Source organism: Jaculus jaculus, chromosome 6, assembly GCF_020740685.1.
Source record: "Jaculus jaculus isolate mJacJac1 chromosome 6, mJacJac1.mat.Y.cur, whole genome shotgun sequence".
Taxonomy (NCBI): Eukaryota; Metazoa; Chordata; class Mammalia; order Rodentia; family Dipodidae; genus Jaculus; species Jaculus jaculus.
The window spans coordinates 134,116,753-134,188,841 of record NC_059107.1 but is presented as its reverse complement, the minus strand read 5'-3'; the positions used below and the strand labels follow the sequence as shown (position 1 = coordinate 134,188,841).

Here is a 72,089-nt window from a genome sequence, read left to right as displayed (position 1 = left end):
CAGCACCAATTGTTGAACAGGCTATCTATTTTCCTATGGATATTTTTGGCATTTTTGTCAAAAATCAGATGGCTGAACAACAAACAACAACAAAAAATCATATGCCTGTAGATGCCTGGATTAACATCTGGGTCCTCGATTATGTTTCATTCATCTACATGTCTGTCTTAGTGCCAATACCATGCTGTTTTTTAATTATTATTATTGTAGACTTGTAATATAGCTTAAAATTAGGTCTGGTGATACCACCAGCCTTATTTTTGTTGCTCAAATTTGTTTTTGTTGTTTGTGGATTTTTGTGTTTCCATATGAATTTTAAGAATGTTTTTCTATTTCTTTGAGGAATCCCTTTGGAATTTTAATGGAAATTGCATTAAATGTGTTGATTGCTTTTGGTAAGATTGACATTTTCACAATATTGATCCTTCCTATCCAAGAACATGGGATGTCTTTCCATTTACTTGTGTCTTCTGCAATTTCTTGCTTGAGTGTTTTAAATTTCCCAATGTAGGGATCCTTCACTTCCTTGGTTACATTTATTCCAGGTGTTTTATTTTATTTTATTTTATTTTATTTTATTTTATTTTATTTTATTTTATTTTATTTTATTTTTGAGGCAATTGTGAATGGAAGCAATTCCATGATTTCATCCTCTGCATGTTTTTGGTTAGTATATAGGAAAGTTGCTGATTTCTGTGTGCTTATTTTGAATCCTGCTATGTTGCTAAAAGTGTTTATCATTGCTAACAGTTTTCTGGTTGCCATGTTCCTTTAACCAGTATCAAATGACCTTCTTTATCTTGCTCCATTAATGTTGGTTTGAATTCTATCCTGTCAGATATTAGGACAGCAACCCCTACTTGTTTCCTAAGCCCATGTGTTTGAAATAGCAGTTTTCTATCCTTTCACTCTAAGACAGGGTCTATGCTTTATTGAGAGATGAGTTTTCTGGAGGCATCAAACAGTACTAATATATGGGAACAAATGTAGAAAGCAGTCTGACACATTTTCCATTAGCATAAGTACAGTAGGAGGTTCCTCCACTGGAGTCCATGTTCCTAGTCATAGGGCCTGAGGAGGTGGGTCAGGTCAATGAGTGAAGTGTTTACTTGAGTATCTGAGTTTGGAAGCCTAGTACCCATGTAAAAGCCAGGTATTATGCTAGTGACTACAAAGCCCCAATATATAGACAGGAAATAGGAGGATCCCTAGGGCTAGACCCTGTCTCAAAAATTAAGGTGGAGAGTAACTGACTAAGTCACCTAAAGTCGACCTCTTGACTGAAGACATATATGGAAATGTACCCATACTTATGTGTGAACATAAACCTATGAACACACAAATGCAAATCACATACATATATGTGCAAATATAAGATAAAATATAATAAGATGAGATCCTATTCAAGGTATAAAGGAGAAACGTAAAATTCCTTAGTGGTTTTCAGGGTAAATCTTAATTGTTATAAACAGAATTTCAATACTCCTATATAAAGCAGAAAGTATTTTTGGTTCCAAAAATGTACATATAGTATTTCACAGTATGAGGTGAAAATAAAATAGACAACATTTATGTCTCTGTTATGTATATTAACCAAAGTAACATACAGATACCTTTTCAAATACTTTGTTCGATAGTATGAAAGCCTACTAAAGCCTATTAGTCTTTATCTCTAATGTATAGTTATTCCCATTAGAAAAATAGTTATTAGTAATTATGGAAATAATATATATATATTTGAAGCCAAAATCTGCAAAAGTATCATCAATGCAGAACACTGTAAGATTAGAGAAAAAAAGAGTGGCAACTTTTAAAAGCTGCACTGAATGCCATCCCATGCTGCAGAGATCATAGAACACTAACAGTTGAGGCACAGAAAGAGTGAAAATCAGATGATATTTTGGGAATGAATCAAAAGCCTATTCACATATACTAGCTGTGAAATCCACGGTGAGAAAACATAATTTTGTAAATAAGTTCATGAATTAACTTATTATAATCCAGACCAAGTAATTTAGCCAAAGTAGACAACATAGAGAAGCATCAGCCAAAGGAAGCCTTGATATTAATCATAACACAGCCAACAAACTTCAGCGTCAGGGCAGTGGGGAGCAAAGCATTAATCACCTGGCACTTACAGGCATGTCCGGATCTTAAAAGAGGTCAGAGAAAAGTCTGTAGTGAGAACACCATAAACTCACTGTGTGATAAAGTATTCCTGTTCTAGTGAAAGCCTCTTTTGAGTTCCAATGTTTTCCTTAACAAAATAATTATTTAGTAAAGGTGAAAAAATTTATTGAGTTTATGTAGCATGTGCGTAGCATGTGGTTTCCCTTGCAGATGAATGCAGGGACCCATGAATAACGACACGCAGTACCAGTGGGGAGGGCAGCACAATTAAGAATGACAAATTTATTCCTTAAGACATGGTAAATCCTGAATCCAATACAGCACCAATGTTTTGTTTTGTTTTTTTTTCTATATTCTCACTATGCAATGAGAATTTCCTAAGGGCTTATACCCCAAGGGCACTGTCTACAGCATAATACAAACTTAATAAGACAAACTAGTGAGTAAATGAATCTATTAATGTTTGTTATTTGTGTAAAATATCAATACTGTAATTGTGGAAACAGCTTTAGATTTATAAAAATTATGAGTGGGTAGTGCAAAGATTCCTAATAAACACTCTCATCCCTGGCTACTCATACTCCTCTTATTATTAATTGAATTAGTATGAGAACTCTTCAAGACTTATGAACCAGTATTAAGACATGATTTTTAGGGCTGGGAAGATGTATCAGAGAGTAAAGTAAAGGCCATTCACTTTATCCATTGAAGACCACTGTGAAAGGTGGGGGGGGGGCATGTGAGTAAGATACAGGGAGAAAAGAGAAGGGGAAGAGAGAGAGTTTAAAATAGAGAGGAGTAAGGGGGGGGGAAGAGGAGAGAAAGGAGAAAGAGAAGAAGACAGAGGAGAAAAGAGGGGAGGGGAAAAGAGGGAAGGGGAGTGGAGGGGAGGGAAGAGAAAGGAAGGGAAGTGAAGGGAAGAGAAGGGAAGGATGGCAAATGGTGCCCAAGTGTAATAGGCAAGGTTCTACTTTCATGTTAGATGATCTTGAAAACTCTATAACATTTAGGCAGAAATTTACACAGTTTATAAAATTGAGCAGGCCTTGCAAAATGAGAGCGATATGTTCAAATGTATCTGTTTGAGGAAACATGACTTGGTATTATTCCTGAACAAATAGTTCATGCCACAGCTTATCATCGTGTGATTGAAGCAGAGGGGCTTGTCTCTGCTTGAAGAAGGCAACAGAATCCAGCACATAGGGAGGGCTTCTAACCATAGTGAGTAGTCTTACAAAACAATATGCAGGCTAGGGAGGTAGCTCAGCAGTTAAAGGTCCTTGCTACCAAAGTCTGCCAACCAGGCTTCACTTCCCCAGTGCCCATGTAAAACCAGGCACACAAAGTGGCATCTGCATCTGGAGCTCCTTTGCAGTATCAAGAGACCCTGGAATACATATTCTCTCTTTCTCCCTCTCTCAAATAGATAAATAAAAAATATTTAAAATAATAAATACTAAAGCACTGGTTCTTTTTAATGTAGAATTTTGTGTGTCTACATTTTTATCACTTTGTTAGCTAGTGTTTGGGGAGGTCAAAGTACAAGTACATAGTGGGGTCACAGTGCCTCTGGAGTATGTTAATGCTGTCATTATGTATTCTATGTCCTATTCCATATTTCAGATAAGAGATGGTCCGATAAGATGAACCTGAAGGAGAGCCAATTCCCTCTGCTGTTTTAAATAGTAATGGAGGGCTGGAGAGATGGCTTAGCGGTTAAGCGCTTGCCTGTGAAGCCTAAGGACCCCGGTTCGAGGCTCGGTTCCCCAGGTCCCACGTTAGCCAGATGCACAAGGGGGCGCACACGTCTGGAGTTCGTTTGCAGAGGCTGGAAGCCCTGGCGCACCCATTCTCTCTCTCTCCCTCTATCTGTCTCTGTGTCTGTCACTCTCAAATAAATAAATAAAAAATTAAAATAAATAAAATAAATAAATAGTAATGGAGGTTGAAACAGTAAAAGAGAAATAAACTAACCACATTGAAGCTTTGAGTTATATGCAATCAACAAGGGAATGTAGTATGCATTAGTATATAAAAATATGGAGAAAAAGTTTAGAGTTGACCCCAAAGTCATTTCATTTCATGTATATTGTGATTTCCTAATCAGACATTGCTATGGTTTGAATGTCCCCCAAAACTCACATAAAAACATATCCCTCCTCTAAGAGGTGGCAAGAGGACAGAAACTGAATTCGAGTAGGATATTTGGAGGTCAGAACTATAGCAGGTAAATCATAATGTGGCCATAGAAATGGAGTTCTACTGAAATTGAATACTCACTCTATAAGGAATGAAGAAACCTGAGCTAGAACCCTCAGTTTGGGCCTGAGACTTCTCAGAATCCATGCTAACAAGAATTCTTCACTTGGAACTCACACCATGCTCTTCAAAGTGGAATAAACTCTTTTTTTTTTTTTAGCTATTTCTTTTTTTTTTTAATTTTTATTAGCATTTTCCATGATTATAAAAAAAATCCCATGGTAATTGCCCCCCTCCCCACCCCCCACACTTTCTCCTTTGAAATTCCATTCTCCATCATATTACCTCCCCATCACAATCATTGTACTTACATATATACAATATCAACCTATTAAGTACCCTCCTCCCTTCCTTTCTCTTCCCTTTATATCTCCTTTTTAACTTACTGGCCTCTGCTACTAAGTATTTTCATTCTCACGCAGAAGCCCAGTCATCTGTAGCTAGTACCACATATGAGAGAGAACATGTGGCGCTTGGCTTTCTGGGCCTGGGTTACCTCACTTAGTATAATCCTTTCCAGGTCCATCCATTTTTCTGCAAATTTCATAACTTCATTTTTCTTTACCGCTGAGTAGAACTCCATTGTATAAATGTGCCACATCTTCATTATCCACTCATCAGTTGAGGGACATCTAGGCTGGTTCCATTTCCCAGCTATTATAAATTGAGCAGCAATGAACATGGTTGAGCACGTATTTCTAAGGAAATGAGATGAGTCCTTTGGATATATGCCTAGGAGTGCTATAGCTGGGTCATATGGTAGATCAATCTTTAGCTGTTTTAGGAACCTCCACACTGATTTCCACAATGGCTGGATCAGATTGCATTCCCACCAGCAGTGTAGAAGGGTTCCTGTTTGTCCACATCCCCGCCAACATTCATGATCATTTGTTTTCATGATGGTGGCCAATCTGACAGGAGTGAGATGGCATCTCAATGTAGTTTTAATCTGCATTTCCCTGATGGCTAGTTAAAAGCATAGAGAGACAGAAAAAGAACAGAGAATAGGGGGGCTAGGGCCTCTAGCCACTGCAAAAAGAACTCGAGGTGCATGCACTACTTGATACATCTGGCTTAACATAAGTACTGAGGGAAATTGAACCCTTATCGCTAGGTTTTTTAGGCAAGCATCTTAACCTGTGAGCCATCTTTCTAGCCTCTAAACTTTTATTCTTTATCAATGTTCTTTTCTGAGGCATTCATTTATAGTAATCTTTAAAAGAATAAGAAAATATCCAAATGAAGTTCTGAGAAGTCAATGGCATGTAGAAGTGTTTACTTGCAAGAAAATATGGAGAGTGTAGGTGTCAACCTGGAATTTAAACAGAAGCCAATGGTTTTTATGCTGTGGTGAAGAACTTGACTCTGCAGCAAGAATGCCTCCATTATGATTTTGGCTCTGCTGATTACATGTTAAAGTCACTTAATGTCCCTAGACCTTAGTTTCCTCTTTTAGAAATGAAGATAATAAACAATGACAGGCTTATAGGAAGTATTCAGAATGCTACCTCTCATTAATATTAATGTTGTTTTGGTTGTAATTATAGCAGTGAAGCAGATGAGGTCACTTGAGGAGAACGGATAAATATGACAAAGCAAAATCAAAAATCTAAAACCTGAGACACTCTGAAATGCAGAGGCTGGGTAGAGAAAAGGAAATCAAACAAAGAAACTGAGAAGCATAGCCAATGAGTTAGGAGGAAAAAAAACAAAATGTTAAAGCCAAAGGAGACAGCTCAAACATTAAGGTAACAAAGCCAGAAACTGCAGGAATGGATAGAAAGTGGAAACAGAGCCAGAGCTAGGGAAAATAGAAAATGGTGTGTACAAACTTTCATTTGGGTATTAGTTTTTCTTTAAAACAAGACATAGAAATGGGATAGTATTTAAAAAAAAATGTAGTTCAAGGATCAGAATTCATGTTTTTATTATTTATATATTTATTAATTGGTCTTTTTTGTTTTGTTTTGTTTTTTTTGAGGTAGAGTCTTACTCTAGTCCAGACTGACCTGGAACTCACTCTTGTAGTCCCAGGCTGGATTCAAACTCATGTGCCTGCTGAGTGCTGGGATTAAAGGCATGTGCCACCACACTGTGTCCTATTTTTATTAAGTATTTTTATTTGTTTACTTAGTTGCATGAGAAAGAGAAAGAGAGAGAGAGAGATCATGGATAAACCAAGGTTTTATTCTTTTTTTTTTTGTTTGTTTGTTTTTCAAGTTAGGTTCTCACTCTAGCTCAGGCTGGCTGACCTGGAATTTATTATGTGGTCTCAGGGTGGCCTCGAACTCCTACCTCTTTCTCCCTCCCAAGTGCTGGGATTAAGGGCATCGGCCCCAGATAAGACCAGGGCTTCTTGCTACTGCAGATACATATTCTACACTGTGTACCTAGTTTTGTGTGGTACTGAGGAACTGAAGGGGATTTAGCCCCAGGCAGGTAGGTTTTGCAAGCCAGCACTTTTATTTTTTATGAGAGAATTACAGAGAGAAAGTGAGACAGAGCAGGAGAGAGAGAATTGGTGCCTCAGGACCTCCAGCCACTACAATCAAACTCCAGACACATATGCCACCTTTTGTGCATGTGTAATCTTGTGCTTGTATCACATTGTCACCTGGTTTATGTGGGACCTCAGGAGTCAAACATGGGTAGTGAGGTTTCACAGGCAAGTGTCTTAGCTGCTGTTAATTGTTTTTAATGGAGCATTGTAGAAGGAACAGTTAAAGAACTTGTATGATGAATCAAATCTAAAGGTATAGTTGTATTTCTGTAAGATTTAAAAATAATTGGATTTCTTTAAATTAACCATGTTATCTTTAAGTTACATTTACCACTTCCTATACTGGCTTTCATTTAATTCATTTGTTTAGAGTAAGTCATCACACTAAGGACAGAAAATATGCTTAGAGAGTTGATCTGATACAAGAAGAGATTTGAGAATAAAGAGCAAAGTGAATAAACACAGATCTTAAAAAAAAGAATAAGATATCAGGTAAAATTTGGACAACATATTTATGGATTTTTGCATAATCTTGGAAGGAACATCAAAGAAGATACACATTAAGTACAGGTGGATTTGAGGAGCAGAAAGTTTGTTTGTTTATGACCTCTTTTTTCAGAGATGAGAATAGGAATATAGAAAATTCCTTGTCAAAATACATGTGACAAAATTGTCATCTTTGTGTAAAGTCTGGTAGTACCATTAAAAAAGTACTATCTTTCCATCCACATCAAAGAATGGGCTTTGAGAATTGAAAATTGATCCCACCTCTGTTTGTGTGTAATTTTCACTAGGAATGTTCACAACTTCTAAGATGTATGAAGGAAGAGAGCTGTAAGATGCATGGTTTGGACTACTTCCTCCCAGGTGATATGTCAAGATGTGTTGTCCTGCTGGCTTCCTTTTGCCATGCTTTCCCTGACATGATGAAACTGCCTCTTGAAACTGAACAGCAATACCTCTCAGGAGAGACAACTGTCCCAATGAGGCAATTATCTCTAGTGGAGAGGCTGAGCCCAGGAGCAGAAGTATTATTCAATAGGAAACTGAATGCTGCCTTCAAGGTCTGGCAGAGAGGACAACTGTTATAGAACATCTTGCAGAACCAGAGCTGATATAATGGCCAATCTGTCCCACACTTTCACCAGAAACTAAAGGCAGTGGAAGAATAATATTTTATCAGTGCATATTGCAAAAGGAAAAGAAAAGACAGGCAATAATTATTCAAATGTGAATAATAATGATAGTTGGCCATGCCTATTTAATCTCAGTGTAGGGAGAAAGTGAAGATAGGAGACTCAGTGTGTAGTGAAAAAGTGTGGGAGTCTGTGTCATGCAGATCTCAAGAACAGAGGAACAAGACAATATTGCAGCAGTACCCTAGGAAGGTGATGCAATGCCCGAGAGTGATGGGGTAGAAGGTCCTAGGATGGTCAGGAGCACGGTTGAAACATGGTGACCTTATTACACATGAGAAGAAGATAACACAATGAAAAGCCACCAGAATAGATGGAGCATATACTTGGAGGGTCATGCTGGGAATGATAACACAGGTGTGTGTATATAGTAAATGGAGCTGAAAACAAATGTGACAAGGAGACTTTGTCAAGGAGGCCAGGAAAAAATTTTATGGCTAGCTGAGTGCCATGAGTTCCAGGATGGATAGAGGTTTTGACAGTGCACATAGAAAAAGTCACTACAAATATAAAATGCTGAGAAGAAAATCCTTAAATCCATGGATTATGAGAGCCAAAAGGAAGAAATAGTTCCTGTGTTGAAGGACTGTAGTAAAATACCTTTGTCCAGGGATAGTCAGATTATCTCAAGATACAGGAAGAAATGAAAATATTTCCCAATGACACTGAAGACAGCCATGCACCTCAGGCTTGATAGCTCTTAGGAGGGGCCTGGAGAGTATTAAGAGTTACAAGCAACACAGTGCATATGGATTTATGATCACACTGAAAACCTTGGTGTTTTGAACTTTTATCAGGGTGTAAAGGGCTTTGTGGCAGTATCAGATTATGCCTAATATAGGAAGATCTGTGAACAGCACAAGCAATAGGCACATAGAATCACCGTGGGTGAGATTGTGTCCATTTTGTAGCTATTAGTGGTGTAGCCTTTGGGGGACAATGCTGAGGATGGGTAACAATGGGCTGTCCTCAGAGTGGCTGCTGCTCTTGGCTCACTATTGCTACAGAATAAAAATAAAACAATCATTAAGAAGATTATTTTGTTAAAAATAAATTCAGCAAAAGCAATTAGCATGCTTTTTAATTCTATAAAAAGAGTTATAGACAAAGGTTTTGTAAAATATTTTGGAGTTTGAAAACGAAAAAGCCGTGAAACCGTAGTTAGAAGATAATGCAACGAGTCATAATAACTGATCCCCTGGGGTTTCTGATAACGAAGCTGAGTGTCTATTAAGAAAATTATCCTGAGACTAGAACATATTTACCAAGGATAAGACAGGCTGGACTGGGTAATTAATCCTGTCTCAGTGTTCGGTGGTGATTATGTACTCATGAGATTGTCACAAACTTGAGCCCTAGCAGTTGAAAATAGACTTTAAAAAGTTACAAAAAGCTCAAGTGAGACTAAGAAAAGTGATTCAAGAAATTATCAATTTTGATAAGGAAATATGGAAGTTGTGCTAATTTTCAAGAAGAAAAATTTAAGGAGCTACAATTTTTGCTTTTAGGTTTGTACTGTCCCAAGTAGCTTGGCTTTGGTATTGTAATGAAAGAGGGGCTACAACTGCCTTAGGTGATAGTTTTCTGAAGCTTGAGAGGACATCATTTACACACTAGTATACTAGGATATAGAATCAAAAAGGTACTTCTGGAAATAGTCTTAAAAGGTCAGTAGGCATAAAGCAAGGGATTTGGTTTACCCAACCCTTCCATCACTTGGTAGTATATGCTTGGGTCTAGGAAAAAGGATGAATGAAGAGAAATGAGAGTTAGGTATCTAACTGGATATTCTATCAATCTAATTCTTTTTCTAAAGTACTCAAGAGTCCTAAAATCTACTGATGGATAAATAGGACTTGAAATCAAATCCAAAAAGCTGAGAGCTACCAGTGTCTTTTCTTGTCTCTCCATATCTCTCAGTAAACGCAGTTGGGTGTTCTGTCTCTTGTGTCACATGTGGTATTGGGTCACTTAACATCTGTGCCTTACTTTCTACATCTGCGAATAGTGATGATCACATTGCTTGAGAGGGTGCTGAAAGAATTAACAATAATATATGAAGTCATCTAACTCAGTAAAGGACTTTGTTGCTAAATAGAGTTGGCATAGAAACTCAGATTCCCACCCTCCACACACACATCATGCCTTTAAAAGTTGTCTTCATGTGGTTTGGTGAAACTAAGAGTCTGAAGGAATTCTTTGCCTCCAATGTGGCCTCTCTACTTTTTGAGAAGTCATGACAGACTTCATACTGTAGCCACTATCACTGCTTCCATTCCATGTAAATTTGATTCCAAGACGAAAGAATAGAAAATAAAGAAATTATTTGGAAGTAGGCCTAGATGATGGGAGGGCTCTGAGGCCAATGTAAATAAAGATCTTTTGAAGTCAGGAAAATTTAGTAAAAAGTTTTAATGGTGAGTAAATGAATCACAAGGAAAATACATTTGTATTCTCAATAAGATTGCCCAGAAATAAACCCACTTTCAAAATTTAATATAATTATTGGCTTTGGTTGTGTAGAAAATATGCTTAATGCACAAGAAAGTACCTGATTCCTAGAGGTTTGCAAAACACACTAGACCATAGGATGCAAGTTTCATCTTTCTTCAGAACTTACCTATAATGAAATTCAGTTTCATAACCCATGTCAGGTAACCAAAATTTTGTGTTTTGGAAAGGATTTTTTTTTCTAAAGTAATTTGATGTTTGGCTTTGAAGGATAAAAGAGGAAAGTAGCTTTTCCAGGAACACTCAGACTGCATTAATACACCATTTTTAGGAATGCTTTATTTCAATTTTTCATGTAAACGGTTCATTGTTCATTGTTATCAAAGCATTCCAGGCAATCAAAAATAATTTGGATATCTTTTTTACTCACCCAAAGAAAAACATGTAGGGCTTATGTAACATTTACTGGGTTTCAGTTAACATTAGTGAAAAGTGAAGAAAGTAATTCAAGACATGCAGTTTGGGAAGATTATTTCTTCCTAGAATGTTTAGAAAAAAAAAAAAAACACTTTTACAATATCCTTTTATAATTGGCTCATTTGTTAAAGGTAAGATATATTAAAACAAATTTTACTTGAAATGCTAAAGTGAAACGTTGGTAGTTATAACTAAGACATAATTTCAAGAGCTTTATATCCTATATAATTTGTATTATATGGCTTAGTTTCATGTCTTTTAAAATTATTTTGGATTTTTATAAACTGAGAAGCATTTCTTAAGGTAAGATTTCCCAAACAGAAAGCTAAGTGTTACAAATTCCACCTCCCACAGATCAGAATTCATATCCATTGGTCAGGGGCAAATAGCACTGCTCTACGTCCTCAGTCACTTGGTGCCACTTCTCCACATCGGAGCCAAAGGTGAGTTTTTAACATTTGCTTTTTTCTTAAGTTAGAGATTTTTTCCTGCTACTAGAACAACCTTTAAAAAATAATTCAACTTGCTTTAATATCGTCTTCTGAACTTTCATCCAATGGGGTTGGTTTAATTTTGCTATTAACTGAATATTTATATTATTCTTGGAAAAAACAAAATTGTGAATTTGCTTAGGAATTAATAACATAGGGCAAAATAGTTGGTTTTAGTAGTCATAACAGATGCCAATAAAATTATAGTAGTTTCCAATATATGCCTTAAATCAAGAGTCCTGACAGACCACAACTTTTGGCAGTAGAGATAGACACTATTGGTTGATATTGATTACAATATTATGCAAAGAAAGGAAGGAATATATTTCAGGCATTTTAAACATGCTGATAATACTATGGAATTATGCATTCAGAATCTCTTTAAGGTACATATTTTAAATTTTTAACTTGGCATATATTTTCAAAACACTGTAACATAAAGTGATTAACAGATTGAAAGATTCAACTAAGAAACTACATTAAGTAAAAGATTAGTTACTTGAAGGAAGACACTTGTTAACTAACCAAACACAGGCACTCTTCACATTGTTGCCTCGTGCTTATTGCAAGTAGCTGTTTGAGATATGTCAAATGTAAGTAAATTTTGATACACAGCCATTTATAATCCAATATAGAGAGTGAAGAAAGATAAAGAAATAAAGAATCAACCATAATGTAACCTTTTTGAACAATGGAACCTTCCAGAAATATATAAGGAAAATATTGTTGGAGGTTACTGGCCACAAAAGGCATCTCACTTGAATATGAGAGCACGGTTCTTGAAAGATCTGTGAATCACACTGTTTTATGAAGACTTTCTTGGTAATTTCCTAGAACCATTCCAAATCTACAGTCCTCCAAAGTTCTCTATAACGGCAACTGAAATAGAAGTTGGATTTATCCAGTATGAATAAGAATCTTATTTGAAGAAAGTATAGGAGGGAATAAAAAGGAGCTCTTTGTCCTGCTTCATACTCTCAGAGGATTTTCATATGCTTCTGCTTAAACCTGCTTCATAAAGACAGTCTTTCAAGTAGCTGAAAGTTAGCTTGTCTGCCGAGCATTGAAGTTGAAGTCATGTTTATCAAGATTTCTCTTTTATATGTGTTCAGGGATAGTAACATTGTAGGTAATATCATTAAGGTAGCAAATGACTAAACTAAACTAACTAAACTAAAAAAAATAAATAAATAAGTGTTTTATAAACAATTCTTTGGATGAATGAATGCTCAAAATGTCCCATTTTTATACTATCAATGAGAATGTTTAAATTTAAGCATGAGGTGTTTTGTTCATAAACTAATATGTACACAAGAGTCAACACAAAACTAGAATAATTGGGCTGGTGAGCTGACTGATTGGTTAAAGCACTTGCATTTGCCTGAAAAACCACAGGACCCAGGATCAATTCCCCAGGACCCACATAAGCCAGATGGACAAGGTAGTGTATGTGTCTGGAGTTCATTTGCCATTGCTAGAGGCCCCAACATGCCCATTTTCTCTCTTTCTAACTGCCTCTTTCCCTTTCTCTTTCTCTCTCAAGTAACTAAGTAAAATAAAATATAAAATAGCTGAAGTTAGATCTTGATTCAAGTCCCATTAAAGATTTGCCTTATAAAGGTAACAGGACTGTGCTTGCTAAAGCACTGAAAAAGCAAGAGATTGCTTTATTCCCGTTTGTGTGTGCAAATCCTCCTCTACATGAATCATGCCAAGTACTTCCCATTCAACAGTTATTCCTAGCATTTCTAAGTCAAAATCACAGTTGTTAAGAAATAAACAAATTCTAAGGAATAATGGAAAATAAATTTATTTTTTACTCCATTAAGACATTTCACATAAAATATTAATCCATATATGTTCAGGAGTTATGCATGCATTCAGAATAATAAAAGGATACTAGAAGGAAAAGCATTCCTTTGTTTATTTTGGGAAAAGTCTCAAGCAAAGTTATACAGAATTTTGAGTATTTGTTGTGTAACAACAAAACTCTGCCTCAGTTTCCTCATCTACAAAATTTCCTGACAGTTGCAGTCTCCATTATCATTCTCATCATGAACTCCATGTCCCAGTAGGAATGAAAGCATCATGATGCTTATTCAGTGCTAAGGCTCACAGGTGATGAAAAAGCCTTTGAAAGTACATCACAGTCACTTTGTAGCCTACTTTCTCTCATTTGCCCACAACACAAATTTTATTTCACTGTAGTTGTTATGTCCACCGTAAAAATATGAGGATTTGTATAAGTTAATTTGAATGCCTGGCACCATTGATCCTCAAAAGCCACCTAATTATACATATTATATTTTACTATTAGGAAATTTTGCAAGATGAAAATTCTGGCAAGACTTGTTTTTGGACTCCTCATCTTGGATGCTGCCCTGACTGCCCCAACTATAGAACCCATTAACTACAATTCAGAATCTTACGATGCCACCTTTGAAGACCTGGACAATTTATACAACTATGAGAATGTCCCTATTGACCAAGGCGAGGTAAAGGATTATTTCTACTTGTAAGACTCTGGACAGCACAGAAATGTGAATGACTTGAGTTTTTTTGTATCAAAACAGAGTTTTCATTTATTTAGAAACAGGGTGTTTTGATCCTAACCAATTTGTTTTGTCTAGAACATGTGTAATCATTTCCAGGTAAATGGTGAGACAGTCTTTTGCTTTCTTTTGGTTCACTCTATTTTCTTCAAATCTTACCAAAATAAAGAAATCTCATGGAGGCGGTCATGCCAAGAGGGCACATGTTATTTTGAACAACTGCTTTCCTCCCCAGCAGTAATGGAGCCATGGGCAAGGTTATAGCCCCTAGCATAAATCTGATATGACATGGTCCCGATTAACTGCTGGGCTTCTTACACCTTTACCTAAGTAAAGGATATGGGCTAATCTTCATGAGTCAACAAGCAGAACTTGAACAACAATTAATATACCACAGTGCCAAAATTAACTATAAATAAATTAATAATAAGGAAAAGCATATCACATTTGAATAACTGTAACAAATTTTGAATCTATTATCAAGGGCATAAAACAAATTTAGATAAAATACTTAATGTACTTAATTCATGCAGGAATAGACACATCTTTTCTAATAATATAGTAAAAAATGGTTAATATTGTTAGTGGTGTATGGTCCCTTGGGAAATGGGTATCATATTTTCACAACACAAATATTTCATAGATTTTTCTTATTTTCTCTCACCATCAACCTGACCCTTTCTTTCTTCATCCATCCCTCTATCACTACTACTCTTCTCCCATTTTTATTTTTATTTTTATTAAAAAACATCCTGGCATGTATTTGCATGTATGTACTACCAAAAAAATATTTTGTCCAAACTTGTCACTTCACAATAAATCAATCCATAAGCTAGAAGAAATTTAATGATTCTCACAATAAATTCTCTGTTTTGAGTGGGGTTGAGGAATAGATCCAAGGTTTATTTTTATTCCTTTTAGAAGACCTAAAAAGAAGAAGAAATATATTTTGGTTTTAGGACTTTCCTTGCCAAGGAAGATTATGAAGGAAAAATCTTTATCTATAGAATATTTTAAACCTAATACTAACCACCAGGATCCTTCTTGATGCTCCTGATAACTAAACCTTCTCAGGAATGAGTAAAATTCTTCCTGCCATCAGGAAATTTCAGTTGAGAAGCATATCTCTATAAAGGAGATTTAATATATAGCTTTTTCTCAATGTTTGCATGTTTTAGAATTATAATCTTCATGATATCAAACATGTAGTACATGTCTCAGCTCTTTCCCATTTCCCCATATAAATATATCTCATCTACAGAATTCATTCTGGACAGTTCTTAGCCAATTTCAAAATGCTCAAATTACTAAGACTCTAGAAAGCCATTATCAATTCCTTGTAGTTTACTAAAATATACTGAGTATTCCTGACTTAAATCACTTTAATGAAATCAACATCAAACACTTATAAAAAGTTGTTATTGTAAAAGTAGTTATTGATATGCTGTAATGAAAATAATGGATTTAAATATATATTACATATCATTTTTAAAAAAGATTGACAAGATCAATTGAGTAACAAGAAAACACTGAACAAACCCACTCACTATCTATGCTCTGTGGGGAAAAAAAATCAATGCAAAAAATATGGGAGAGTGGACTGGAGAGATACCTTAGTGGTTAAGTCACTTGCTGGCAAAGCCAAAGGACCCAGGTTCTATTCCCCAGTACAAGTGTAAATCCGGATGCAGGTTGGCACATGCATCTGAAGTTCATTTGCAATGCCTAGAGGTCCTAGCACATCCATTCTCTCTCTATTTATCTGCCTCTTTCCCCATCAAATAAATAACTATAATAAAAATAAAAGCATATGAGAGACTAAATAAGATGGCATGAAGAACAAAAATGAGAATTTCAGCTCAGCTAGTAATATTAGTATAACTTATTTTACAAAGGACCCAAATATCAATTCTGTAAGCCATATATGAAGTATGGCACTGATGCATTTATTCATGTTAACCTTTGAATATGGTATTTATGACAGTGATTACTTGAATAAAGTTGTAGAAGTTAAAATAAGCAAATTTATCCCATCTTTATAGCTTTAAAGTTAACTATTCAGATACTGTCCTTAGTCCTATATGAAACTTTACCACATCTCATGTAATATATAGTGTGTGAAAATGATTCATAGTTTAAAAAGTGCATGAATAGATTGGGGACATGGCTCAGTGGGTAAGAGTCTCAGTATAGGCAAGAAGGCCTGGGATGACCTCGGTTGGATTCTAGCACCCATGTAACAATGCAAGGTGTGGCTATGCACACCTGTAACCTCAGTCCTGTGTGGAGGAGAGATAGGAGAACTTCTGGGCTCACTGGCCAGCCAGTTTCATGGAGGCTGCTGCTCCAGATTCATGGAAAGACTATGTCTCAGGGAAATAGTATGGAAATGGTCACCTGTCATTATTCTGTGTCCATATCTGCACACACACCCTGGGTTCTGCATGATTTCACACTCCCAGTCAACACCACATTTTTTGTATTTTGAAAACCTTGAGTAGAGTTCCTGTAGCTTTCTGACCCACAGAAACGGTGTATTAAAATGGTGATAAGCTACTACTAAGTTATTTCAACAATTCCTCTGTAAAACATGTATTTGTGATCCCAGTGAGTTAGTTAGTAAGCCAAATGACATCCTACATCTAGGTTTAGTGTTCCAGTTGACTTTTGTGGGCTTTTACTGATTACAGTGTATTTACTGCCTTCTTATGGGTTAAGAAAAATGGAAAATTAAATGAGTTCTCTTCCACACCGATAATCCAAAGTATCCAGAATCCACTTGATTGTACATTAAAAGCAGATCAGATTTTAGTATAATATTCCCACCATAGTGCTATATAATTCTCAGTGGATAAACTTTCTATGATATTAATGATGTGTTTTTTATAGAATTTTAGTTTGCTTTATGTGACTAGGTATTGATTATAAGCCAAATGGTCAAAACACAAACTTCTTACTTTTTGATGATAGTAGCTCCTTTTGAATTTAGTACTGTTGTGTCCAGTAGAATTTGAGTTTATTACATGCCACCTTGCTTACTTCTTCAGCAAAGTTATGAAGTGCTTTTGATATTCCCATTCAGTATATGTGGATAGTAAGACAAACAATAGATAAATAACTTTGTTAAGATTTAAGAGTAATGATATATATAAATTAGACCAGAATTTTTCTCATGGTTATTCATGTAATCAATTCCAATATAAAATTTAAACTAGAATCATTTAATTCCAAAGCTTAGACACTTTGGCACTAACAGATTCCATATTTTTCTACTTTATCTCTGAGCTTGACTTCTTTAACTTTGTCCAAATACTAATAGAACTTTCTCATCTATGAAATTAAGAAATTTGAAAAACAATAGGATTTCCAGTGATTGCAATTGGCACAATATCCCAACATTGCTTTTTGGTGTCAAAGATTTAAAAGAAGCAAAGTGAAGCATTTCTTCTGATCTGAAAGCCACTCTCAGAAATATGAGGAAGAAGAACTCTGCCAAACACATTTATTTCTTATCCATTGTCAAGATAAAATAAGAAATAAAACACCACTTTGTCAGTTGTCACATATTTTAGACAATTAATATAGATCACTTTAATAAATTTGAGCACTGCACTCTGGTTTGAAGTAAAATTCTAATGTTCTTAGCATATCTATATGTCAGTATATTCAATCTATAAAAGTATTCAAACCCAGGCTAAAAATTTCAAGAGACTTTCAACACCCTGGAAACAAAATTTTGATGTAACATTGATTGAGGAATAGCAAGAAAATTTATTTGCTCAACTGTAGAAATAATTTGGGAGACAAATACATTCAAAGTTCCATTTTCATTAATATATACTTAGTCGATGTTTGAATGAACTTCCAGATAACAATTGGGATTCTAACTGCTGTTTTCTAGAAAGGAAAAGGAGACATCCATAATGTTCCTGTTACCTGTTGAAGATCTAGGCTAACTGGTTAAGAATTGGTGGGTACAGTGGACTGGAAAGATTATTGAGCATTTGAAGATATTCTCACCTGGGGTTCAATTCCAAAATGATTTTATGTCAATCTCCTTGTAAGCATTTAATGTGGGCTTAAATATAAATGGAAGGCATGCAAAGTCCATGGGACTCACTCCATTCTTTAACACATTAGAAAACAGAGAAAATGCATTGAGCAGAAATTGTGGCTAGCAAAAATAATTTCACAAGTATTTTCTGTTTGGGGCTATGATACAAAATTCTGAATAAAAATATAAAATTGAGCAGATAAGCTCAAGAAAGTACAGAAAAAGATCAATTCTGTAATCACATTGAACATGTAACTAATATAAGGAGACAACAGAAATTGAAGAGGAGTAGTCAAATTTTTTAGCAGACAGGAAAATGGAAGATCCCACAAGTTAATATTCTCCATGCCAAGAATATATGATTCTGCAGCCTTCTATTGGCAGGGCGTGTTATTTTGCCTTTTTTTTTTTTTTTTTTTTTTTTTTTTGCCTTATGCTGTTATATAGCTGATTTATCCAGCACTCTTTGTCTTGTTAAACTTTAGGCATCAATAGGGCTCTGTTAGAAGTTTGTTTCATGTTAGAATAGGAAAAATTGAAACGTACAAATTAAGAAAAACAACTAAATTATCCCATTAAATTAGACATGTAGAGTGGAAAACATAAAATATCATGGTTTTCATTGTACTTTTGTTCCCAATTACCGAGACTGAATCCTTATCTCTAAGCCTGTCTTCACAAGGTTACCGGTTTTAGCCTATACTCAATTTTCCAAATTGTCCTTCTGGCACCCTTACTCGGGGATGAGTAGTAAGAAGAATGGGAATATGAACTGATTCCATAAGACAATATTTCTACAGCCTTTGCCAAAGTGTCCTGCAACTAGTACGTGGGGACATCCATTCAATTAGATGATGCAGTGGGGGAGATCTAAGTTGCTAGAAGCCTATTAAGTTTCTGGAGCTCAGGAGATGCTGGGGAGTACAGTGTTGAGTAAACTGGGATATACCTAAAGCTGTAAAACTCTCTGTCAATTAAAGATGGAATACTCCCATTTCTGACAATAATAACATACACTAAGCATGTGAACAGAGAAACAGAAACCTAAGTTATCAAAAGATTAGAGGGTTAGATTACATACAACTTTCAAATCATTTGTTTCTTTTTTTAATTGAATGTTTTGTACATAGTTAATCAACCACAAAGAATTATTAATTGTACTGTAGAGCTGTAAAATTTACTTTACTCAAAATGTACTTTAAGTTTCAATCATTGAGATAAACTGGAAAAATGATAATAAATTATTTACCTCATCCTAAATACATGATATTCTAGCAAGTAAACCTTTAATTTTTAAATAGATTTATAAATTAGAGTACATGGGGAAAGGACCAGCAAGAGGGGTTTCAAGGAGGCAGGAAAGGACAGTGGGGAATTGAGACAAATAAGAAAAAAGAATTTATGAAAATGCCATCATGAATCCTAATACTTTGTACCATGTATGTATGTATGTATGTATGTGTATATATATATAATATATATATATATACACATACATACATACATACATACATGCACACACACACACACACACACACACACACACACACATATATGGTACAAAGAAAAAAAACTACTGAAGTACTTCTGAAAAGAGAAACTACTCTAACAAAAGATAGTATTACCATTAATATGTGGGCACAAACATAAATATTTAGAGGGCATACTATATACATATATATATATATGCACACACACACACACACACACACACACACACACACACACATATCTCCAGAAGTGACGTTACTAGGTCATAGTATAATTTTTAAATTATATTTTAAATTTTTTGAAAATGTGATTTATTGATTTATTTATTTGAGAGGGGAGAGAAAAAGATGGAGAGAGAAAAAAGAAAGAGAGAGGATGGGGCATGCCAGGGACTCCAGCCACTGTGCCACTGCAAATGAACTCCAGACGCATGTGCCACCTTGGGCATCTGGCTTATGTAGTTACTGGGGAATAGAACCTAGGTCCTTAGGCTTTGCAGGCTAGTGCCTTAACCACTAAGCCATCTCTCCAGTTCATTATATTTTAATATTTAATGCAACTTCTATACTGATTTCCATAGAGGCTGTACCAGTTTAGATACCTACCAGTGGTAAATAAGGGCTCAGCTTCCTCATACCCTTGCCAGCATTTATAGTGATTTATTTTCTTCTTACAAACTTTATATTGGCAACCACCATTCATATATACAATGTATTCTGATCATAATCCTCTCCCGCTACCCTCCTTTTTCACTCACTTCCCTATCCTCCTCCCAATGAATGCTTTCTTTTCCAACAAGTCCTTCTTCCATTTCAATATCATCATTTATTTGCCACCATACAATGCAGGTCTTGATAGGCAAGGTGTGGATAGAGTCAGACACTATGAGGTTGTGATTAAATGGTCACTTAATATCTGGAAGGCATATCCTGAAGCATATAAGAGTTTCCTTTGACTCTTACAATCTTTCTGACATCTCTTCCACAATGGCCCCTGAGCCTTGGAAGGTGTGATGGACATGTCTCATTTAGTGTGAATATATGTCACTTCTCAGAATGTTGCTTATTCTCCCCATTAGTCACTATTATCTGAAAAGAGAAACTACTCTAACAAAAGATAGTATTACCACTAATATATGGGAACAAACACAAATATTTAGAGGGCAGTTTGATGGACATACTATATATATGAATGCACATAATAGCTACTTCACTAGGGCTGATTACCTCCCATATCTATAATCCATAGAAGGGTACAAAACATTTTCAGTACAAGAGATGTGATATCTTCTGATGAGTCATTGGCCAAGGAGACTTGTGATGTCCCCCAAACAGTACAGGCGTTTACATAGGCCCTTCGTTGCCCACCGAAAGTAGATGGGAAGAGCCTATTGCTGAAAGATATCAGACTTAGGTTGAAGGACACTGTAAAATCAAGATACAGCTCAGCAGAAAGTCTTCTCTTTGCTGGATAGCTGTCTGGTGATTTGTTTTCTTGATGACAACCATGTCCATGGGATAAGAAGGAATCTCAAAGCAGTTTTAAATTCCCTGGTGCTTAAGGATATTAATCCTTTTTTGAAAAAGTATTTGTTGGCCATTTGTGTTTATTCTTGTGAGAACTTCCTATTTGGTTCATTAGCCTATTTATTGATAGAAGATTTGTTTTTCTGGTATTTAATTTTTACAGTGTTTTATAATATACCTTGTCTAATGTATAGTTGACAAATAATTTCTCCCATACATTTTAGGGTGTTACTTCACTATGGTGACTGTTTCCTGTGCTATACAGCTCTTCAATTTCATGTAATACCACATTTTACTTCTTGGGTAAATTTCTTGTGTTATTATAGACCTTTGCAGAAAGTTCTTGCCTATATCTTGAAATGTTTTCCTATAGTAGTTTTAAATCTTATATTAAGGGTTTTTGTTCATTTTGATTTCTTTGTCTGGTGAGAAATTTTTTCTAATTTCATTCTTCAACATATGAATGTCCTGTTTCCCTGTTGAAAGGATTGTCTTTCAAATGTTTGTGCTTGACAAAGTTGTCAAAAGTAAGGCTGGGCATGGTGGCAAATGTCCTTAATCCCAGCACTAATGAGGCAGAGGGATGAGGATCATTTTGAGTTCAAGGCCACCCTGAGTCTACATAGTGAATTCCAGGTCAGCCTGAGCTAGAGTGAGACCTTACCTCAAAAACTAAACAACAACAACAACAACAACAATAACAACAAAAAGGTCAATGAAACCATTTGAATTTATTTCTGAGTCCTCTAGTTTGACCCAAGTAGTTATAAATCTGTTTGTAGTAGAATTTGAAGTCAAGTAATATCGATGCTCCCATCATTCCTTTTATTTAGGATTGCTTTGCCCAGTAGGGTTCTTTTGTGAGATCTTGGATGAACTTTTTTGATATTTTAATTAAAATCACATGTTTGAAAATAGGGATATTTTGATGTCCTTTCCTTCTTGTGTCCTTCTATGTTCTTTTATCATTATGATCTAGCTAATACTAAGCATAATATTAAAAACAGTGAGGAGGCATGTGCTGCATATTTTATAGGAAGCACCATCACTTTTCTCCCATTTGTTACATTGGCTATGTTTGTCACCTAAAACCTTTCTTATTTTGAGATATGATCTTTCTTCTAGTTTCTTAAGAACTTTTTCGTTATAAAGGGATGTTGAATTATGCCAAATGCCCTTTCAATATCTATTGTGATGATCACGTCATTTCTATCTTTATTTAAGATTTTAAGTCTATTTGTATGTTGTGTTGCATTTACTCATTTGAACATGCAGAACAAACTTTGGGTTCTTGATATAAAAAACAGGATGGATTAAAATTGTTTTTGTTGTGACTTTATTCAATTTTGTGTTGGGATAATAGTAAATTCATTGAATGAGTTTGTTATCATTCCTGTCCTTACTACCCTGTGGAACAGTTTAAAAAGTATTGGCATCACCTCTTCCTTAAACATTTGATATAATTCAATTTTGACTCTGCAATTCTGGAATTTTCTCTGTAGGAAGATGTTACATTGATGCTTTAATCTCGTTGCTCATTATAGGCATGTTTAAGTCATTTATACCTTTTTAAGTTTTGAAGGTTATATGTATTTAACAATCTATTATTTACCCTTTTATTTCATATTTTCTAGTTTTGGTTGAAATAATTTACTAATTATATTTGACATTTCACTTGAGAATCTTCTTTATCATCTCTATTTTTTAAACTATTCACCAGATGTTCACATCTACCACATACAATTATGAATTATCTAGTTGGTGTTGTATAACAAACAATTACAAACTTGGATAGAATAAAAAAATCCACTCAATTCATATTTCTGTCATTCACCTGTTTGGACCTTTCAAGCTCTTATTGGTAAGAAATTGCATGTAAATGGGCTGGAGAAATGGTTTAGCAGTTAAGCGCTTGCCTGTGAAGCCTAAGGACCCTGGGTCAAGGCTCAATTCCCCAGGACCCACGTAAGCCAGATGCACAAGTTGGCGTGTGCATCTGGAATTTGTTTTAAGTGGTTGTAGGCCCTAGTGAGCCCATTCTCTCTATCTCTGCCTTTTTCTCTGCCTATCAGTCTCAAAAATTAAATTAAATGCATATAAAAAATTGGCGACACAATTGGTTCATAGCTGGCTGGACTAAGTTGGCCTTGTCTGAGACAGCTTTCTTTTCCACTATGTAGTCTCTCAACTTCCAGTACAGCTCTTCCTTTCTTAACTGATTGCTGGACAGTGTTTATAGAGAGCAAGAAAACGTATGCAAGATTTCCTACAAAATTTACATAATGTCATACATTCTGTTGAGAGACCAAAGTAGGTTGAGTAACTTGCTCAAGACCCTAGACTCACCTATTCTGAATCTTTGTTACTAAGTAGGATGTCATGATGTTTCTCCACAGCCATTGTTCTGTTGCTATTTAGAGCAAGGAGGAATTTTAAGCAAAGTTGACATGGTGAACTTTTGTCTCTTTAAGAGCTCATTGACATTGCATCTATACTAGAGGAAACTTAACTTGGTGTAAGTGACTACTGTATTTTAGGTTGCCCAGAGTGAAAATTTAGAATATGGTGATAGTGGTACACAGTGGGTAAATGACAATGCTATTAGATATTAATATCAATAAATAAAATGGACAGTTACTCATACTTTAAGCATAATGTTTGTCATAAACACTTATTCTAGTTAATTATATAATTAGAAACCATAATGAAATGTGTATCATCTATAAATTTATCATTCTACTTGTTGAGCCTTTGCTTTATTTATGTAGGTAAGAACTAAATTCTGGGGCTCTATTCCTTCACAGCGTTTTTCCATCATATATGTTCTACATTTTCACTGAGGTTCTCATTTGACACTTAGCTACAGATTAATAACTGAGACAAAAATACCAAAATATTGACAAAATGCCACACAATGGGTTTTATTAATTCAAAAACAACACTGAATGGTGACAAAGGTTCTGCAGTTCTTACAAAAACATGCTTAATCCCCATGTTGAACAAGACATCTATACCAAAGGGATGCTGCTATAGAAAAATCTATAAGAATGGCTGCTGTTGTCAAACACATTAGCTTTTCCTAACATCACCCTAAAATTAGGATAAATATATTATGAACCTTTATTTTCTAATGACACAATTTTTTTTCCATTAAATGTGCTTTATGCTCTGTGGTTTGTGTGTTTGAACAAAATTATTTTTAACCAAAAATTTTCACTTAAAGTGATGCAAATTACTTTAAGAACAGAGCTATCTAGGTATAGATAATTAAATCAATAATCAAGAAATGGAAATATTAGACCCTTTGTAGGATCATGAATATCAACATAAACATTTCTTATAAAATTCTAAGTATTGCCTATTAAAAATACAATTGCATTTTCATACTGAGAACCTTTTGCCAGGGGACAGACATTTAGTCTAAGACACATTGGCTGACATTGAGGTACTGGGCTACTCACAAGAGAGTTTCACCTGATACCTCCAAGGACTTCTTCACTTGACAATCATCTCTCCAGGCTGACACATGCTGGGTCCTCCTTCTGCCTAGGCTGCTGTCTGTGTGCAATGTCTTTTCTAGTGCCTGCTCCGTAACAATGGAATGTACTCCTAAATATTGTATGACATGAAAGAAAGCACAGTTCTGAGGCCAGGTAAACATGAGACTAGGGTCATTTAAGTTATTGCAAAGCAATGAACTAGAAAACATTTGTCTTTCTTTTCCTAGGTTAAGAAAATCTACAAATGTAATGGCTAAAAACAAAGTCATGAGCCCTTTTGAGCATGTTTCTAAAACTCAGAGAAATATAATGAACACATTCAAAATTCACTTCTGTAGAAAGCCAGTTGCTATATTATGAGGACACAGAGGGAAAATAATAGAGAAGATCCTTGGCAGAAATGATGAATATTTATTTAAAGAGTTTCGATTGCTATTACATTTGAGTGTCACCAGTTGTAACTTGAGACAAAGGAGCAGGTGCATTTTCTGGGTGTTTGTATTTATGACCAAACTCAGGTTTCTACAGCTTAAGTATAAAATCTGCCATTTGGACAGACAGGTAGTCATGATTTCTTCACTCTTTTTGTTTTTACTCTAAATTTCACATTAGAGTACAAAGCTCATTAAAACTGGGAAAATAAAGAATCTCAAATAACTTCTATCTAATAATAAAAATAAATGTGTCTCCAATGCAAAATCTTTCCAGGGCATGGTAGAATGGAGTAATATTTACACAATTTTGCTGAAATGAAAAGGCATTCCTTTTTCTTGGTTTTAACACTACTCATTTTATTTGTGAGCAAGCATGAACAAAACAGTCTGATAAACACAAAAGGCTGTTTTATTTCATTATGTCGGATGAGATATGAGCTCCTACAGTTTCTCATAAATTCAGTGGAAAAATAATTACTGGCAAAAACTATGTGCAAACATTTTCCTACGCAGTTAAAGATTCAAGGCAGTGTCTGGAATGCATTTCTCCCTTTAGGCTGCTTCCATTCCATGAAACATCTGTCTCAATTTCCTCTCTTCCCAAGCCTTCTTTCCATCTCTCTGCAAATCCATTCTTCTGAATCTACCTCATTCTGCCTTCAGTGATGGAAACCTTATGTCTGTCTATAAGACACCCAGCTTCTCAGCTGGAGAGTTCTTTCCAGGCTTTATAATATACTCCTTGATGGCAGCTGCAGTATTCCATATTATGTTTTAAGTGAGATTTCATTCTTTACAATGCTTAAAAATAAACATCTACGTATACATTGACTCTTCTCAGTAAAATCCATAAGGTTAAGCTGAGAACTATGAATTAAATATACTTTGGGCATGCATATTTATGAATATTTTTCATAAGTACTTGTTGGCTATAGTCTAAAGTTATAAAGGTAAAATGCATGAATCAGTGTACCATCCACTTGGTTTGAATAAGCATAAACGAATGGAACCCTTACAATACTGGATGAGAAGTGCTTAAATAGACTATGAATGCATAAAGTTAAGCTTGGTATCTCTTAAATATTCTTTTCATGGACTGGAGAGATGGCTTAGCAGTTAAGTGCTTGCCTGTGAAGCCTATGGACCTTGGTTGGAGGCTTGATTCCCCAGGACCCACGTTAGCCAGATGCACAAGGGGGCGCATGCGTCTGGAGTTCGTATGCAGTGGCTAGAGGATCTGGCACGCCCATTCTCCCTCTATCTGCCTCTTTCTCTCTTTGTCTGTTACTCTCAAATAAATAAATAAATAAATAAAAACACACACAGGAATATTCTTTTCATTTGTAGTAGAGTGTATTTAGATCAATCTAAAGTGGCATTAAAAGTAAATATACTTTTCTCAACAATTCATTAGAAAGACAGTAACCTTGATAAGGAAGAGAAGATTTAAATTTAGGAAGTTGAAGACTAAAAATAAGAAAATGCACATTATCATATCAATTATATCTTCAAAAGAATAGAATTAAGGACTGGAGAGTAAACTGAACTTTTTGATTTTACTTTCATATTTTTGGATTGATGTGTTGTTCACAAAATAGCACATTTACATAAAGCTATGTATCATTAGAAAACAACAGATAAGACACTTATTTTACTTTTATTTGTTACACAGAGAAAGAGGTAAAAAGAGAATGGGTGCTGCAGAGCCTCTACTTACTTTAAACAAACTCCAGAGGCATGCACCACCATGTGCATCTGGCTTATGTGGGTTCTGGGGAATTGAACCTGGGTAATTAGGCTTTGCAGGCAAGTGCCTTAATGGCTAAACCATCTCTTTAGCCCCATAGATGAGATATTTTAATATTTGAGAAAAAGTAAGAAGATAAAATAAAATACAAAGAAAAAACGAAGTATTGAAAGCAGTTTCTAGGATTTGAAACACAAAATTAAATTAAAACAATAAGAGTAGTTATTGGAACCATAAATGCTCTCACAAGCTAGCTGCTGGGCAACTGTGTTGAATTTAAGAACATGAGTGCCATCTTGTGGCAGAAAAGGATATATCTGACTAGTGTGCACGCTGATCAAGGATGTCTGATGAAATTCTGCTTGTTTTTCAGATTGAAAGAGTGACAGTGATGCTTTCAGGGAACAGAGAGCTCCTTACTCCCGCCCCACAGCCAGATGATGTCCAGGAGGAGGACGAAGATGAGGAATCCACCCCCAGGCTGATTGATGGCTCTTCACCACAGGAGCCAGAATTCCCAGGGGTTCTGGGCCCACACACCAATGAAGGTCAGCTACATCAATCTTGAATTGTCTTCCACTTCACTTTGTCTTTTCTCAAAACAGACAAACTCAAATTCCACAATGAGCCTGAATGATCCAAAGAAAAGTTCTATAACATTGGCATGAACTAGGTTTGAAGCAGGAGTTATACTGGAATTTTTAAAATATTTTATTTATGTGAGAGAGGAGAAGGAAAGACAGACAGACACACACACACACACACACACACACACACAGAGAGAGAGAGAGAGAGAGAGAGAGAGAGAGAGAGAGAGAGAGAGAGGAAGAGAGAGAGAGAGAGAATGGGCACACTAGTGCCTCCAGCCACTGCACACCAACCTTGTTCATTTGGCTTATGTGGCCACTGGGGATTCAAACCTGGGTCCCCAGTGTTCACAAGTAAGTGCCTTAACCACTAAGTCTTCTCTCCAGTCCCATACACTTGTATTTGTATTAAAATATAAAGCAGTCTTAGAGTCTTAGTAAATCATCTTTGGTCTGTTGAAATCGATCAAATATTCAAACATTTGGAATGGAAATATTTGTCCGACACCAATACTCAAAATATTTTTGGTGGCATCATTACCAAAATGTTGAATTAGCTGATGAAAACCTATGTCTATACTTTAGTTATGAGATGATAAAGCATGACAATTATAATAGGAGGATTATTTTGCACTGACTGAAATGAGTGCTGGTGAGATATCCCGCGTAGTGATTCATGTAACTATTAGAACATCCTTGTGAGTGCTTTAGTATAGTTTTCTCTTGTCACCAAGGAAACATAACCCAGAGTGGGTAATGAGCTCTTAGGAGGTTGGATTCAAAGCCAACCAGGATTCTTGGCTGTGTATTTATTGGAAAGGAGGTTTTGTTCTCACGTCTCAGTCCCAGGAATTATATCTTTGTGAGACATTAATCCTGCACAACTGCATCACCATCCCTGCTGAACAACTCCTCAGCTTCCCTCTCTTTCTCAGCCGTTGGAGAACAATATTGAAGTCTCTGTTTCTCTGAGTTTTTAATTTTTTATAGTAACTTTAGAGTTAAGGTTGCTTTTCATCAAATGCTTTCTATATCAGACATGACAAATTCTTTCTATTCCAGCTATGTATAATTATTCACGTGAATTACCACTTTAAGAAAGCATAATATGGACTAAGAACAACCCTTTAAGAACAAGAAGTCTACATATTGTTTTTATCTGCATACTACTACAAACTATAAGATGTTTGTAACATCATAGACATATGCTAATGGTCCTACAATGCAAACAAAGTCCACAAATCCTGTAAATTTGTTTAAAGGACTCATGATACTCTTTCATATCTAGCAGAATCCTAGGAACAGAGCTAGGGAGATACATACTTACTTACTTACCCCTTTAGACATTGTAATCTTTCAGAAGTTGAAAACATGGGAACAACAGGTGCACTATGGGGTTTCGGCTGAGCCATGGAGAAGGCACAATACAGTCTTTTTAAAAGCTTTAGTTGGGCTGGAGAGATGGCTTAGTGGTTAAAGTGCTTGCCTGCAAAGCTTAACAGCCCCAGTTTGATCCCGCAGTGTTCACATAAAGCCAGATGTACAAAGAGGTATATGCTTCTGGAGTTTTCTTACAGTAGCTAGAGGCCCTAGGGCACCCATTCTCTCTGAATCTCTCTCTCCTTGGAAAAAAATAAGCAAATATTTTTTAAATGTTTTGTCAACTTAGGGTTCAATTATGTCCATTGTGAAATAATATCCTTAAGTTGAAGAGTGTTTTCCTTACTAGGAGTAGACTGAGGAGGTATAATGAAAATTGTAAGTTACATTACAATTTGTAGAAAAGAAGCTTACATCCATGCATGTTTAGTGACTTTGAAATATTTAGAACAATAAAAAATATTTTTGCTAAATTAACACATATTTCCAGAAATAATATTTAGTGCCATATGGTGTCAATTTATGATCACAAAAGGAAGTAAATTATTATCCATACGAAATTCATAAATAAAGCCTTTGTTGCTGAAACAGCAAGTCAGTATATAGGAAACAAAATTGTAAGATTATTAAAAGAAGGACTCTAAGGTTATAGATCAGTAGAGAGGTGTTGAAATGGATTTCTTTCAGGGGAGAGGTCTATTGTGTATGTGGGGAGTGTTAGTTTTTACATCATAGAACAGAATGGTAGGATTCAAGATAGTAAAAGGCTTTGGTTCTGAGGAACCAAGTGAGGTATCATATAAGTGCCTTTTTGGAGGGGTGATATTTCCACACAACATTACCTTGTCTATGCTAGGAGGCACAGAGGAGATGGACAGAAGTTCAGGGGAGTCAGAAAGTCAAAAGATAGAACACAAGGTCTTAATTTAATGACTAGGTCTTGCTTTTCAGTCCTTAAATTATCTGGAAATCTAGGCTATTAGATTTATTTTCCTTTCAAACTCTCCCTGCACTTGGTGTTCATAATATTGGCCTATCCCATGATTCATGCTTTCTGGTCACTAATACTCTTATCTCTTTTAGAAGCTCAGAATTTTTTTAAGTAAATACTATTTAAATGCTGAAGAAGGGGATGAGTGTGTGTACACATGCACATACACACACACACACACAAACACACACACACCACACACACACACACACAGACACGCGCACACCATGAGGAAGCACAACATAACATAGAGCAAAAGTGTTGGAAAATAATGAAGGTTCATGGACAGCTTCAGATCTATTGCCCTGCCTATCACCATCACACTAGCCAAGCTACTGCCATTGTTCATCTGTGATTCATCTCCTCTCTTTTATCCAGAACTTATGTCCTTCCACTTGGCCTTCTTTTATCCCACCACATCATCAGATAGAATGCATTCAAATGAGCTTATGTAATAACTCTACCCATCCTTAGGAAAAGGAATAGCTCCTGTCACACAACAGTCAGCGTTTCTGTATATTATAGCCTCCACGTTTCCATGCTGAGTTTTACCCTCACAGATCACTTTTACTCTTGGTGACAGGACTTGGAGCATGCTCCTCCCTCTGCTTGGTACACTCTTTGCTTTTCACTTGTGTGTTCAACTCCTTCCCTTCCTGTATGTCTCAAAGATCTCCTCCTCAGAGTCTCCTTACAGTCATCCTGCAATGATGTTTCAAGATACTGATCACAGAATCATATTTATGTCTATGATTAATATACATCTTCCAAGGCAGAAACTAGAACTGTATTTTTTTTGTGCTCACCACCATTTCACTGGTTACCATGGCACCATTTACATAAACTCTTTAATAATACATACTAAATAAACAAATATTAATTATTACAATCTTTTTATCTTGAATCATGTTATGTTTCAGTGGAATGCTTATATATTGAATCAAGGATGTAATGAAAACATTATCTGTGGCATGTTAATTTGAATACAAGTATAATCTCAGTATTCATATTTTGAAAACAGAATGTCTAATAAGTATAAAAGCAACATCTATAATATGGTCATTATGTAAATAAAAATATATTTTACAAGTGGTATTGAGACAACTTCTGTCTCATCAGCTGATGTGTCTAATATGACATTCAAAAGGTTTATGAGACAATATGAGTTATGCATGGATAGTCTAATTTTGGTGACAAAATATTAAGAACCACATCCCCTGTTACTAACATATAATTATTTACCTCTCCCTTTAAGACTTTCCAACATGCCTTCTGTGTACCTGTATAAGTACCACTGTATACTGTGATGACCATGAACTTGATGCCATTCCTCCACTGCCCAAGCACACGGCTTATTTCTATTCCCGCTTTAACAGAATTAAGAAGATCAACAGAAATGACTTCGCAAGCCTAAGTATGGGAGAAACTGTTAATGCTCTTTCCTTAAAACCTCTTCGAAATATTTACAGCATTGATATTGAGAATGAAGCTTGTGTAAAAAATATGGCTCAATAATTGTGTGTGTTTAAATAATAAGAAGAAAGAACAAATAGGGAATAGTCATTATGAAACTATATAGTTTTTTTTATAATTTCACATAAACTATTTTCAACTGAATGTAGCCATAATTGCATTATGTATGCTAAAACTTATTTTAATTTTTATATTAAGTGTGAAATGGTCATGCACTTACAAAGCTTGGGTTATTTCAAATATGCTTCTATTAAGTCACAGTTACTATATGACTGATAAGTGCAAGTCTACACCCAAATTTTATACTGCTTGGCAATTTAGAAGAATTTCATCACTTCTCTTGGTAAGATATTTTAATCATTTGAAGATTTCGTTTTCATGCCTGTATTTTGGGTTGTTAAAAATATAATACTCTTCATTGAGGAAAAAGTTTAAATAGGAAAATCTATACAAAGATTTTTAAGGATGTAGAGAAAAAACAGATATAACCATTTCAAATGAAGTGCACATTTCTTATAATCATACAAATAGTATTCATAGAAAATAATTTGCATAAAATTGCTAGAAAAATAATGATCAGTAACACCCACTGCAATATGTGGAAAATTATATATTCACATTTGATCCAAGTAAGCTACATCCAAGGGTATTCATACATTTCCTTCATTCCTTCCTTGTAGATGACTTAAAAAGGATAGATCTGACATCAAATTTAATATCTGAGATTGATGAAGATGCATTCCGAAAGCTGCCTCAACTCCAAGAGCTCGTCCTGCGTGACAACAAAATAAGACAGCTCCCGGAACTGCCAACAACTCTGACGTTTATTGACATCAGCAACAATAGACTGGGAAGGAAAGGGATCAAGCAAGAAGCATTTAAAGTATGCTTGGGGTCTCATATAATAATTTTCATCTTCCCCTTCCACTTATAGTCAATGATTAGTCTATTTACTTCTGTAAGATCCTTTTAGCTTCAAAAATAAACTCTTTACTATCAAAATCTAAATCTAAATCTAAATCCATATATATATATATATGTATATATGTATGTATGTATGTATGTATTATTCTGGTATATTCTGAAATGGCTCCAATACCATGAATGGATTAAAAAGACTGAATAGGAAATTAATAGCTGGACTGGAGAAATGGCTTAGTACTTGCCCACAAATCCAAAGCACCCAGCTTCAATTCTCAGGCCCCGCATAAGCCTGATGCACAAAGTGGAGCATGTCTCTGAAGTTCATTTGCAGTGGCTGAAAGTGTTGGCATGTCCATTCTCTATCATCTATCTGTCTGCCTGTCTGTCTCTCTCTATCTATCTATCTATCTATCTATCTATCTATCTATCTATCTATCTATCATCTACCTATCTATCTCTCTATCTACCATCTATCATCTTTCTCTCTCAAATAAATGTATAAGTTTAAAAAAAAGAAATGAATAACTACTTGATCATCCATTTGCAGAGGCCTTCTGGAAGTGATGTAACTGCCCTCCCTCCTCAAAAAATGGATTTACCTAGAACTACTGAGAGAGAAAAAAATAATGGTTAGCTAATTGGATAGGATGCAAGTGGCATCTTGCAGACAGAAGGCTATAAAACATCTGGATTAAGTTAACCACAGAGAACTTGTTTTCTAAGTGAAGAAAGCAAGTTTGTGGGTGGAGGACCTACTTATAACAACAGCAAGTGTTCTGAGAAGAGTCACCAGCAAGGGGGTGTTCCACCTATTCTTACCCTATTCAAAATTCTCCTTTGGTTACACTTAGGACAAATAATTTAAAATATACTTGAGCTGGGCATGATGGCGCATGCCTTTAATCCCAGTACTTGGGAGGCAGAGGTAGGTGGAACACCATGAGTTTGAGGCCACTCTGAGACTACATAGTGAGTTTCAGGTCAGCCTGGACTAGAGTAAGACCCTACCTCAAAAAACCAATATATTTGAATATATATATATATATTTGAAAGGACACATCACTATCACCAGAGTTGATTGGGGACAGTGCGGCTTTGTTTCCACTGTCTCTGCTAGGCGATAGGTGCAGAAGATACAGTATCTCATGATAGCCTTCAAGGGTTGAAAGTAGCTGGCATGTGTGAAGGTGTGTCACTGTTTTCTTGTGACCTTTGGCTAAAGTAGAGACCAATTATTGCCTCTGTGTTTTCTGTCTTGCTGTGCTGCTCATCTATCTCTTGGTTAGGTTACTAGTCTCCAGCTAAGGGGATATACTTATTTCTCCATGACTATAAAATGAAGGAAATCCTTGCTTGCCTAACCAAAATATTATTCAAAATCTGATGGCAGGAAAATTTCCATGGAAGGCAACTGCTGTGCATAAGCTGAGAAAGTTATGTTAAACCAAGCAAGTTTTTCCTACAGTTGAAAAAAAAAAATCCTTTGCATTTTCATAAATAAACCCTTGCTGGCAGGGAATTTTTTCAAAACTCAGTTGCACTGTCTAGTAAAGTAAGAATCATGACCTGGACAGGAAATTTACCAACCACTGTGTTGACAGGAAAGCTCAAATAAGCCATTCCATTTGCATATTTACAGGACATGTATGACCTCCACCACCTCTACCTCACGGATAACAACTTGGACCATATTCCCCTGCCACTCCCAGAAAACCTGCGCGCCCTTCATCTCCAGGTAGGCTTCTATTGCAGCTACCTTCTTGTTGGGACCAAACAGCCAACTAACAACAGCTTATGGGCGGAAAGGGTTTCTTTCAAGCTTACAGTTTACAGGGAAAGCTGCATCATGGTGGAGATATCATTGCAATCAGGCCACATATTCATATGTCATCCACAGAGAGAGCAGTAATAGTGAGCTAGCTAGCAATAGCAAGTGGACTGGGCAAATAAAGCTCCAAGGCTAACCTCAGCAACACATGTCCAGCAAATCTCCACCAGCTGGGGACAAACAAGGAAGCTTAGTCAAAAACACTTGAGGCTACTTGGGTACATGTTACATTCAGAACACCATAGCTTCTAACAGTATGGTGAGCCTAAAATATTCTAGGAAAACCAAAACAAGCAGAAGAACACAAAAATCTATCTATAATAGCACATTAACATGTGTGACAACGTTTCTGCTTCTCTTTTCTCAACACATTCTCTTCTTTCTCTTTCTTTTCTCTTCTTTCTAAAAGCACACATTTTCATAATTCATGGTCCTATCTTTTCTGCTTAGTATCTGCTAACGTTAGTAATTATTTACATTCTTCTGGAAATAAAAATGTAACATTTTTGAAACCAAAGATTCTTTTAAAAATTAATAAATAAAGCTTCACTAAGTGAAAAAATTACCATGGCAGAGGACTAGCTCAGGAGATAAAAAGCTTTCCATGCAAGCACTGAGAACCTGAGTTCACATCCCCAGCACTCACATAAAATGAAACACTGCAATGCTAATATCTGTAACCCCAGAAAGCACACCACAGAAAGAGCAGCAGAGACAGGACAGTCTTCCAGAGGCTCACTGGCCACCTCAACTGGAAAGCAGAGTAATGAACACTGAGAGATTCATCCTTGAATGAGGTGAAAGGTGAGTGTTCGTACCAGAGGGTTTGTCCTCCATCCTTCACACTTGCTGTGACACATGCACACTCTCACTTGCTCAACATAAACATACATGCACACATACAGACCACACACACACGAAATGCTTAGTGATCAGAGATCAAAAAGAAAAAGAGAAATAAAAATCTAAATTTCTTTAAGCCAAAAATTTCACTTTATCTTTTGACTTTGGATGTACATATTGAATTGAATTCGGTCCTAAGACATTTTCATGTTCCATTTCACCAGGTAAAGAAAGTATATTTGTTACTTTTATTTCCCTTCTTTTCTTAAATTGATTTATTTTATTTATTTGAGAGAGAGAGAGAGAGAGGGAGATAGAAAAAGATAGAATGGCCATGTCAGGGCTGTCAGCCACAGCAGACAAACTCCAGACACATGTGTAATCTTGTGCATTTGGCTTATGTGGGTTCTGGGTAGTTGAATCTGGGTCCTTTAGCTTTGCAGGAAAGCACTTTAACCATTAAGACATCTTTCTAACCCGCACTTTGCTTTTCTTTTTTAAAAAAAAAAAATATTTATTTATTTATTTATTTGAGAGCGACAGACAGAGAGAAAGACAGATAGAGGGAGAGAGAGGGAATGGGCACGCCAGGGCTTCCAGCCTCTGCAAACGAACTCCAGATGCGTGAGCCCCCTTGTGCATCTGGCTAACGTGGGACCTGGGGAACCGAGCCTGGAACCGGGGTCCTTAGGCTTCACAGGCAAGCGCTTAACCGCTAAGCCATCTCTCCAGCCCTGCTTTTCTTAATAAATGTATTTGAAAGGTTGATCTGTTTAAATCCAACTAAACTGAATTTTATCTTTAAAGGAATGCATGAAAATACATTTTTAAAAATGTAAAGATCTAATAGTTTCTAAACATATTTCATTGTTATTACCCGAATGATTAAAATTTGCTTGGTTGAAACATGTTTGTTTATCTTGTTTATTCTATTTATTTTGTTTGTTAAAGGAAGGGCTCTAAATATGCCTTAGTGGTTAAGGTGCTTGTCTGTAAAGACAAAAGACCCAGGTTCAATTCTCTAGAACCCAAGTAAGCCAGATGCACAAGGTTGCACAGGCACCTGGAATTTGTTTGCAGTGGTTGGAGACCCTGGCATGCACATTTTCTCTTTCTCTTTCTCTCACTCTCTTTTGCAAAAATAAAGAAATAAATAAATATTTTAAAAATTAAGGAAAACCAATTACTTTTTATTCAGGTGGGGGTAACTTTTGATCTAGTGCTATAGTCAACTTTCTCTAATAATTTCATTGAATCATTGGAATACGCATGCATAAATGAAGTACTTTACAAGCTAAAATCCAAAGCAAAGGGAAAGATGGAAGAGGTAAAAATTAAAGCAGTAATAATGAAACAGAATAGAAAAATCATGGAGAAAATAACATGAGAATTCAGTTCTTTGAAAAATCAACAAAATATATTTTTATGTATAACTATCTAGAAATTTTAAATTTACTAAAATTAAGAAAGAAAAGGAGATCTCATACTAATTTCAGAGAGTGGGACGATAATGAGGTACTGTGAACAACTGTATGGCAACTGCTTAGGCAGATGTATGTATAAACCATAGCCAGCTACAAGCTATTGATATGGACTAAAGAATAACTTGAAATGTGTTGAAGAGATTGTTCAACAGTTAACGACACTTATTTGCAAAGCCTGCCAGCCAGTATTCAAGTACCCAGTGCCCTGGTAAAGCCAGATGCACAAAGTGGCAAATGCATCTGAAGTTAATTTGCAGAGTCAAGAAGCCCTGGCTTTCTCTCTCTCTCTCCCTCCTTCCCTCTCTCTCCTCTTTTCTCCTTTCCTATTCTGTCCTTGCAAATAAAGAAAAATAAATAAAGAAAAATTAAAATAACCAGAAAATATGGATTAATCTGTAGCAAGCAAAAATAGACTTAGCAAGTTGAAATCTTCCAAGACAAGCCCACATCCCCATGGGTACTTCCTGAGCAATTTTATCAAATGTCTAAAAAAAGTAATAATGGCAATCCTTCACAAACCATTCAAAGTAATGAAAAAGAAGGGACATTTCCTCACTCAACCTACAAGGTCAAGATAATCTCAGTAGTAAATCTAGACAAAGATAGCAATAGAAAACCATATCCCAGTGTTTTCCTTATGAATATAATGCAAGTATGTTCAGTAAAACACAGCAGAATGAATTCAGCCACATAGGAAAGTGACTACTCCTCATTCCTAAATAGTAGTTATTGCAGGAATAGAATGATAGTTAAACAGCTAAAAATCAAACAATATAAACATGACAATTTAATAGAATAAAGGATAAAATGCATGATTATTTCAATAGATGCTGGAAAAGCATTTAACAAAATTCAACAGCATTTTAAAAAATAAAATCACTAAAAAAAATAAAATAACTAGGCAGGGCATGGTGGCACATGCCTTTAATCCCAGCAATCAGGAGACAGAGGTAGTAGGATCACCTTGAGTTCAAGGCCACCCTTAGACTACATAGTGAAATCCAGATCAATCTGAGTTTGAGGCCACACTGAGACAACATAGTTAATTCCAGGTCAGCCTGGACCAGAGTGAGACCCTACCTCAAAAATAAATAAAAAAAAATTATAGATATATAGATATATAGATCCATGACAAATTCTTATCACAAAAAATATATATATATAAATGATTGTAAAAGCACTGTGTATGAAAGTCTTACACACCACTGTACATGGCACAAGAATTTGGATTTGAAAACAATCCAAATTTCCACTGCTTGATGAATAGGTACATGAAAATATACCACACAGTGTATACCTGTGCAATACTCTCAGACAATTGAAAATAATGAAACATTAGCCATGCTATGATGTATATAAATCTTGAAAATATGCTGCTACATCAGAAATGTAGTTCTGCCTCCTGAGTGAACTTTTCACACCCATCATCCTTTTATCAAGTATCTGTCATTTTAAAAACATCTCTTTCTTTCAAAAGGTAACATATTTAAGAATTGCACATATGTATTATGTCCAGAATAAAAAAAAAATCTACAGAAACAAAAAAATATCATGGTAGTTTCCATGAGCTATAGAAGAAAGAGAAAATGTTCTGGGTTCTCCTTATCTCCCTAACATTTGCACCCACCCCTCCTATCACTTCAATTCAGGAAAGTTGATGTGAATGTCCAATGTTCAGAGAGCAAAATGCCAGGCTGATCTGCAGTCTTTGAACTTGAAATTCTCCTTGTCTAGAATGTTCTTGTCTTGGTTCATTCCATGCCTATATCTTTCTGTCATTCCATCCTTAGTCCAACTGTTCCCCCTAATCTTTCTCCAAATTACTCACCAATTTTAGAAACATTTTTTTTTACTCTCAATTCATTTTCTTATGTATTTACTTAATATTTCTCATACAGAATTACTAGCTTTATAAAAGCAAGAATATGTCTGTTTTGTTAATTTGCTTATCCCCATTGTGCAGATAGTGTCTGGCATATATATAGTAAGCACATCATGCTAAATAGTCTTGACTGCAGGAAGAAACAAAAGAATACAGAGATGAGCAAATCAGACCACTGAGGCAGGCAGGATGGAAGATGCAGTTTACCTTGTCCTATTATTTATGTTTTGTCTCTTTTAGAATAACAATATTCTGGAGATGCACGAAGATACCTTCTGCAATGTTAAAAACTTAACTTATATTCGTAAGGCCTTAGAGGACATCCGACTGGACGGAAACCCCATTAATCTCAGCAAAACTCCCCAAGCATACATGTGTTTACCTCGCCTGCCCATTGGCAGTCTTGTCTAATGTCACATAATGGTCAGCTTTGTTTTGTCTACCATGCAGAGCAACTCATGACTTTCTTCAAATGATAAGATGGTTCATTTTTTAGAAATGTGAAGGTATGGTAAGAATTAAACAATGTAACTAAACATCAGCTGAATTAGGAATAAATCTACAAAATGTTAGGTAAATAAATTATATAAAACATTTCACATAGTCCTGTAAATCAGAAATAATTTTCAAGGTTAGGGGCTCATATCAAATTAAGTATCAATAAGGACAACAATGGAATGAGCACATTAGATATTTTGCTAGGATTGAAATATTTTCAATTAAACTTTTCTAACTTTTATTTCCTCTAATGCATGTTTCCCCCTAATCCATTAAAGAATATTAAGAAAATAATAAATGTCTTTAAAAATTAAAATGGCTTTATGGGAAATGTTCCTTTTCATCAATCTGCACAAAACTATATGCAGCATAGTACATATTTCTGAATGATCATATTTCATCATTATAAAGCCCTATGAACTAATTTTAGACTATAGTTAAGCTGAGTAGTTGTTTTTTCTCTATATCTATTAAAAAAATTGAAAAAGGTACATGGACTATGTTGAAGATGGTATGACAGCCACATTAGAGGAGCAGAGTGAATCTTCATAACTGCGTAAGAAACCCGCTTCCAGGAAGTGGAACTAGATTTTGTCTTTTTATTTTTTTTTTGTTTATTTTTATCTACTTATTTGAGAAAAACAGACAGAGAGAAAAAGAGGCACATAGAGAGAGAGAGAGAGGAAGAGAGAGAGAGAGAGAATGGGCACGCCAGAGCCTCCAACCACTGCAAACGAACTCCAGACGTGTGCACCCCCTTGTGCATCTGGCTAATGTGGGTCCTGGGGAATCAAGCCTCGAACTGGGATCCTTAGGCTATACAGGCAAGGCTGCTAAGCCATTTCTCCAGCCCAGATTTTGTCTTTTTATCATAACCTTTTTCTCCCATTTTCTACAAATGCAGCCCAAAGTGAGACTAAAAAACATTAGAAGGCAGTTTTGGCTAAAATATGTCTGTGACTATTTCCAAATATTTTCACTACAGTATCTGGATGAATATTTGGTCCAACAAAGGTCAGGCATCTTAGAAAGCCATCCTTAAAATGTTCCTTGTCACATTCTCCAAATACCTATTGCATTTTGCCACGGGCAACTTGCCAGAGGTGATGACCTTCCTTCTCCACTCTTAAGTCTTGGGAGATTACAAAATGTTGGTCATAGCTGTGATGATAGTAAGAAAAACAAAAGCAATTTTCAATGAATTCTATCACTTTACTGTAATATCTCTAAGAATAAACTGTTATACTTGGCCAACACTGCAATATGGACAAGAAATGGGTAAGCACTATTGTGACTTCTTTGTTCTATGATGTCAACGGTGGGCAGTCAAGCTGACTGTTTAGTCTTGATTCATTTGTTATAGTTGAAGAAATAGAATTGTAAGAATTCTTAAGGTAATTTAGTTTTTCTTTGTATCATAGACATGCTTTAGCCAAATCTGTTTTCTGGTCCCGTTTTGGTTTGCATTTATGAAAAATGGAAGAAAAAGTTATGAAAGAAAGTTACTATGTTGAATTTCTCCAGATGTATATTTTAATGATGGTAATTTGTAGTGCCGTGTCAGAGTGTCTGTGAAGATATTATGATAAGGATCTACAATGATGCTAAGCTATGGAGAGCTACAGCATATTGCTCTAAAATAGAAGAGGGTGGAAGAGTGCTGGGGACAGCTTCTGGACAGGGATGCCATGGCTGCTGCCCCCACAGCAGACTATCCTTTCATGCACAAGACAGAGCGGCTCAACATTCCATCATGGATGATAAAGGGGCTCACAAGACCCCTACCACTCACAGCACAGCTACTAGAAGTTAATGGTTGTTGTGGGAGAGGGGGTTAAGCTCCTCAGTGGTGTAGCAGTAAATAATTCCCCACTCATGTTATTAAAAGCATTCCTAATTTAACTCAAAAGAACACACACACACACACACACATGAAATCAGGGAGATTAACTGAAAAGAAAAAGTGTTTTAAGGGGGTGGAGAGATGGCTTAATGATTAAGGTGCCTTCCTTCGAAACCTACGGACCCAGGCTCGATTCCCCAGTACCCACGTTAGCCAGATACACAAGGTGGCACATGTGTCTAGAGTTCATTAACAGTGTCTAGAGGCCCCGGAGTGCCCAATTTCTCTCTCACTCTTTCTCTGTGTCCCTTCTTTCTCTCAAAAAAGTATTTTTTAAACAACAAGAAAAAGGTGTTTTAACAGGGGGTGGGGGTACAGAGGCTAGTAAGGAGATAATTTCATAAAAATATGTTATGTACATGTCTGAAACTGTCAAAAACAAAATTAAATAAATGTAAGTAGATGAATTAATTAATTGAAACATAAAAAATAGAAGGTAGTAAAATTCAAGACACCTTAAGCATGGTCTATATTTCAGGGAATAGTGTCAGAAAAATTTTGTCAGAAAAAAAAAAAGTCCTATACTTTATTCTGAGGTATTCCAATTGTTATTTTAAAGTTAGCTGCTCTTAATCTATATTGACATGATAATAATCAATTATCAGATCAACCTATGTGGTATCACTTATTGGACATTCCACATCTATAAATTCTCAACAAAGACTGGGAGGAAACAACTATCTCAAGTCACAGAGTAAAGAAAATAGTTTAATTAACTCACCTAGGCCACAGCCCGACTCCTCAAACCTATCTTACTCCACACCACCACCTTGTCTCAACAGCACAGACTTCCCTTCATCCTGTTTTTTAATGCATGAACATGGTGTACTGACTGGGAAAAGAGACAATGATCAACATTGTATTTTTTTTTTCCCCGTTTTTTTGAAATAAGGTCTCACTCTGGCCCAGGCTGACCTGGAATTCTCTATATAGTCTCAGGATGGTCTCAAACCCAATGGCAATCCTCCTACCTCTACCTCCCAAGTGCTAGGGATTAAAGGCGTGTACCACCACGCCCGGTGATCAACATTATATTTTTTTTGTTTGTTTTAAGACAAGATCTTCCTATGTAGTCCAAGCTAACCTGGATCTTATGATCCTCCTGCCTCAGCCTCTTGTCTGCATGGATCACAGGTAAGCACCATGCTACTATACTCAGCATTGTCATTATTTGTGATGGTGACTTCTAGATGACCAGTGGATCTTTCCGGTCATGATGTGCAAACCATTTTGGGGAACCTGTGAAATCTTCTTCTGAATACTTGGCCTCCATGAAATCATCAGGAATACGGATTAAGATCCTGAGGGTCATGAGGTTATACCTCATTTGAGAAGTCAGGCTGTGAAATTCACTGGGTACAGTAGGCAAACTAGCACACAATAATTTGCAGAAATTAAGTAAATGTTTAATTTCTATTAAAAATTTAAAGAACTGTGGTGATTATAATGCAACAGTTTGGGGCTGGAGAGATTGCGCAATGGTTAGAACACTTGCTTGCAAAGCTTAAGCAACCTGGATTGATTCCCCAGTACACATATAAAGCCAGATGCACAAAGGGTCACAGGTATCTAGAGTTCATTTGCAGAAGCTGGAGGCCCTGGCATGCCCATTTTTTGTCTCTCTTCTTGCAAATAAATAAAAATATTTTTAAATGCCATAGTAAAAATAGTGGATATTTTAATAACAGCAAACCATAAAATAGAATTTTATTTGAAGTAGGAAGGTGCCATGAAAATGATAATGAGGTTCTGGATGCAAGGATAGTATTGATGGTATAGGTTCCCTCCACAAATGTTAGGAACTCATTTTTTTGCCCTAACTACCTTCCTCATTATTACAAAATTAGGAGGATTTGTAGCAAAAATCCTTATATAAATATTCCTTATATAAAATACATCATTATGCAAATGTAAAGCCAGGCATGGTGGTGCATGCCTTTAATCCCAGTACTCGGGAGGCAGAGGTAGTAGGATTGCCGTGAGATCGAGGCCACCCTGAGACTGTGATTGTCTATGTCACAGGGCTATATTGCAAACACTCTTCACATGAAGTCTAGAAAGAAAAAAAAAAATGTTTGCCTTAACCATGGAAACCATGAAATATTAATAATCCTAACTGTGTCATATTTAAATGATCATTAAAACACACACACTCTCTCTTGATGCTTTACATTCTAACCAAACCTTGACTAAACATAATTTAAGCTTTTAAATAATCTGTTGTTTTTCTATGCAATTATTACATGTTCATTGTTTTCTAAATATTACAGGTTATTTACAAAGCTAAATCAAAATTCCATTACCCCAGAATATATCATTCTTTAAACTTATTTGTAAGAAAACAACTCCATTGTAAATGAACATTGTAAATTTCTATCTAATCATTACCAAATACACACATTTTTTCAGGTGTCATAAATACTACACATTCTGTTAACTTTCTGTAACTCTTGAGTTGCTATGGAATTCATAGTAATTTAAAAAGGTGACAGTGAATAAATGAACAATATCTTACACAGAATATTATGTAAATACAAAACTAAAATATTTATCATCAAGGAAGCAGAAACATTGTCTTTGTAGTTATCATACTTTCTCACATAGTTTGTTTAAACTTAGTTAATAAATCTTTTCATTTTAGCTTTGCTAAGCTAGATAAGTTTAATGCTTTGTACTTCATCTGGGACACCACAATGTGGTGCAGACATTTTTGATTTTACTTCTTGTATATGACTGGAAAAAGACAAGTATTTTGGCAGTGTGAAAGTCTGTTTTAAATATTTATATTTGTATCTCAGAACCCAGCATGAGTTATAGATATAGATCTCAAAATATGTTGAATTTCATTTTATCTGATAAAATGTCTCAGGCATACCCAAGTTTTCTCTGAAGCCCTTTATATACAAGTTTAATCAGCTAAAGTTTACTTTTTGAAAGCCAAATTTAACTAAAATCTAATATACTCAGTTCCATCACACCAGCATGAATGCTAAATTATATTGCCAATCTGGAAGTTTAAAATAAATCTGTGATCAATATAAAATGAGCTCTTTATTTTTCATACTGTGATTTGAATAGACTTGTGCTGAAATTTCAAATGAACTACTACTGCCACCAAGTGTTAGAATTCCAACACCGAGATTACAAAGCATTTTTTTTAACCTCCAGTGTCTATGATAACCTATGCCATCATACAGCATTTAGCAGAATTTTAAAATGGCAACGACGTCATTAAAATTGTCTAAACGAAGTCAGTGTCTGGAAAGAGCATACTTTGGACCTGTTTTACTGGATTCATTCCATACAGGTGGCAAACAAACTATAAGGTGACTACCTATGTTGCTTGTTTTTTGGTGTCTATGGTTTTGTTCCCCGCTACCATCTTCACTCCTCCATTGTGTCCTGGAGAAATGTAGATCTTGGTTCTAACGACCAGAGTAAGGCAGATACAGACAGAATGAATGTCATGCCCATCATTACGGTAGGAAGAACTTGTCAGAAAGAACTACACTCTTTGCTGGCTTGGTGAAGTGAGAAGCCAGCTTCAAGAAACTCAGTAGGAAACTGAGTAGGAAATAACACTGCCCTTTAAGTCTTACAGTTGATCCTAAAGTTCTGAAAAATGGTTTCTTAAATGCAGACAGAAAACAGGCCGGATCCTCACTAAGAGACTCACAAGAAAATGAATCCCTCCCATAACATGAATCATGTTGAAAGTGGATTTTTCCAAAATGAGCAGCCAGAAAACAACCCTTACCAGTCAACTCCTTCATTACAGCTAGAGGAGATCCTGAGCAGAGAGGTGGACTACACTATGCCTGGACCATTAACACTTGGAATAGTATACATGATTAACACATGTGGCTTTAAGCATATAAGTTTGGGATAATTCGTCATATACTAGCAGAAAATGAAAAAAAAAATATGTAACAACATGGAAATGTGTTTTATTTTAAAATTTTATTCAGAATTATTCATGTCCAGTAACTAAAGAATATAAGTCAAGTAAAAATGTTTCTTTGAAAAATCTTCTGTTGTAATTCTGTCTGTTATAATTAACCTATTGTGAAAGTCAATCACTTTGGGTGCTTTACAGGTGCATAAAAATATATTATAATCTCAGTTTCATAAAGAAAAGCCTAAAACTCCTGCCATAATTTGATCTACTACATGTGGCCAAGGAGCTGGGAAGATGGTTCAGGGGACAGATACTTGTTCTGCAAGCATAACATCCAGATTTTAGACTTTTAGCACTGCATTCAAAGCTGGAAGCAAAGTGGAACATTTATCTACAATTCCAGTGTGCCTATAGCAATGAGAGGTAGAACCAAAAATCCTTAAGCTTTTAGGTTAGCCACACTGGTCATCCCAGGGTCAAATCAAGAAAGGTCAAAAAAAGTTAGAAAGCAATGATCAACACTTTGAGGTTGCTCTCTGACCTCTACACATGAGCTTTGGCACAATGCTCTCCAATGTACACACACATATGTATATACATTAAAAAAAAAAAAGGAAATGTAGGGCAAGACTCATGCACACAATGAAGATAAGAGAAAAGACTACTCAGACACAAATAAGCTGATAAGAACAGAAAATCTACTACTATTTGTATAAAAGTCATATCAAGTGGTCAAAACTGACATCCTTACATTTTTGTAAATAAGTCACTCATCTTTTTGAAGCAAAAAAGAAAACGATGCAAATGCACTACAGTAATATGGCCCACTTATAAAACTCTTAATGAAGACCCACATTGCATGGCATGTGTGGTTGTTTGATTCAGGTGTCCCACATAAACTTAAGTGTTATGAATGCTAGGTTCCCAGCTGATGGAGATCTGGGGATTAATGTGTCCTGGAGGCAGCATGTTATTGGGAGCTGGATTATGGGTATTATAGCCAATTTCCACTTACCGGTATTTGGCACACTCTCCAATTACTGTTGCCCACATTATGTTGGCCAGAGGGTGATATCTACCCTCTACTCACGCCATTGTTGTCCCTGCCATAGTGGAGCTTCCCCTTGAGTCTATATGCCAAAATTCCACCCCCCAGCACCCCCCAAAAGCTGCTCTAGGTTGGGTGATTTCTGCCAGCAATGCAAACCTGACTGCAACAGTAAAGTACCGAGGAGTGGTGTCATTTGCTGCTAGACACCTGAATGTGTGGCTTTGGCCTTTTGAAGCTGATTTTCAAGTGGAATGTGGAAACACTGAAAACAATGGCCCAAGAGATGCCTTGCAGTTCTGTAAGTACAGCTTGATGGACTATTCTGATCAGAGTTGAAAGGTGAAAGTTGAAAGTTCTTACTGAATGCAGTAAGAACTATGGACTATGAGATTTGGCTTGTGAGGGTTAAAGAAACAAGCTTTGCTTGGACTGGGCTAGAAGCGCTTGTGTGAGTCTTGCTGTCATGCCTATGACCTGAGAACTTGATTGCTGCTTTGCATAGAAATGGACTGGTGTGAGTAGAGGAATATGGCACAGAAATGAAATTTGAGTTGAAACTTCTGCTTGTTCATCTGCAATTATGTGAGAGATTACAACCTTTGAGACTGGGCCAGCTGAACTGCACTGGGGCAACAGCAAGTAAACTCTTTTTTAAGGGGCCTGAATGCTCAAGGGGTGTCCTGCCCTTTACAGTCTGCTTTATTCTACCCCGAATTAACAAATTGGTAGCCGACATGTTTATTATGGAGCATAAGAAATGCAGGGAAGAGATGATCATTGAATTTTCAACATGGTCTTGTGTTTTGGAAATGGCCATAGGCAGGCAGTGTGAAGCAGATTTGATGAATGCCTGCATGGAGACTCCATGGAACCATAAGGATGAACCATGGAACAGTGGAGAACTATGAGATGTTTGCTAAGAAGAGCTACTGACCACACATGAAGTTTTCTAGGACTGTAAGTACCCTAGATGGAGGTGTGGAAGTGGAATGCCAGAGACTTGTTGCTGGCTGGAATTTTCATATTTGAAGATTTGTCACTGACTAGAGTTGTTTGACTTGGAACTACAGAGTTTGATGTTTGCCGTTTAAATGTTGCATAGGTTGACTATTTCTTTGCTATGCCCAGTGCCATCTTTTGGAGTGTGTTTATTCTGTGTCATTATGGATTTTGAAGGGACTTTTTGGTATTATGGCTCAGTTAAAAGACCTTGAACTGTCAGGCACTGCTGGGCACAGGCTGGAGTCTTCAGGAGATAGGTCTGAGCTGCCAGGCACGGCTAAGGATTCCCAGACTACAGGAGGCCACTCTCTCTCCAAGCCCTGCACACCTGAACTTAGGCTTTGCCCATAGTCTTCTGACCTTTAGCCAGTTGCCTAGGAAACTTCTTATCAGCCAGCAGCCTTCACACAGCCCATCCCCCTGTGACCCTCTTCCTGCCACTATGTAGAGCACCTGACTCCCTATGTGCTGGAATGAATGTCCCTTGCTAGTGTTTGGCACACTCTTCTGTTGCTATTTTCCACTTTATGTTGGCCAGGGGGTGATGTCCACCCTCTGCTCATGCCATCGTTTTCCCCTACCATCAGGGAGCTTCCCCTTGAGTCTGTAAACCAAAATAAATTCTTTTGTACCCCAAAATCTGATCTTAGTTGGGTGATTTCTGCCAGCAATGTAAATCTGACTGCAACAGCATGTGTGTCCTTAGAGACATAGATGTTCATGATCATGATGCTATGTTGAGTTCATGTGTGCTGTAGGTTTGCTTCAGGGAGGACATTCTCAGAAAGCCACAGTGCAAGTGAAAATGAATGAAGACTGTGGAGTTTGTGGCCCTCCAGGCAATGATATATCCTGACTCAAGGATACCCATACTGTTCTGTTTTCAGACACTATGGACACAGGCCCTTGCAAAGCTTTAGGGAATGAACACCTTTTGTTCTTCTGGTGTTTACTGATATTCATTCCCACCATTTTATTAACTACAGAAAAGCAATAGAGGGGAAATATATATTCTGGAGTAGTTTTCTCCATGATCAAGGCAGGGGATGCTAGGTTAATGTTTCTACAAAGTAGTCCAGGCAGGAGCATAGCATGGTGAGTGAAGGGTTAATTAAACACTAAGCAAGTGGGGCAAGCTGGCCATGGTGAAGGCATCCTACCAAAACCCATTCAGCTGCATCTGAACCATTGTAGCCTCAAACTTGGGAGTGGTTTTTGCAGTCATTCTCTGGTGTTTATTCAACGAAGATCAGTCTATTGCCATACACAATTGGTTTTGTTTGCATTTCATGCCACTCCAGTTGGTTCTGGTCCCAATTAAGATCTAATAATTTATGATAAAACCCTAGGACAGTGTTTTAAGGGGTCCCTGAGCCGCCTAGCCTTTCTGCTGGGGTGACCTTCCTCGTCCCTCAGCCCACCAGATTGCGTGGGACTAGCTGCTCTGTTGTGGAGACTGATGGGCCTCTGGCCAGGACGACCCCTTGGTGAGCATCAGAAATCCCTTGTAGAGTTATGAAGCCCCTGACAGCCCTCTTTAGGGTAGTCCACGTGGCTGCGCTTTCCCCCAACTCTCATCCTAACCCTTTTCATACTAGATCCTAACAAAAGCTCTAGTGTCCTCTTACAATAGAGGCTAAATAGCTACCAGTACGGATGTGAAGCCTCCGGCTTTTGCAGACTTTGCCTTTATAAGCAGTGCAAGACCCATTCTAGGATTTTGTTGACGTTTTGGGAAAGTTCAGTTTTTAGTCATTCACCTATACTTACCTCTACCTTCCTATCCTCCAACCTCCAACACAGAGATGCCTTTCACATTTCACTCTACCTTGCATCCAACACCCTCCTCCCAGATGCCAAGGTATAAAGCTCCAGGCAGTCTACAGGCACCCTACAGGTGCCATCTTCCTAGACCCCAGGGGTATTCCAGCATTCAAGCCTCCAGCTCTTACCCTCCCACAGGGTAGGGATTGGGGACACCTTTTCCCCACACTTGGGATCTCTGTTGTGGCTCCAGTTTGTTCTGGGTAACAGCCCACTACTGGAATTGAGCCTCCATTCTGGCTCTACTTTTCTGCCAAGTGATGATATGCTATCAGAATTGAGCTCATACCTTACATGTCTACAAAATCCACAAAATGAGCTCCAAGCTGTCCATCCCTAACTCACTTGGGATGCCTACAAGCCTACTTACAGGCCCTGGAATTAACGGACCTCTCAGCCAAAGTTTTAATCCAGTTCTCAACTCTGGTCTGGGCTTCAACATCTTTAATAACAAGGAGAATGAGGCAAAGTGAAAGAAGAATAAGGAAATGAGGACTAAATACTAACATTTGGCCTCTATCCTCCACAGCTGTGAGGCCTCAGGCCTATCACCCTGTAACAGGCATCATGCTCAGGAGAAACCACCTGGTATCTGCTTCCAATAAAATCAGCCTGGACACTGGGTGAAGACCTCCCCTAATCCCAGGCCCCCTACAGAAGCTTTTTCCACCTGAGGACAATGGGGACACTAGAAATGGGAATGTTCTCAGGGACATCATGGCATCTCTTCAGGATGTCCCTCCCTGAATCCCACTTCCTTCTTACAGTTGGCACAATATTTGGGAATCCCAACTTGTCCATCAAACCTAGGGTGATTGGGACAGTGGCTGGGTACTAAGTTTCCTTTGTCCTGGGTGCTGGAGCATCCTTCTCTCTTCTTACTTCCTGGAAGGGACCAACAGTAAGGTTTAAGTAACATCATGGTCATGGGAATCTCAGGTATTCCTTCCAACCCTAGAACTATACCTCCCTTCTTAAGCCAGTGTGGAACCAGGCTTCACCCACTCTTTTCTTGGTCATGCCCACATGTCCTATCACTTCTTTCCATAGAGACATCATGTCAAAACTGAAGGCTTCTGTTCACATTCCTGCATTCACACAACAACCATGCTCTACCTTCAAGAGAACACAGATGAGGCCTCCTCTGGTACACAACCTGTCCTTCTTCCTCCTACTGCTGCCATTAACTCCTCAGTCTAGGATACTGAATGGCCCCAAATTGCTCAATGCCATGAGCCAGTATGTGTTGCCCTAAAAATCCCTTATTTCTATATAAACCAAGTCCAATACTCCTAAGCCTCAATCACCCAGCTGGAACTTAAACTCATCATTAGCTGCCTCCTAAAGGCTCAACTCTTAACACCAGTTAATTCCCCTCACAACTTCCCCATCCTCAGAGTTAAAAACCCTTATGGAAACGTCTGATTAGTCCAGGACCTTAGAAAAATAAATGAGGCAACTAAACCCACCTACCCAGGTGTCTCCAACCCTTGCATCCTTCTTTCCTCCATCCCACCTACTGCAACCAACTTTACCATCCCAGATCTCAATGATGCTTTCTTTACAATCCCTCTCCACTCAGACTCACAACCCCTTTGTTTTCACCTGGGAGGACCCAGACACCTTCTAGACCATCCTCCACAAGGTTTTATAGATAGCCTCCACTACTTGGTCAAGACCGTCAATGGGACCACTTGTCCTTAAATCTCTATCCCAGTCACCTCTTACGGTAAGTAGATGACCTCCTCTTATGCAGCCCCTCCCAAGAAGTCTTTCTCACTCACATCTTGGAACTCAATGTCTTGCCTTCCTGAGGATACCAGGTGTATAAGGATAAAGCCCAAATCTGACAATTGTAACTCACCTGGGTCTCTCACACAAGACCTGAGCTATTTCCCCAGAATGGATAGAAACCCTCTTAAACTGGCCTATGCCTACCACCAAGAGGAAACTCCCATCATTATTAGGCCTCTTTGACTTCCATATATGGATACCAACTTTTCTCTCTTTGCCCAGCCTCTCTACAAAGGCCCCTTGAGGAGCTCCTCCTCTCCTCTTCCACATTATGCACTCCTATTAGAACCTTGAAATGAGTTTTTGCTGTGGCCTCCTCTCTAAGGTTACCAGACTTCTCTAAACCCCTTTTCCTCTTCCTTCACACAAACCAATGCCAAGCTTAAACACTCCTTGGCCAGTGAGCAGGAGATACCTATGCCCCTGTAGCATTTTTATCCAAACAGCTGGACCTAGTCACCAAAGGATGGCCCCCTTGTGTACAGGTACTAGAAGCTGCCACTTTATTTAAATTACAGTTGCCAGAAGCCGAGGAAACCTCTTTACATAGCCCTTTAACGTTTACTCTCACAGCCCTTTTGAAATCTCCTCAGCCACCAAGACTCTATGACCCTGTCCCATTCTCAACTCAAACTTATCTTTGCAGCCTTGCCCAACTCTCAGTCCAGCCCCCTACCTCCTGCCTCCATTCACACAACATCCCAAGCTCTCTTACACTCATGTTCTGAGATATTAGATCTCTCTGTCAGTCCTTTTACACATATTACCAACCATCCTCTCCCTGAACCTAACACCCCAGATTGGTTTATAGATGGCAGCTCCATAAAATTACCTCCTTATGCCTCAAGCTATGTTATTACTCAGGGCCACTTAGCTCTCCTAAGACTTAAAATCTCACTGAGGCCAAACCCTTGACCCCATGAGCCACTTTTCAACAGGCTGAATTAACAGCCCTCACTTTAGCTTTAACCCTAGCTAAGAACCTTTCTATTAACATATATACAGACTCAAAGTGTGCTTATAACATCATCCACTCCAATATTCTAATTTAGAGAGAAAGAGGCTTTCTTCCCCAAAAGGTGCTCAAATCATTAATTCCCTTGTCATCTCAAACCCACTTGACTCCACTTACCTCCCTTCCAGAGCAGCAATGACCACTGTTGAGGCCATCAAAGGGAGATGTCCACTGTTGAGGCCATCGAAGAGAGAAAAATGGTATGATTCTTTCTAAAAACTATTCTGATAAATTGGCCTGTGAAATAGCTTTAGCCCGTCCAGAACTTCACCTTCTCTTTTTCTTTTAGCCTACCAAGCTCCAGCCACCCTCCCTCAAGAAATTTTGTCATGCCTACATTCCTTATTTCATCCTTCTAATCAGACTTCACTTTCTTTAATTTAATTTAATATATTTATATGAGAGAGAAAGAGGGACAGAAAGAGAGAGAGAGATGGAGGGAATGGGCATGCTAGAGGCTCCAGCCACTGCAAACAAAGTCCAGATGCATGTGCCACCTTGTACATCTGGCTTACATGGGTCCTGGGAAATAGAACCTGGGTCCTCAGGCTTTTTTGGCAAGTGCTTTAACTGCTAAAGCATCTCTTCAGCCCTCTACTTTATTTTAAAAAAATGCCACCACCCTCTAGCACTCAAATAGACAGATTCTTTAAGATCTGCAAACTCATGATATCTGCAAAAGACACATGCCAATTCCAGCATATCACCACCCTACTTCCCCAGCCATCAAATGCAGGGCCTCTTACTAGCCACAGATTGGCAAGTAGATTTCAGCCACATGCCTCCAGTCAGGAGATATGAATACCTTTTAGTACTCATAGACGCTGATTGAGGATGGGGAGAGTCCTTTCCCACCACTAACCAAAGAGCTAACACCATAGCTCAAGTGCTAACCACAGAGATTATCCCCAGATTTGACCTGATATCCCCAATACCATCAGACAATGGTCCTGAATTTGTATCCTCCATTTTCCAAAACATGACGGAATATATAAAAAAATTCCCTGGAAATTTCGTATTCCCTATCACCCCCAACCCCCCAGCAAGGCTAAAAGAGCCAACTGAATGGTGAAGGACACCCTCACAGAGCTAACCTCAGAGTAAACGTGGGACTATGCTTATTATTGCATCAGTACAGGGTCCAGTGTGTTTGCATATGCTACATCACCTCCTTTAAAAGTCCCAGCGAAGTCACCTATGATAATGATGCCTGTGCAGATGATGGACACTTGAGGGTGCCTGTGCAATGTGATTCCACAAAACGCCTTATGGAATCCCCTTCATGACTCAGGTGTTTCCCACACCCCTTCCCCACCATAAGCTTGTGTCCTGAGTTGTTGATCCCCAGCGGATGGTAATTTGGGAACTGGAATGTTGTTGGAGGGGTGTGTTTGTGTGTGTATTTGGGTGGGGGGGGCAGGCTTATGGGTGTTATAGCAAGATTCCCTTTGCCAGTGTTTGGCACACTTTCCTGCTGATGTTGTGTATTTGTTGTCCAGGAAGGGATGTTGAGCCTCTGCTCTGCTCAGGCCATGGTTTTCTGGCATCATAGAGCTTCTCTTCTGGTCTATAAGCCAAAATAAACCCTTTCCTTCCACAAGCTGCTTTTGGGTGGGGTCTTCGTGCTGGTAACACAAAGCTAACTGCAACAGACACTGCATGATAAGGTGAAAAGCCAGAGGCTTAGAGCTGACTAAGGCGAGGTGAAGGAGAACGACACTGATTTAAGGGAAACCCAGTGTGCTTAGCTATAATATTTAAAGTCAGAGAAGGGACAAGAGCAAAGACATAATCAAAATATTCCTACCCTAAAGCCCATGCTATTCTCCCTGAAATAATGTTTAATTAAGAGGTATGTGTGTAGAATATTGCCGTTAGTATAGTACTTTCCCATAGATGTTTTATTACTTATCACAAAGAGTACATTTCAGCAATGTCTTTAAGAAGCGAACACTGGTCAAACAGGCTGAGGCTTAAAGTCTGTACCTGGAAGCCGTCAACTCCACAAGCTTGGACAGAAACACCTGTCGTTTTCATCATCGGTGGGACTCGGTGGCAGCTCTCTGGGTACTAGGCATTAGCATTATGTGGTCAGGAAGCACACATGGCACATGTTGTGCTTATGTTTTCTGTATGATGAACTTGACACATGAAGTTAGAAGACTAGGCTAAGGTACGGCTTGAGCCCTAGACTTTGTGGTCTAGGGACTTCTCTTTACCTCTGCCCACTCCCCCCCCCACCAACTACACAGTATAAGTTTTATACCCAAATTACGTGCCTTATGATACAAATGTTCCAAGTAAACCATGTTGCCATGGCTGGCAGCACAAACCCAACCTCGCCCCCTCCCCCCTAAGACTACGTCACAATCCCCCTCAAGAACGTTCACAGGGCATCTAAGAACCCCACCTCAACCCTCATTGGCTGTCGTCCTTGGCAGCCAAGGACGCAGTGTGCACGCGGGGGGCCCCCAGCAGGTATTTAAGGGCTGCCACCGCCTGCTGCCCTTCAGTCCAGTCTGGACGGCCACGGCACAGCACCCTGGTCGAGAGGGATCAGCGAGGTACCCGCCAACCCCTGCCTCCCCCGGGCCCTCCCCAAGCCCCTCTCCTCCACCAACGCGGGTGTGTGAGTGGGCCCAGGGACCGGCTCTCAACTGCGCATCACCCACCACCACCACCTTTCTCCCCGCCATCCCTATCCAGCCTCAGTGCTACCCGAGCCAGCTGGACAAGTCAACCAGGGTGCCAAGGACCAGGAGGCAAAGGAGAAGGCCAGGGGCCCGCTGGAGAGGAAGGCGCCCCCTATCACGCCCCACAGTCGCCAGCCCTGAAGACGTCCCCGCTGTCACCTCGGAGGCGCAGCTCTCTGAACCATGACCCAGACCCTCAACCGGAGGGAGGACCCGCTCAATCTGGGCGGTGGCGGCTGGGCGGCCTCCATCCCCTCGCGCACCTGGTCGTCCTTCCATCGACGGCGCGGGGGCGCTCCCATGTACAAGGGCCGCTACCGCCACGGCGCCAAGGCCGAGCATGAGGCCTGCAGGAAACAGGCCAAGCAAAAGCACTGCCCGGGCCCTTGGTGGCCACCACCGTGCCAGCCCTACTGGCCAGGGTACCCCAGCTGGGGACCCTGCGCAGGGCCCTGGCGCCCTCCTGCCATGGCATTCCAGAGTCCCCTGTGTCTGGCCGAAGTGATCCGGGCCTACGGGCTGCAGCCACTCTGCCTGTGCTGCTGCCCCTGCTGGAGCGGCCACTGGAGCCCCGGCTGGGCCGCGCCCCCGGCCAGAAAGAAGCGCTGGGGCTTCCGGGGCCGCGGGCTGCGCCGCCAGCCTCGCCACTCGGTGCCCAGGAACCCGCCCATCGACCTGAGCAAGCTGCTGCGGCCCGTCAATCTGTACGGCTGGCGGGCTCCGGGCATGAGGGCCCCGCGCAACACCACGCAGTTCATCATGAACCAGATCTACGAGGACATGCGCAAGCAGGAGAAGATGGAGCGCCAGCAGGAGGCGCTGCGCGCGCAGCAGGTGCAGGCGGCCTACACCGCCGCCCCGGGCCACGGCGCGCCCCCTGGCGGCCTGGTGGAGGACTGGGAGTTGCAGGAATCCCTGTACGGCTACATCCAGGACCCGGCTCTGGCTCTGAGCCCCATGCCCGTGGAGCCGGACCCGTCTCCCACCCCGCCGCGGGCGGAGCAAGAGGAGAAGCCGGGCGTTCAGCGGCTGCGAGACGAGGAGCTCTATGATGAGAAGCTGGAAGAGAGTGAGGAGGAGGAAGAGGAGGACAAAGATGGAGAGACAGAGGACGAGGATGTGGATGAGGAGGAAGCGGGAGAGGCCCAGCATGGGGAGGAGGGAGAAGAAGGCCAAGAAGCTGAGGCGGTGTTGGAAGAGGGGATGGAGGAGGAAGATCAGATGGAGGAAGACAGTTTTTTGCCCCTGGGGATGCCCTTATCAATCCTAGTAGGAGAGGAAGACGATGGAGAAAATTTTTTGAACTTTAATTATTTAAGCTCCGAACAGATGATTCCCAAAGTACCCGAGGAAGATCAGTTTACGGTTCCGGACATTGACCAGTAGACATCAGGAAGGGAAGTGAGAAATAAAACGGAACCGATTCGAGGCTAACATGGATTAGCAACTTATTAAAAAAATAAAAACATTCAAAGTGAGTTCAATGAATAAACATGTCAATGTAAACACCTCCTTTGGCCATTATAAAATATTTAAACACTGGTGTGTTTGCGCATGACTAAGGGTGGGGGCTGGGGAGCTTTCGAATATATTTTGTTGGAAATGATTAAAGGCCAGATATTTTATTACTACAGTTTGAATATTTTCATTTGCTGTTTCCCTTCCCTTACATAGAGAGCTTTTTCTTTAAAAAAAAAAAATTGTAACAATGCTTTAAAAACCTCCAAATTTACACCACCTATTGTACTTAATGAACTTGGTATCAACACATATTTGATAGTTACATGTTTAAGATGCACATACATACAGTGGTTATTGATTGCTGACCAGTGCTCTTACAGCTGAAGGCATTGACCACTTGTAGAATTTTCCCGCCTTCCGAGTTCATTTTTGAGGGCTGTATTTTGGTGAGCTATATGCAGTCTGTCATGGCGTTGCTCATTTATATTCCTTGTTCCACAGTTACCCCTATGGATTTCCTCAGAAGAGCATGAGGTTGCTCCTGTGGAATTGGTTGTCTGCCATGGCCTCAGCAATCCATAATGCATGCATGGAGAGCCTTCCCCATGGTCAGAAGACAACTTGTACACCTAGTTAAAACCCAAGGTAACTGCAAACGAGGCCACATGGCTGCGCTATGGAAGCCTTGTTCCTAGTTAGATTCATTGCCTGGTTTCAGAGGAACTATAAAGTTCGTTTTGCAGATTGGATTTATGATTAAAGTCCTTTGGGGGGAGGGGTGGAACACCTTAGTTTGCTTCACAATTTTGCTTTTCTTATAAAGGAGTGCAACAGGTATACATATGAGCTTGTGTGAACTACTTTCTGAAATTATCTAAATAATGGTTTATGAAGAATAAATCACAACTTTTCCTCAAGCAATTTTAGAAAGTTAAAAATAAACAGCTTTTTTCTCCCTCTGGACACTGAAAGGTTCCATCCATAATATATTTCTATATTAGCTCTAGATGAAGAATTTGAAGCTGATTTGTCCAAAATTCCACATTTTAACAAACTGTGTTTCTTAGCTTGGACCACAAGTTAGTAGTTACTGGCTGAAGAGAGTTTTGTGATATATTACCTATAAATTGATGCTAACTTACAATATGAAGCTAGTAAATGATAAAATGAATTAAAGAATTTTTCTCAATTGCATTCAAATAACAGAAATATATGCAGCCATATATTTCAATGTGTGTGTCCAACAGTGTCCAACACTAAAAATAGCCTCAAAAAGTTAAGGTTCTTAAGATTATACCAAACATTACAAATTACAGCAGTGAACAATTATGTTCTAAGCATTGCATTCTATATGATACAACTTCTCAATTACCTAACAAAATTATTTAAATGATTTAAAGGCTATTACATATATATATATATATAGATAGATAGATAGATAGATAGATGTCTTTCTATTAGTGTCAATATATACATTATATATATTCTCTCTCTCTCTCTCTCTCTATATATATATATAGAGAGAGAGAGAGAGAGAGAGAGGGGGGGGGAGGGAGGGAGGGAAAAGCCTGCCTAGGGTCTTGTTCCTGATACTCATCAGCTAACTCTTTAAAATCATAACATATATATTTTACTCAAAATGCTTGCAATAATCAGTAACTCAAACATAAGTATGATTATACTCTAAAAAATTAGCTCAGTTTTTAATTACTTCACAGCCACATTAAACAATTGTCTCCTTGCAGAAGATGCTACTTTCTATTTTTTTTAAAAAACTCATCACATTACTCGCCTCCATATTTACAGGGCATTATTCAATACTCATTATTAGGGTAGAAAGCAACACTTCAGTAGTTTACATTCTAGTGAAGAGACTGTTATTCAGCATTTACTGAACTAATAGGAACCAGACACTGTGAACCCTTGTGAGATTACAATGGTAAGTCAGCAAAACTGATGAACTCTGGGAACACTGTGAGAGCATAAATCACAAGGAAACCATGAAGAAGGCTGGGGAGGTCTATGGGATGGGAGGAAGGTGTAACATCAAGTCAAGGCGAAGAACTGAGAGGAGCGTTGTGGTACTGAGGAGCTAAGGATCCACCAAAAGAGTAGTGTGTCAGGGAGGAGAGGCAGGTGAAAAAGTGTGCCAAACAGGTAGGCAGAAGCCACATTGTCTGCTAAGGCCCTGCTCTGCTCTCGTCTTCTAAAAGTGGAACCAGTAAAGGTGACAGGAGAAAATATCAACGATTCTTCTCTATATAAGCTATTGTTTACCAGATACTTCGATGGTCCTTTTATTGATTCTGTTGGTTAATATGGAATGATTAAGCCATGCTGAGTAGCGGAGAGGTTGGCTCCCTAGTACACCCTCATTACACTTTTCAGATTACGTTCCTCACATTAGCACACAGTAAAGAGCACTGGGGATTTGCTCAGTATGATTGGCATGCCCTACTTCTCAGCTTCCCTTGAGAATCTTTACTCATCTTATTCAGGACAACTAATGAGTATCCAGTAGCCTCAAGTGCTAGTATGGCCCAGAATAGACCCACTGTTTAGTTTTAGAGGTAACTAATCACTTTAAAAAAAAAATTCCAAAGGAAGCTCATTTCTTACAGTTATTTTAACAGTAGAGAAATTCAGTCTGCTACAGAGGCCCTACTCGGGTATTTCTTTTAGAAAAAGAGCAAATATTTTATCAGTTATCCCAAAACAAAAACCCATAAAGAAAGCCTAGGTTTAAAATCCATCCCTGCTGTGTGTGTGGGTGTGCACGCGTGCGTGTGGAGAGAGAGATTTATGTTCTAGTAAACTTTCCATATATTGTTTTCACAGTAACATATTTTGTGTTAAAGTACTAGCTTTCTAAGGACATTAAGTTCACTAGATATTTAGAGATTAGCTTTGAACTCTGAGAAATTTAGAAGTTTTTTATTTTAAAAAAATATGACCTCTGTCTATGAAAAAAGGACTGGAGAGATGACTCAGCAGTTAAGGTGACCGCCTGCAAAGCCTAATGAGCTGTTTTAAATTCTCCTGTATCCATGTTAAGCCAGATGCACAGTGGCACATGCATCTGGAGTTTGTTTGCAGTGGCCAGAGGCCTTGGCAAGCTTATTGTCAATCTCTCTCTCTCTCTCTCTCTCTCTCTCTCTATCTATCTATCTCCTTGCAAATAAATAAAAGTTTGTAAAAAAAAAAAAAAAGATATTGTTTCCAACATACTTAGTTCCATTAAAGAAGAGGGAAAATAATGCTTTGCCATCTTATACCACTTATCAACTCTGTGTAATGATGCAATCATCAGCTTTGAGGAAATATCAAAGCAAGTAGGTAAGACTAAGGAGACAGCTTCCTTAAATGTCATTTGGAATCTCAGCTAAGAAACAATACTTTAAGCCCCGCTGTTTGTTTCAGACAGGTTCATCTTAATGACAAACAATTGGAAATTTGAAAATTTCTGAATCACTTTGTGCTTGTTTACTATAAATACTATGTATTGTAAATACAAGTAGAATGTGCTGTTTCAGTGCTTGGCTTTTTTGCATTAAGTTCTACATAAATAATGGAACACAGTTCCATATCAAAATCAGCTGATGGAAGAGAGAAAAGAAAATGCTGAGCATGTGGTAGGAAGGTCTGGATATGTATTGTTCAGAGGCCTAAGTTACCTGTGAGTAGGGAAAGTGTTTGAGACAGATTTGTTTCTTTAAAAAAATACATGTAAAGATTTCTCTAGCAAACCTCTAATGAAACACATATTTTACATCAGAATATAATGCCAAGACAAATATAGCATGCATAGAATTTAACATTTAGACATGAACTACTCTAGAAATTTCACACACTACATGTGTAAATACAAGGTCAAAACAGGGTCTCTTCTACAAGAAAACTGTACAATCAGAAAACTGCTTGAGAAGAGGGACTGACAGATGCCCCTTCAAATTGTAGACTAGTATAAAGGACATTTCAAAGTATAATGTTAGTCCTCAGGGCTGGGAAGTTGGCTCAGTTAGTACAATGTTTGCCTTGCAAGTGTGAGGGCCTTAGTTTGAAGCCCGGATTCCGTGTGCAAAACCAGCCTTGAAAAATGAGATGAGAGGGCCTGGAGAAATGGCTTAGCAGTTAAGGCACTTTCCTGCAAAGCCAAAAGACCCAAGTTCAATTCCCCAGTACTCACCTAAAGCCAGATGCACAAGGTCACGCCTGCATCTCGAGTTTGCAGTGGCTGGAGGCCCTGGCACATCCATTTTCTAACTCCTTCTCTCTATCTGTTTCTTTCTCTGTCTCAAATAAATACATAAAATTTAAAAAAAAAAAAAAACATGAGATGAGAGAGGCAGATCCCTGGATGCTCACAGGCCAGCTAGCCTGGCTTACTTGGTGAAGCTCTATTCTAGGCCTGTGTCAGACTCCGAATCAAACAAAAGGTGGAAGACACTGGAGTAGTGAAATGAATGAGGTTTGTCCTCTGGCCTGCAGAAGCATGTCATGCATGCATGTACAGCTCCACATAAATACACACACACACACACACACACACAGAAAACTTCTATAACTATGAACATTTAGCTCCTATGGCCTTGTAATCTGTAGCCTCCATTGCTTTTCTGCACCTTGCTAAGGTCTCTTCTCCTTTGGTGATGATCTCATGTGAGAAGCTGCTTTCCATCAGATATACCTCACATGTATTTCTTGCTCTACTTTTCAATGACCAATGTTATCATAAATATGTGTTGCAGTCCAGTTTGCATTGCTGGTAGAAATCACCCAACCAAGAGCAGCTTCTGGGAAAAAGAGATTTATTTTGGCTTACAGGCTCGAGGGGAAGCTCCAGGATGGCAGGGGAAAACGATGGCATGAGCAGAGGGTGGACATCACTTCCTGGCCAACATAAGGTGGGACACAGCAACAGGAGGGTGTGCCTAACACTGGCATGGGGAACCTGGCTATAAAGCCCTTAAGCCCACCCCCAACAATACACTCCCTCCAGGAGGCATTAATTCCCAAATATCCATCAGCTGGGAACCTAGCATTCAGAACACCTAAGTTTATGGGGGACACCTGAATCAAACCACCACATTCTGCCCCTGGCCCCCATAAACTGATATCCATACATGATGTAAAATACAATGCATTCAGTCTGACTTTAAAAGTCCCATAGTTTTTATCAATCCCAAAGATGTTCATACATCCCCTTAGTTCAAGATCTTTTAACTGAGCCAAAATACCAAAAAATAAACTCAAAAAACCCATAGTGGCACAGAATAAATATTCACACTGCAAAAGATGGCATTGGGCATAGCAAAGAAACAATCAACCAATACAAGATTTAAAACAACCAGGGCAAACATCAAACTCTGTAGCTTCAAGTCCAACAACTCTAGCCAGTGACAAATCTTCAAGTCCGGTAATTCTAACCAGTAACAAGTCTCTGGCATTCCAATTCCGCCCCTCCAGCTAGGCTACTCACAGTCCTGGAAAACTTCATCGGGGCCGGCAGCTCCTTGGCAGCCATCTCATGGTCCCGGCATCTCCACTGGGCCTCCACTGCAAGCCACGGTTCATCCTCATGGCCCCATGGGGTCTCTATGCAGGCAACCAGCAAACCTGCTTCACATTGCCCATGGCCATTTCCAGAACACAAGACCGTGTTGCTAACTCAATGACCCTCTTTCCAGCATTTCTTATACTCCACAATACCAGGTAGGGTGCCAATTTGTTAATCCAGGGGGGAATAAAGCAGACTTTGAAGAACAGGACTCCTTGAGCATTCAGGCCCCTTCTAAAGAGTTTACATTCTTCTTGTTGCCCCAGCACAGGTCAGCTAGCCCAGTCTCAAAAGTTGTAATCTCTCAGTTGCAGCTGAACAGGCAAGAGTTCACCCAAAGATTTTTCTTTCTGTGCCATATCCCTCTGCTCACACCAGTTCATTTCTACGCAAAGCAACCCTGCACAACTTCTCAGGACATGGGCACAAGAGTGAGCTTCTCACACAAACTGCTAGCCCAGTCCAGGCAAAGCTTTTTCTCACCCTCATAAGCCAAACCTCACAGTCCATAGTTGTTACTGCCTTCAGGTCTTTCAGCTCTGACCAGGATAGACCATCAAGCTGTACTTACAGCACTGCAAGGCATCTCTTAGGCCAAGGTTTCAAATCCTTCCACTTTCCTCTTGAAAATCAGCGACAAAAGGCTGAAGCCACACAGTCAGGTGTCTAGCAGAAATCCCACTCCTCGGTACCACTTTACTGTTGCAGTCCGGTTCGCATTGCTGGTAGAAATCACCCAACCAAGAGCAGCTTCCGGGAAAAAGAGATTTATTTTGGCTTACAGGCTCGAGGGGAAGCTCCAGGATGGCAGGGGAAAACGATGGCATGAGCAGAGGGTGGACATCACTCCCTGGCCAACATAAGGTGGACTACAGCAACAGGAGGGTGTGCCTAACACTAGCATGGGGAACCTGGCTATAAAGCCCTTAAGCCCACCCCCAATAATACACTCCCTCCAGGAGGCATTAATTCCCAAATATCCATCAGCTGGGAACCTAGCATTCAGAACACCTAAGTTTATGGGGGACACCTGAATCAAACCACCACAATATGTAAAATAGGTCTGGGTGGGGGGCTGAAGAGATGGCTTAGCCATTAAGGTGCTTGCCTGTAAAGCCTAATGACCCATGTTTGACTCTCACATAAGCTAGTTGCACAAAGGTGAGGCAAGAGCAAGGTTACACATGCGCACTAGGTTTGTGCAAGCATCTGGATTTTGATTTCAGTGGCTGAGGCCCTGCACTCCAATTCTCTCTCTCTCAAAATAAAAATAAAAACAAAATAAAATAAAATAAATAGGGATGGAGAGTTGGCTTAATTGTTAAGGCATTTGCCTGTGATGCCTATGAACCTAGGTTCATTTCCTCAGAACCCATGTAAGCCAGGTGGCACATGCGTATTGAAATTCTTCTCAGTGGCTAGAGATGCTCACATGCCCATTCTCTCTCTCTTTCTCTTTCTCCCTCTCTCTCTCATAAATAATAATTTTATTTTTTTTTTTTTTTGGAGGCAGGGTTTCACACCAATGTGACCTGGAACATACTCTGAAGCTCAAGATGGCCTCAAACTCACAATGATCCTTCTTACCTCAGCCTCTCTGGTGCTGGAATTATTGACATAAGCCTCCATGCCAGGCTTACAAATAACTTTAAATTAAAACTTTTTTGGGGGGAATTTTTCTTTTTTTCAAGGTAGGGTCTCACTATCCTAGGCTAACCTGGGATTCGCTATGGAGTCTCAGGGTGGCCTCGAACTCACGCGATCCTCCTACCTCTGCCTCCTGAGTGCTGGGATTAAAGGCGTGCGCCACCACGCCCGGCTAAATTAAAACTTTATTGTGTGTGTTGTTAAGTCATTAGCTCAAGCTAATGCAAACAATACATACCCAAATATGTTCTAGTGAAGATCACTTGTGTAAGTATTTCTTACATGCTGAAATATATGGTACTATGATTTTAAAGTTTTTAGAAGATTGGCCTTTGATAACCAATTGGTCACTGATTACTGTATTGGAAAAATAAAGGTAATATATATGTAAGGGCTCAAGGTATTGGAAATATCTTTTAGAAAAACACCTTTATTTGCAGCATTGTTTTTGTTACCTGGTTTCTGTATGCCATTCTGCCAACAACTTCAATTTAAATATTTTTTTCTTGAATTTTGCTTTTAAAATACATTATTCCAAATTTAAGACACTAATTCAAGGTAAGGAGCACTTCTCAGAATATGGATGTTGTATTTCTTTTTAGTACCATATTACTGTCTGTCTATTAAGTGAATGCTGCATTACTTCAAGACTATGAGTTTAAGAAAGTGTTACAACTAGAGACAGTTTAGTACCCCAAAAAATAACAAAAAATAATTATTACTACTATGTTCATTTTTTTTTTACATTTTACTCAAATTCTACGGGTGATATTATAATATCTCAATATAGTTACTTAACATATTTACCACATAAGACTGGATCTCTATGCTTCTCTTTAAAGATTTTGCACAGACATAATTTGGTATATGTACCTGTAATGTCATTTATTGTTGACATTTGATGAGTTCACATAACATTTGAAACATTTATGAGCAACAATTCTGTTATGTATCATCATTCTCTCCTAAGAACATATTTAGAGGTTTCATGTCACTTTTGGTTCTAGCTATTTAAATTTTTCATCTGCATTAAATTACCATTTCTCACAAAACTTAATTAATTATGTGATTAATGCCATCAAATACTACTACCAAATTTAGAATTTTGATGTTGCCATGCATAACTATAGCATTTATCTTTTGTTAACTTCTAACTGATAGAAGTTTCTTGAAATTGCAATCGTACTCTGGACTGATAAACTGAAGGTCAAGTCTTAGTGCCTATTTTCTCCTAACACCAACAATTTTAAACCAAACCCAGGGTTTATCTTTTATAAAAGGAAAATCGAATGCTTATTTTTAACACTTCTTTAATAATTATGTAAATTCCAAACCATTTTCTGTATACATATTTAAATGGAAATAGATATTTTAAAAATGCCTCCTTACTCTCATTTACTCTAATTTGCTTTGTATTTACCTTATGTGGAATCATGTTCTCCCAAGTTTATCAGACAGCTGCCACCTAGTGGTCGAGGTAAATGTGAACTGAAGATCACTGTGTTTTTTATTTGCAGATGCCTATTTGGAACTGGTATATTATTGCAAGTAAAAAGTATTGTGATGTTGTTAAAAAAAAAAACAAAAAAACATTATAGTAAGATATTCCTTTCTTTATTTTCTTTGCTTTTTTTTTTTTTTCTTTTTGGTTTTTTGAGGAAGGCTCTCACTCTAGCTCAGGCTGACCTGGAATTCACTATGTAGTCTCAGGGTGACCTCGAATTCACGGCAATCTTCCTACCTCTGCCTCCCTAGTGCTGGGATTAAAAGCGTGCACCACCATGCCCCACAAGATAGTTATTTAGCAGTGTTTCAGTATGTCTCAGTGTTTTGTGTGTGTGTGTGTGTGTGTGTGTGTGTGTGTGTGTGTGTGCACATGCTATTCACAGAACTAAGGGCTCGAGGGAAAATATATGTAGACAAAGTCCTTAGACTTCAATGGATTATTGTTTTATGCAATTATCATAGCTTTATGTCATCAATTACATTTCATGTAAAAGAATCTACACAATAAATCTGTCTTGAGTTTCCCCTCAACAGTAATACCACTAATTAATATTAGAGATCTGTGGTGAGAGTGTATTAATTTTCTTTTAATAGTTACAGTAAACAAGACAATAAACAAATTTGAGGTTTATATGCTTGAATTTCAAATGCTAATTGCTAAGCTGAATAGTGCTGAATACTCTAATCCTGAGAAATGGAAAGGGGAGTTGTGCTTATTGGCCTACTACTGAGAGCTGGACAGTAAGTGTCCCTCCCCGGCTTGAGCAGCATTTAATTCATTAACAGTCACAGCCACTAATTACAGTGACATTTTACTGGAGGAAGAAGCACACCTGCCTGTTTTCTAGTCTGACATCCTGAGTAGAAAAGAATATTAATACTCTTTTTTTTTATTGTCCTATTTCCTGCTGCTTAGCTGCTGTAATGAAAGCCCACTTTGGTGCAAAGGGTGGGCTCTACCTAAGCCTCCATGGCAGTTCTGCATTTGCAACTTGTTTTCTAGTTCATTCATCTGGAGCAGTAGAAAACCTCTAGAAAGAGTAGGCACTTTGGCCGCCTACTTCCATAAGAACCTCACTGTAGGGATACTCTCACTAACCTTATCCTTTATTTGTGTGCGCATCTGCATATGGGTTTACATGTGTGTGCTTGTACATGCAGACGCCAGAGCTTGACTCTGGCTGTCTTCCTTCATCACTGCCTACTGAGGCAGGGTCTCAGTCCTCACCCTTTCAGCTCTTCTAGCCAGCCAGTTTGACCCCCTTTTGTCCAGAACTAGGATTGTAGGAAGGCCACCACCATCGCCCCCCACCACACCTGGAGGATTTACATAAGTGCTGGGGATCCAAACTCATGTTGTCACCGTATGTGGTAAGCACTTTATCCATTGAGCCTTCTCTCTGGTCATCCATTATCCTTTCCTAAACTAGAGTTGTCTATGATTTTCTTCTTCCTAGAAAAGTTTATCAAGGAAAGAATAGAATATCTCTTTAAGGTCCTGAACAGAAGAAGCACTCAATAATGCCAATATTTATTAAAAAGAACAATAAGTAAAAAGAAATGGGAATCAACTGCACCAAATGGATTTTGAAAGATGGAATGAATATCTAAATTTCTGTATGCCAACTAAAAAATTAAACTTTAAATTAAAAAAAAAAAAACATGAGGTGAGTGGTGATTTGGTAGTACTAATTGCAGAATAAGGAGAAGGTGTGGGGAGAGCAAGTCGAGAGCTAACCACCCACACTCTAACGTTTCCTGGGAGAACTTTGAGGATGGATAGATCCTTATAGAAACTCAACAAAATGAGCAGCTCCACCATCTTGTCAATTACTCGGCCACAGTCAACACATAAGTAACCACCTTACAAATGTTGAAAGCAAGGTACCTCCTCTGAAAGTCACCTGGAAAGAAAATATTTTATTCTACATTTAAATTTATCAAAAGCCATTCACAAAGTTTTATACTAGTCTTATTTTTTTGGAGATAGTGTCTCTTGTAAACGAAGTGGGCCTCAAACTCACTATGCAGCTGAGGATGACATTGATTCAGATTCCTAATCCTCCTGCCCAGGGATTTGTACGTGCTAGACAAGCACTCCACCAAATAAGCTACATTTCTAGAGCCTAGCCACATATTCTTAACTTACAGTGAAAAATCCAAGCCTAAGAAGTTCAGAGTACCCCAGAGCTGACAGACATCAAATTGGAGACCACATAGTCTGTTGGCTAATATCACTCTGAAATGGAAAGGACTAGGATTTCACTTCTGATTATTCAAGGACACTTTTCTTTTCTTTTCTTTTCTTTTCTTTTCTTTTCTTTTCTTTTCTTTTCTTTTCTTTTTTTTAGCCAAGCACAGAACAGACTGGCCATTTTTTTTTTTTTTTTTTTTTTTTTTTTTTTAATGAGAAAGGGAGAGAGAGTGAATTGGCAGGCCAGGGCCTCTAGCCATTGCAATCAAACTCCAGACATATGTGCCCCCTTGTGCACATGTGCAATATTATGTAGATGCTTGCTTCACTTTGTATGTCTGGCTTATGTGGGACCTAGAGAGTCTAACATGAGATTTTAGGCTTCTCAGGTAAGTGCCTTAACCACTGAGCAATCTCTCCAGCCCCCAAGGACACATTTTGGATTCAACATCTAAAGCCAAACATTTAGTCATATTCAATATTGCGATACCATCTTTCAAAAATGCTGAGTCTCTGTAATTGAATTCCAAAGGTTTCTTGATAAATTATTTATAGGCTGAAATGTTTTAAAGGTAGAGAAGAAGCAGAGAACAAAATTGTCCTAGTGCATCATTAGAGCAGTTTCCTGGCCCCATTCCTCATTCTTCTAAGGTGAACGGAAGAAGATTACACTGATTGCAGAATTTTTAATTCTCTAAATTGGGAACTGGCTGTCACTAATATAAGTGGATAGAAATGGAACATTGCAGGCTATCTGGAGGAGAGGAGCCCAGGGGCTGCCATATGGCATAGTTAGAAAAAAGTGGATATAGCACAAAAATAAAAGTAGTACCCATTATCAGGAGGTCGGGAGAAAGAAGGTGGGCATAAAGAACCAAAGTGTAAAAACAGAGTTAGTTTGAGGTTGTGGATAGAATTGTAAATTACAGAGTGGGAAGAAACAAAATTTTAAAAATAGAAATTCAATGTGGAGTGAATATGAACTGAACTAAGATATTCTCTGTCTGCTTCCCTCCTTCCCTCCATCTTCTGTGTTAGATAAGTGCACCCCCTTGTTTATCTCTCTATCCCTCTTTTACTCTCTATCTGTGGTGCTCACACCCTTTTCTCTCTCCTCCCTCCCTATATCCCTATTTTTTTTAAATCTCCCCCCCCACTTCTTCTTCTGTTACAATAAAGTTTTAAACCCTCTCCAAAAGAAAGCTTAGCTAGGAACAACACTCTCAAAAGTGTTATGACTCATAGAGCATTAAGGTCACCAATCAGACCCCACTAGAAAGACAGATAACAGACAGCTTTTTTCAGACCTTAAAACATTGTTTCAAATAGCTCCTAATCAATGGTATGTTCTGAAACATCTCATGTTGGGTTTTGTCATTCATTTAGATTAACACAATCTTTTAAACATATTTAAGTATTCTATCAGGTAACATTCTCACCAAGAGATAACAGTTGATGCCAAATGAATATATTACCGAGGATTAGTTTAGCAAATTATTGTAAGAAAAATGGAACAGGGTCAGATAATCTATGGATTCAAATGTAGTAATGCAAGGCTCCTAGAAGGGAGAAGGAAGATGGCTGGTTTAGATAATAACATACACAAGACAAATGCACTAAAACTTGTGAAGACCCTTGGATCAAGGACCTTTCAGAATGCAGAAGTTTTCAGCATTTAGGGTATAATATTATTAGTGACTTTTGAAATAAATATTGAACACTAAACACAAGGTTTAGACTTGCAATATGTTGTCATGTACCATGCATGTTAAAATTAATTAATATGTTACATTTAGCATAATGTAGTACTGTTATATGTAGCTAAGCATGTGATCTAAGTAGTTTTCTAGACAGTGATGAAATGTCAAGTTTACTTATGCTAATTCATCTAAGAATATTTCCAAAAATTGTGTATGGGGGTTACCACTGCTTTGATTACATATGGAAAATATTAAGGTTTCAATAATCACTAGAATGATAATCAAAATAACCAGATTTACTTTGTCTTTAAATATTAGCTAGTATTTAAATTTTTTTGCTTTATTTTTACTTATTTGAGAGTGACAGAGAGAAAGAGAAAGAGGCAGATAGAGAGAGAGAGAATGGGCGTGCCAGGGCCTCCAGCCACTGCAAACCAAACTCCAGACGTGTGTGCCCCTTTGTGCATCTGGCTAACGTGGGTCCTGGAGAATTGAACCTTGAACCAGGGTCCTCAGGCTTCACAGGCAAGTGTTTAACCGCTAGGCAATCTCTCCAGCCCTTAGCTAGTATTTTGTATTAGATTCACTTCTTTGGTTTTTTAAAAAATGTTTTATTTATTTATTTATTTATTTGAGAGAGACAGAGAGAAAGTGGAAGAGAGACAGTGGGAGAAAATGGGCACACCAGGGCCTCTAGCCAGTGCTAACCAACACCTTGTGCATCTGGCTTACATGGGTACTAGGGAATAGAACCCGGGTCCCTAGGCATCTCATCAAGTGCTTCAACAGCTAAGCCATATTTCCAGCCCCTGATATTTTTCTTTTTTTTTTCTGTGAGAAGTTCATAAATTTCATAAATATGCAGTTAATGTAAAGGACAAGCCTCATTCCAGGACCTATGAATTTGTTTGCCTACCCATTGTGTTCTGGGTCACTACCAAGTGTCCAACATTAGTCTATATGGTCGAGATACATTTCGGGTTTATACACAAAATATTTAACCACCAATTCATCATAAAGAAAATTAATCATTTGGGCTGGAGAGATAGCTTAGCAGCTAAGGTGCTTGCTTGCAAAGCCTAAGGACCCAGGTTCGATTCTCCAGTACCCATGTAAGCCAGATGCACATAGTAGCGCATGTATCTGAAGTTCGTTTGCAGTGGCTGGAGGCTCTGACGGACCCTTTCACTCTTTCTATCTGCCTCTTTCTTTCTCTTCCTATCCAATTATTACATAAAATATTTTAAAAAGGAAAACAATTTTTTAAGGATATTTAAAATTTTATTTTGCAAGGAACAAGAATAAAAAGGGCACACTAGGGCCTCTGGCTGCTGAAAACAAACTCTGAATGCATATGCATCTGGCTTTATGTGGGTACTTGGGAATCAAACCCAGACCAGCAGGCATTAGAAGCAAGTACCTCTAACCGCTGAGCCATCTCCCCAGCCCATTTTTTATTTTATTTATTTATTATTATTATTTATTAACAGCATATTTTATATGGGTACATCAAGTGTTGGTTCTCTCTTTTCCCTTGTCCCTGACCCCATTCCACTGGGGACCCACCTCAGTGGGGTTATAGGTATTCCCCATGGGGTTGTAGGATATGCATTGTGGGAACAGCAGTCAATTTTCTTTATGTGTTTGGGGGGATGGGGGGTAAGGAATACCTCTGGGCATGATGTTTCACCCTGTGTCTCTGACATTTTTTCTGCCCCTTCTGCAAAATTCCCTGAGCCACATTGGCTGGGTTTTAAATCTACTTCAGTTATGTGCTCTTAGCAGCCTCTAGACCTCTGCCTTGGTATGTGTTGAGTATCCTCAGCATCTGTCTCCTTCACCCTGATACTGATTGTCAGGTTCAACATGGAAGCAGTTCTCTGGCTCACCTCCCCAATTCCTCTGTTGTTTCATCTGTGGCTTGGCTGAAGTGCAAGGGGTAGTTTATCTCTTTGGATCTTTCTACCTTCTGAAGAACAAAAGATTCCTCAAATGAATCAGAAATATGTCCAAGTAGCACCCCAGAAATAGCTCCATGTCCATCGGGCTTACCATTTACTGGAAAAGATTGGTGCGTGTAGCAATTGCCTTATTATTGCTTGCACACAAGGCCAGAAGCAGCTTATAGGGGAAAAGGATCTATTTTGGTTTACAGTTTCATTGGGAAACCTCATCATTGTGTGGAAAGCATGGCTCACATGAAAACATATCAGATGGGAGGAGTCATCAGAGTGAGCTAGCTCTGAGCACACAGTGGGCTGCACTAATCGACCTCATGGTCCACACCAAAGTGTCACAGTGCTCCCAGATTGCCATAATTGTGGACCAAATATTCAAAAACACATGAGTTTTATAAGGTACAGTTTTTATTCAAAGTACCATAGTGAGCTAATGATCAGTCATTAAGCGGTATGCTAAATGATTTAATAAGAGTAAATTTAGCATATGAAATACTTTAAAACAATCTGCAGTGTTTTCTAAATGCTTAGTCTCATGTACTCAGTAAGTCTTGATTCATTAAAAATTCATAATTGGGGGGGCTGGAGGAATGGCTTAGTGGTTAAGGTGTTTGCCTGCAAAGCCAAAGGATCCAGGTTTGATTCCCCAGGACCCACATTAGCCAGATGCACAAGAAGGCACATGCATCTGGAGTTTGTTTGCAGTGGCTGGAGGTCCTGGCATGCCTAGTCTCTCTCTCTCTCCCCCCACCCCTCTCTCCTTCCCTCTTTCTCTGTCAAATGAATGAATAAATAAAATATTTTATAAAATTGTAATTGGATCTGGAGAAATACTTCAGTGCATAAAGTACTTGCTGTGGATGACCACCTGAGTTCAGATCCCCAGAACTCACATAAGTCTGGACAATGTGGTGTTGGCCTCTGTAATCCCAGCACACAAAAGAGAATCTCTTTATTACATGAAGTAGAAGTTGAGAACCGAAACCCAAATTTTGTCCTCTGAACTCCACACATGCACATGCCCTCATTCATGAATATTCACACACAAAAACACAAATACACATACACGCCAAAATTCATAATCCAGAACATCTAATTAACCAATAATGATTATCTTCATAACCTATGATTTCATGTATAGTTAGTTTTAGTTGTTGTGGAAAAGAATTGACTTTGAGATTAGTAACTTTTTCAAACATTGACATTTAACTTTTGTAGCTGACAAAAAATCCATTTAAGCTCATCTAAAGTTTGCTACTTGATTTCCAAACCCATTATCTGAATTGTACAGTGTAAATACTATTGTATGAATCATACTTCATGTATAATGTGCTTGAAAAATGCAGTGATATTCTAAAATGTTTATCAAAAGCATCAGAAGTTGAACCATAGAAATATAGCATATTTTAAAGTCACCTAAGTAAATTATCTTCTGCTTTATTTGCTCTCATTTGGAATACTAATGTAAAATTCTCAGAAACAAATAAGTGAGTTTAAGGAAGAGATAGCTTTGTTAATTTTCAAGACTTCATTCACATACAAATTCATTTTACATGTTAACATCTTATATTTTCAGGATAATGATTTAAACTACCTGTTCTTTTAAATTAAAAATTTGACAAAAGTATATGTTTTGGTCTTAAAGCTTTATTTTCTAAAAATACCTATTTTAAAAGTTTTTTTTTTTTTTCTAGCTATGGAAGAATAAATTCCTGTATAAACAAAAGCTATGTGTAAGTCTGATATTATGAATAAAAATAAAATTGTTTCAAACACTCTGTTATCACTTTCAATATTCTGTTTTCCCTAGAGTACTCAGCTCATTTGCTGGAAGGTTTTCATGTTTTCCTCTTACACAGGCTGTTAGGAATCAGTAGCCAGTGTGCTGCATTGCGGTTGCAGGCATTTGCTCTTGTTAAATCCCCTAGGTGGCGAGCTTTTCCAGAAGCCATGTGTACTCTTCAGTCTAGTAAAAAGGTTCATGTCTAAACCTTAGTCTAGCTACTGTTTTTCACTCCTTGGGGAGAGGAGGTTACAATTTTGAGACATTATATGATTTTAAAATCTGTTCTCAAAATTTTCTAAAACTGTAGATATGGATGGTGTCTTTCAAAACTTAAATACACATTTGAGAAATGTATTTCAAAAGCAATATTTCTGGGAATGTTAATTATGGAAGAAACTATGA

At 38.1% G+C, this 72,089-nt stretch overlaps 2 protein-coding genes across 2 annotated transcripts; both read left to right on the top strand.

Moving 5' to 3' along the window:
• Window positions 1-13,821: 13,821 nt before the first annotated feature.
• Window positions 13,822-38,796, top strand: Epyc (epiphycan). The gene is made up of 6 exons (XM_004650169.2): window positions 13,822-13,999; window positions 27,182-27,356; window positions 31,022-31,180; window positions 31,920-32,122; window positions 33,803-33,898; window positions 38,441-38,796. The coding sequence occupies exons 1-6, from the start codon at window positions 13,835-13,837 to the stop codon at window positions 38,609-38,611; spliced, it is 969 nt and encodes a 322-aa protein (XP_004650226.2). The 5' UTR covers window positions 13,822-13,834; the 3' UTR covers window positions 38,612-38,796.
• A 15,265-nt stretch (window positions 38,797-54,061) lies between these two features.
• Ccer1 (coiled-coil glutamate rich protein 1) lies at window positions 54,062-55,264 on the top strand. Its single transcript, XM_004650540.2, has one exon. It carries the CDS (start codon window positions 54,062-54,064, stop codon window positions 55,262-55,264), a length of 1,203 nt encoding a protein of 400 aa, XP_004650597.1.
• The last annotated feature ends 16,825 nt before the right edge of the window (window positions 55,265-72,089 follow it).

Bases quoted from the DNA above. Each gene is read 5' to 3' on its own strand.
- Epyc (XM_004650169.2), top strand. From the start codon at position 13,835: ATGAAAATTCTGGCAAGACTTGTTTTTGGACTCCTCATCTTGGATGCT. The intron at 14,000-27,181 runs GTAAAGGATTAT...CTTGTTTTTCAG, and splicing joins TCCCTATTGACCAAGGCGAG to ATTGAAAGAGTGACAGTGAT. The intron at 32,123-33,802 runs GTATGCTTGGGG...GCATATTTACAG, and splicing joins TCAAGCAAGAAGCATTTAAA to GACATGTATGACCTCCACCA.
- Ccer1 (XM_004650540.2), top strand. From the start codon at position 54,062: ATGACCCAGACCCTCAACCGGAGGGAGGACCCGCTCAATCTGGGCGGT.